The 72,089-nt window shown below is 35.8% G+C and overlaps 2 protein-coding genes, 1 long non-coding RNA gene, 1 other non-coding gene and 1 pseudogene across 4 annotated transcripts in view; 3 read left to right on the top strand and 2 right to left on the bottom strand.

The window, feature by feature from the left end:
- Positions 1-12,143, top strand: part of LOC125650095 (uncharacterized) — a 12,372-nt gene extending 229 nt beyond the window's left edge. The window contains exons 1-3 of the mRNA XM_048878056.2: positions 1-3,927; positions 10,664-11,223; positions 11,803-12,143. The exon at positions 1-3,927 is cut by the window's left edge and continues 229 nt beyond it. Coding sequence (XP_048734013.2) covers positions 3,868-3,927; positions 10,664-11,223; positions 11,803-11,998 — 816 coding nt within the window. The 5' untranslated portion in view covers positions 1-3,867 and the 3' untranslated portion in view covers positions 11,999-12,143. The remainder of the gene's footprint in view (positions 3,928-10,663; positions 11,224-11,802) is intronic.
- Positions 12,144-21,614: 9,471 nt separating this feature from the next.
- On the top strand, positions 21,615-25,265 carry LOC125652715 (uncharacterized). Its single transcript, XR_008803305.1, has 3 exons — positions 21,615-23,077; positions 23,231-23,323; positions 23,412-25,265. It is a non-coding gene; the product is annotated as an uncharacterized LOC125652715 (long non-coding RNA).
- A 3,387-nt stretch (positions 25,266-28,652) lies between these two features.
- On the top strand, positions 28,653-57,009 carry LOC125649731 (bile acid-CoA:amino acid N-acyltransferase-like; annotated as a pseudogene).
- On the bottom strand, positions 32,968-33,039 carry Trnaa-cgc (transfer RNA alanine (anticodon CGC)). Its single transcript has one exon. It is a non-coding gene; the product is annotated as a tRNA-Ala (tRNA).
- An 11,066-nt stretch (positions 57,010-68,075) lies between the features above and the next one.
- Positions 68,076-72,089, bottom strand: part of LOC125652747 (acyl-coenzyme A amino acid N-acyltransferase 2-like) — a 21,117-nt gene continuing 17,103 nt past the window's right edge. Inside the window, exon 9 of the mRNA XM_048882133.2 lies at positions 68,076-68,460. Coding sequence (XP_048738090.2) covers positions 68,336-68,460 — 125 coding nt within the window. The 3' untranslated portion in view covers positions 68,076-68,335. The remainder of the gene's footprint in view (positions 68,461-72,089) is intronic.

The raw sequence follows: 72,089 nt of genomic DNA, 5'->3' as shown, positions 1-72,089 counted from the left end.
AGATTGAAAAATGAAATGAGGAAATTTCGAATTTATGTTTCTTCTCATCTGCGTACAAATATCGGTTATGCTTTTAAACTTGCACAATTTCAGCCGGGTAGGTAGGTAAGTAGAGAGGTAGGTAGGTATAGGTAGAGAGGTATGCAAAGGTAGGTAGGTAAGTAATTCCCTATCCGATAAACTAAAATTTATTTCATAATTTGCGCAGGAGAGGATGAAAGCGGGGGTGTCCCTCTAGAGCGAGACTTCAAGAGGGTTTTATGGCTCTAGAGTGAGTCTTCCCCCTGGGGGGTAAGGTTTATTCTAGAGTAAGTCTGCAGGGGGAAAGGATCACTCTAGAGCGAGACTACCGGGGGAAGGCTCACTCTAGAGCCAGATTTCTGGGGGGAAGGCTCACTCTAGGGCCAGATTTCTGGGGGGAAGGCTCACTCTAGAGCCAGACTCCGGGGGAAGTCTCACTATGGGGGAAATCTGGCTCTATAACACCGGTACTAGTGGATAAACAAATGACTCCCTCTCCATTCTCTTTAAATTGTACATCTTCTTATCCTCGAACTCTTAAACTGAACTAAAAAATAATATCTCATGTTGTTTGTTGTTGTTTTTTTTTAATTTTACTCCCCAAAAATATGGAAACTAAAATGAAAGTTTTGTTCATATATATCGCCAAAAAAAAAAATGTGATAAATAAATCGATTGCATTGGAATAGGATCATTATTGTGACGTTCTTTGTCAGCCATCAAACTCGGTGAGTAACTGAAAGCGATCACGGAGCACAGGCTATTATATCTTGCCTGTGGGAAATCCTAGTGATTCTACATGTAGGATCGGTGGAGAGTTTGGATGTATTATCGTGATGATAAGCGCTGACAAATTAACCTACGATTTTCAGTACACGAAATATCCATGATAAAATCAATCAATATAAGCCTAGACACATTTCATGTGTACAAAGTGTGTCAATTGAACCAGAATTTTAACGCGGACGTCCTTGAGAGCATCGGAATGGAAGTGCATTTCGTGTCGGGAATTTCAATCCACTAAGTGGATACATAGTACTACCAGGGGCGGATCCAGGAATTGCGGTTAGGAGGGGGTGCAACTTAATGAGACAGGGGGTCTGGGGGCCGCCTTGAGGCCCTCGGTAGTTCGCCCTGGACGGGGCTCAGGGAGCGAAGCCCCCGGGAACACCTGGACTTCACAGATTTTATAGAGCGTGAAATATATCTCCTATGTAGTAATTTTTACTATTTTCTGTCATGCTTAATAATAAAGGTGAAATTAATCAAATGACGCAAATTTTAAGGGTTTGGGGGATGTATATTCTCCCAGTAAAAGTAACTCAATAATTCAAAAGATTTTGTTATTTATTTCTCTGAGAGTGGAGGGAATTATTGCTTTTATCGTTTACATTTTTCTAAACGAGACCACGGGCTACCTTAAATTTGAAAATTTAATGGGAGAGGGGGGTCGCCGGATGCGCCCCCTTGAATCTGCCACTGACTACATACATAGTACTACAACAGCACACCGTACTAATCTAAATCATTTTATCAAAAGTTGGATTATTAATTTTCATATTGATATTTCTACCTGTTCCCAAAGTTGTCACGTTTCTATGGAGCGCCAAATTAACATAAACTCAAATAATTGAAGATATCTTCAATTATTTGAAGATATCATCGATTCAATTATTGCTCTCTTTAATCAATTATTGCTCTCATCAATTGAATTCATGCGCGCATCAATTGAATTAATGAGAGCAATAATTTATTTAATGCGCGCATTAATTCAATCATTGCTCTCTTCAATTCAATTGACGCGCGCATTAATTGAATTAATGAGAACAATAATATATTTGACGCGCGCATTAATTCAATTATTGCTCTCTTCAATTCAATTGATGAGAGCATCAATTTAGTAGAAATATTGCTCGCAATAATTAATTTAGAGTTCAGTATAAATAATTTGATGATCTTTTAATTCAATTGAAGGTATCTTTAATTATTTACAATGCTTTTTTATAAGGAATTAATGCACGCATCAATTCTTTTAAAGAGAGCAACAATTCAATTAAAGATATCATTGATTGAATTGTGGATATGTTGAATTGAAGATATCTTTGATTATATAGTTGCTCTCTCTAATTATTGCTCTCTTCAAATGAATTAAAGATATCATTAACCAATTGAAGAGAGCAATAATTGAATTAATGCGCGCATTAAATCAATTATTGCTCTCATCAAATGAATTAGTGCGTGCATCAATTCAATTATTGCTCTCATTAATTGATTTAATGCACGCATTATATCAATGATTGCTCTCTTCAATTGAATTGTAGCGAGCACCAATTCATATCGTTGATATCATTAATTCATTTGAAGAGATCTTTAATTCAATTAAAGCGCTTATCAATTCAGCTGAAGAATTAATGCTAACATCAATTCAATTAATGCGCGCAATAATTCAGAATTGAAGATATCATTAATTATTTGAAGAGATCTTTAATTCAATTGTTGCGCGCATGAAATGAATTGATGATATCTTCAAATAATTGAAGATATCTTCAATTATTTGAGTTTATGTTAATTTGGCGCTCCATATGTTTCTACAATGTAAATGAAATAAAATGTTGTTGGGCGTTGATAATACTGGAAATTGCTGCTCAATTTACCAGCGTCTGAAATACACCTCGAGGGCATTGCAAACCAAGCATATAAATCCTTCTACATGTTATTTAAAAAAAACAAAACCCATTACACTCCGATTCACACTGGGACGCTGTCGATCACTTGCATCACATGATATCCAATTGAAACCAATTTATTCGACAATTATACTGCAAATAAATGGCTTTTGACAACGTAAATCCAAATCCGGTTATTTACTTTCAATGGTGCAGAAAATAAATTAAAATGTTCTGTTCAAAGTTTTGAACTAATTCTGTGAGCCAATGTATATACTCGGGTATATTGATTTTTAAGTTTAATTTGTTAGCAGGATTTTACATACATTAACTATTTTCGTTACAAATTCATGCAATGGCCAATAAAATATGAATGAAAGTTCTACAGAATTAGGGGGGGGGGGGGTTCACAGGAACTTAAAAATATTCACTATGTAACACACACACACACACACACACACACACATATATATATATATATATATATATATATATAGCGACTTTTATTATTGGATATATATATATATATATATATATATATATATATATATATATATATACACACACACATACGCGCGCACGTAGATTATCTCTTTCACCACATGCACTTACAAAGAGTGTATAAAGATTTCACACGGTATTCTTATAGTACAGATACTGATAAGGGACGAAAATTGATGAATAAAATTCGTCATAAAGAACTCCAACAGTTGTTAAAGGGACGGGATATTGACACGTCCATTGTGCTTTTAACAAACGATTATCCCGCGTTCACCTGTTGAACGAAGTGTTCCGATCTTTGATCTATGACCCGCGTCCTGAATTAGCCCTATCCGAACCGGAGACAACCTGGAGAGAAATACAGTCCCAGGACGAAACTCTTGAAACTTCCGAAAGCAGGCATTAGTATAGCTAATTAGTTAAAGTATTACGTGAGAAGTTTGTAGTTACCTGAGTCTCGCTGCGTGCATTTCTGATCAATGCGAGGCTCTGCGTATGCGATTCACCACACCATACTGCACGGGAGTGTGTGTGTAAACCGAAAGAAGTAACTTTTAGAGAAGGCAGCGATATGCTTTCAGGCATCAGAGACTTGTGATAACAACCACCAAGCTTCTGAGGAGAATGCGTCGCTTTATTTACTTCTGAGCGAAAGGCGGCGAGGAAATGTGGGCTGGTAATGGTCTCACATTGGAGTGTCATCATGTCTTTCACATGGATTATTGTCGAACAAATACAGGTAAATGCATGTTAAGTGCACAATATGTTCTAAATATATCTATTATTTATATCCATGGTATTATACGTTCTAATACCTGTCGGGGTCCTACTTTCACTTTAACATGTTTAACTCTTCTAGAATTGCAAATCATTTGGATATATCTTCTGTGTAATCCTAACAGTAAACATATAAATAGTAAAAGGTTTAACAAACCATTGTTAAAATGTCTTCATTTACCATATATAAAAGCGATTACCAGTGTAACTGAACATAAAGAAACGCTAGTATCTGAGCAATGCGTGTATGTACATGGAGTGTAAATGTTGTATTGTTCTGTGTGTGGGCATTGTACAGTCTGGTTTTCTTTGCTATGTTATATGATATCCGGGTGTGTAAAACTAAGTTTAAATGGAATTAATATTAAAAATCTTCCACAGGATGTGAATATTTACATTGCTGTTCGTGGTTGCCCCATTAATAGATTTATCAAATAGTAAATACTGAAAAATGAATTTTTAACGTAATGATAGTCGCCCGCTCAAATATATATATATTTAAATCTGATTAGATAAAATGTTTGTTAGAGAGTATAGATCTGTATGTTAACAACATTGTATAGTTATATTCCACAATCTAGAGGACCGATGGATGACTAGAAGTGGATTGAATTAACATAATGTTATTGTACTGATTAAGACAACATTTTGTATGTGAGTTACACTGCATATGATGGAGATCTAAGATGTGTTACGCGTTAGTAAACAAATTACTACATGCAGTTATCTAGTCTATTTTCTTCCTAGATCTTCTCAGGAATTCTGTGTTCTAAATTTAACTTTGCCAATCTAAGAGGCAAGAGATTAAAGCCTTATCCCCCCTGTATCGATATTATTCTAAGAAACGGAAATGTTTCTTGAGATTTTTTAAATTGAGACTTTATAGACGTAGGCGAGGTGTTTTCTTCCCACTTCGCCAACGCCGTGTGTGAACTCACCGACGTTTGATATAGTACATGTAAATTGGATGAGGACCAAGACCGTTAATTAACTGAATTCGTGCTCCCACAATCATTAAGCTAATTACCCAGCGGATATAGTCAGTGACACCGGGTTTGTTTTTTTTTGAAGTTAGTAGACTGAGTACTTATCTATATATTTCACGACCAAAGTTCCCTGTGACAAATTCACGTGACTTTGAATCGTCTGCTGTACGTGACGTCCCGCTTCTTCTTACTTCGTATCTTGTAGTGTTTGATTTGCTGGGTTGTTTTCAGCTCTAAGGCTAGGCCAGACTTGAAAAAGTTAATTTCGGACTCTGTTGTACTTCTACATTTTCATTGTTGATGAAGTCATCGTGATCTCTCTTTAAACTTGCTTGTAGAAACAATGCCAACAAACGAAATAAACATACACCTGCTCTCATCAAATACACCTTAGTGTAGGCTGCCATCCAAATTTTGAGAATTGGTTGATCTACTGAAAATAAAAAACACACAACTGTGTGTTGGAGGATGCATTCTAAGAAATATTTGATTTGCGTGTTCTCCCTGCGGCCCCTGTTGGTGTTCAATAACAAATCTGTATTATACATCATGACGATCTTATTCAGACAACAATCTGTGAAATGTCTGAAACCAAGAAACTGTCTTACTCTCGTGGTAAAGTCTGTTTTTCTTTCGCACTTTTTGTTGTTTTATTTTTAGAAAGAATTGAGTTTGCTTATCAGAAATGGAAGGTAGATTAACTTATCAAAGTTTCATTAATGGTGTTACATAAAATAATCTTTCACTTTACACAAATTTTTGAAATAAAGTTATCGCTTAAAGTGCATGCAGACAGTTTACAAAACTTTTTTTCCCCATTTTTCCACTTAGCGCGAACATATTCAAACACCATTTACATGGATTTTTCATTCTTTGTAAACATCAACAATTCAAATTCTTTTTTGACACAACATATCAACATACTGTGTATAATACCAAAGTGAGGTGTAATAACAATGATATTAATAGACTATAGTTATGACTATATATATTGTTATTACACCTCACTTTCGTATTATATATATATATATATATATATATATATATATATTCATCCCAGAATTCAGGAGTTCTAGAGAACTCGTACCCAGGAGAACGCGTACCAACAGTTTTATTTGGTAAATTGACAAAAAGTTTTTCTCCAGGAGAACTCGTACCCAAATATTTTTGAGTATGAATTCTTCTGGAGAAGTTGTACCCAAAATTCTGGGTACGAGTTCTGAGCCTGATACCGAATTCAGTGCATGTGCATGACAAGAATCCAATTTTGTCTGTTGCATCTAAGTTCACATTCCAGCATCTGTCTATTGAAACTCTCTACAGTCATCTAAGTTCACATTCCAGCACCTGTCTATTGAAACTCTCTACAGTCATCTAAGTTCACATTCCATCATCTGTCTATTGAAACTCTCTACAGTCATCTAAGTTCACATTCCAGCATCTGTCTATCGAAACTCTCTACAGTCATCTAAGTTCACATTCCAGCATCTGTCTATCGAAACTCTCTACAGTCATTACATGTTCTCTGCACCAATATTTCAATCTTTGGACTACTTTTAGAGAAGACGTAAACTCACTTCGTTTACTTTTCCCTGTCACCCTCCTGTTTTTGTAATTGTTACCAAAAAAATCAACTGGTCGTGTAACCGGTAACTTAGTGGGTAAGGCGCTTGCTTTACAGTGGAACTCCTGGGTTCGATTCTCGGTCGCGGAGCAACAATACTTGTTTTCCACCAGTCGCGGTCCCAGGTATAATCATATCGCTTTGGTTCGAATTTACAGTTAAAGAGTTCATCCGAACCCAAGCGATATAAAAGCCTGTGGTTCGAGCCCTGCTCATGCCATGGCCGCGACAAATCTAAGACGTTAAAATAGGTAGTGGTTGCTCGTTCGCCAAATGGTCTGCATTTAGAAGTGAGAATCACGGGTCTTTTGGATGTGACCTCAATAACAGAGGTCCCGTGTCGCGACAGGCGTTGGGACGATAAAGAACCCTCACTGCTACGGCATAGGTCTAAATTTGTGGTACTTCACTTGCAGCTGGTGACGTCTCATTATGAAAAAATATTGATGAGACGTGAAAACAATCAATCAACCTTTCGCTAAGAGGTGGAAGTCACTGGGTCTTTCGGATGTGACCTTAAATCGGAGTAGGCGAACAGTCACTTGTACGGCCTTGAGAATCATGTGCAATTGGCCAAAAGAAGATGGGTGACTTTATCGAGCCCAGAACCCACAGAGGGACAAATATCAAAGTTAAAATTGAAACTCTCCAGAAAAAGAAAAAATTGTATTCTAGTTAAAACAATCGATCCATAGTTTCCAAAAATGCTTTTCGATGTGCTCATTAAAAAAAAAGTAAGTAAGTAAGTAATTTTTATTTAAAGTCGGAAAACTATATACAGGTAAACAATAAACATGAGCTAAGAGCTCTTTAACCGACTATATAGCATTAAAAAAAAAAACCCCACAAAGCACTAATGATATATAATTGCATGCATAGACATAAAAACAGAAATTTGAAATAAAACAGGACGCATACTTGTATACAGACATCACAAGTCATGCATATATATACACAGGGACTAGATATATTAAGATGAGCATGCATAACTGAAAACAGTTTGCAACACAAACATAAAAATATGGATATATACATAGAATAAATAAATATGCATACCTAAGAGACAGAGCGGAGTAAAAATAAAACAGTTAAAATTGTACATATAAGCTTAGAAGCATAGTTAGAAGTTAGATCAAAACTTTAAGATTTAGGCAGGAGAGGCTGGAATTTGCATGAGCTGCATTTACAATTTAATTCCCCACACCAATTTTGAATATAATTTGAGAATAGATTATATGATGTATTCTCATTTCAAAGGAACATTGAAAAAATCCTACTTATAATCACCTATACGCGAAACGCACAAAATAACAGTAAATTTGACTTTTCTAAGCATATTTTCGTATGGAGTGGGCCAAGTCTCCATTGTTAACTAAGTAAAATATGTTAGTACATGTTCAGGTGTAATATGTTTTGTAAATAAAAGTATGGAGACTTGACCCACTCTATGAAAAAAATTACTTCTTGTGTATAACTTCTGTCGTATTATCAAGAAAATTTCTATGTCCACGACGGGTAACTTTAGATAGCTTGAAATTCGGAAAATATTCATGAGATGGATAGCCGAGGTGGTATAGTGGCAGTTTCACTGAAGTTTTGGACAAATTGCAGATTGCATATCAGTGGTTCGAATACCAATTTTTCCTACCTATTTTTTTCTTGTTATTAATGAATAGACTTGCCATAATTATTTGTCTCTGGCATTTTATGCTAAGTTTATGCAGTCTTAATGACAATCACAAGTAATAGATTCCAACATGCAGCCAGTGAATAAATGTAAACAAGTATGGGACCTCCTGTGAAGTATGGATGTTGTTTATATAAATGTCAACTTAAAGGAAAGTTAAAGAGAACAATTTCAACAATGCTTAAGAAGTTAATTGAAGAGATCATGGCAAAAGCCAAACATGCAGACTGTCTAAAAGGCACAGTGAACTACAGTTCAGTACAAAACAAAAGCAAATCAAGTGTCTGTTCTTGTCCCATTTGTATTTGCTGGGAAATGAAACAGCAAATGTGCTTTCTATAATTGCCTCAGAGTTGTACCAAAAGAGGCGAGAACTGATGCCTTTATCATATATGGTATAATAGTACCAGTAGGTTGTAAATGCTGTTCAAAAACATTTGTAGGGGGAAAACTGAATCCAAATCAAAGCATTAATACTGCACCATACAGAAAATGCTATTCCACGTTTGATTTACACCACAAAACATGTGAGGTTTCTCATTCACATCAGTTAATACATGTATTTCAATGGAAATGCGGAGAACATACTGTCGGATGTTGCGAGCATATAATTATGTAATGTCAGTTGGTACCTTAGGTACTCCAGGCATCAGTGCAATTATATGTGTTAAAAACTGCTTAATGTCTGATATACATGATGCTGCCAGTGAAACAAATTCTGATGATGATTTAGATTAAATATCATTCTTTGAAGTAGGATCTATATATCAAATGAATTCTAAATATTTTGGACAGTGTTTTAGTACGGTACTGTATTTATTGTAGCTACGGGTACCATCAATGCAGATTTTAAACTTCCGATTCTCGACCGGTGCCCAATCATGAATAGGCTTATTGTTCGCCAAGTTCACCCATCTTCTTTGTTACACTCCATCTAAAGCAGACGATATCTCTACATGGGTGAAATATTCTCCAAAACAAACAGTCAAACAAAGAATCAAACGAAACAAAAAAAAAAAAAAAATCATGACTTGAGATTTTTATTTTTTATTTATTTATTTTTTGAAAATGCAACAGTTCTCTTCAATATCACGTGGATCATGATTATCACAAGAGCACTGGCTGTGAGGTGACAAAGCAACTTGTAAACTTTTCAAACTGTGGAATCGTGTATCATATATATTAGACTTTCAATGGTTGTCTTAGTGGATACAAACCGGCACGGGCGGTGCAATTATAAACACGACCGTAAATCTTCAATACCAATATATTACAATAAACTTATAATCATATCATTACTTTTATATATTTTTGTACTTTTCAATGAATTTCATAATATACTCAAATAACATTTTTCTTTAAATTCTTTGTCATCATCTTTCCCCAAAATTGCTCCAGATCGATTGCAAAGTTTTGCCCTCTTTATGTCGTAAACTTACCCCCAAGCCTGGGTCGAGTGCATAAACTTACCCCCAAGCCTGGGTCGAGTGCATAAACTTACCCCCAAGCCTGGGTCGAGTGCATAAACTTACCCCAAGCCTGGGTCGAGTGCATAAACTTACCCCCAAACCTGGGTCGAGTGCATAAACTTACCCCAATCCTGGGTCGAGTGCAGAATTTCTCCCTTCTGGTGTGCTCATTCTGTGGAAATAGACGATGTGTGTAAGTGTTGTGAAATAGACGATGTGTGTAAGTGTTGTGAAATAGACGATGTGTGTAAGTGTTGTGAAATAGACGATGTGTGTAAGTGTTGTGGATGTATTACACAACCAGAGATACGTTAAATGTGAGTGTGCCCCCCTCCCCCGAAATGATGTAAGACACTACCTGATGAGTTTACAAGAATGACTTGGCGCATCTTTAGTCAGTTAATGAAACTATACTGACAAACTGTCACTCGGACAATAAACTATACTGACAGACTGTCACTCGGACAATAAACTATACTGACAGACTGTCACTCGGACAATAAACTTGCCTCAAATAGTCAAACGATTGGTCATAAGACTCTCTCAGAAAACTATTAATTAAGTTGTACAAATGGAAATTTGTTTTTCATACAGAAGTTTCGTTTATGCTCTTTGTCTACCGGTATCTTTTCCCTGATGACTACGATGTATCTCAGCTGTCTGTTTTAACCATTACGTGTTTATCAGATCTATTTAGAACACCACTTGTTTTCGTTATGTTGTATTATTTGTACACCACTGAATCACCCTCTGTATGAAAGTGGAATGTTGTTGTAATAGTTTCCGATTTTTCTGTTCCTCATAGCTTGCAGCTTATCGTCTTCCTCAAGCTTTAGCTTCAATATTCATGGACACAATAATGCAAATTGAACCCAAAAGTATACAACAATTATTTCATCCCAAGTATAGATATTTCATCTCTTTTTTTTTAGGTCTCGGATTTAGTAAGCTTCAGACAGACGGCGGTTGAATATACAGACTCGTGTAGGGCTGGACAATGTAGTGCGAGTTTTTTTCTGGATTTAGCACCTTGCCCCCCTCCCACAATATCTCACTTGTTGTGTGTTACACCAGCAAACCTTACTTGCCCGGAAAGGACGCATATATTACAAAAATGTATTTTATATTTATCAGAAGATGCAAAAACTCAAGTTTTTAAAAAGTGCAATCAATCTTCAAGCGTGCAATGTGACGAATTCTTCAATGTTTGTAAGAAATTTTCTAAGTTCGATTGTGGGAAACCTGTATTCATTAAACCCCCACCTACCACTACCCCTCTCCCTACCCCTCCCCAGGTAACTACCCTGCCACCGACAGTTCTATCAAATTCCTCTGGTATGAATGATTCTGATCTAACTGTAAATGACAACAGACCGGAAATTCGGGTCACGAATGCAGGCGTCGGGGACCGGAACTGGTGGCCTCTGTTGTCTCTACTGGTGATACCATTGGTTGTTGTTTTGGGATTTGTTATCGTCCTTTGCAGAAAAAGGTAATTATTTTTTTTTAGTTCTGCCTCAGACATTATTATTGAAGAATTGTTGAATTAGATGTGTTCACAACGATTAACATTCTTGAGTGTTTCACGATGATTTATATTCGCGATCGCGAATCTCTGCTATTTCTAGCATGTGAATAAGGCTGGGTTTATCTGCAGTATTTCTAGTCATATTGCTAGGAACCGTTTTCAATTAAAAAAAAATATTCGGAACTGATAGTGTGTTTTTGTTAAACAAAAATCACTTTTCCGTAGTGTTTTTTTCTGTAGGAGTTTTACCCCAATAACCAGTTTTAAGAAGATAATTTTCATATGAATTCATATACATGTAGTATATTGACCCCTCCAATTTGTTTCATGTCTTAATACCGGTATAAAGTTCCCCATTAAAGCTAATAAACTCAGAATTGTCCAAACAGCTTATAATCCGTGCAGGTTTTATCCCTGTAACAATAGGGATATTATGAATTATATATAGATATATATGCAAGCCTGCCTCGTAGAATATTATTCGCTGTATCTACCAAACCAATTCACCGATTTTGTCATCTTTCACATATTCTATTCATTCAGACGTAGAAGAAAATATGAAAAGTCAACACCTGACATTCACAATGGAGACACTCACAATGGAGAGGAAAAGTTAATGAACTTAAAGGATGTAGACGAGGGGAGGAAAAAACAGAGAGATTCCTACATCGGCCATGGAGATCAGTTTGAGAAATTTAAGTATATCGACGAGGATATGGATGACAATACATTTACATGAGACTATTTCCACCATGGCAATGGTGTATTTACTGCTAACTATAAATCATTCAAATTAGTTGTAATTAGGTATTAAATTTAGCTTTATGTTTTATCTTTACAATATGTCGGTTTACAATTTAAAATGGCATAGAGGCAGCAGACTTTTTACTGGTTTTTGTTTTCTATTATGTCATACTTGTTTGGAGGAGGTCTGATGCTATGTAGATTATAGTTGCTGGTAACTAAATTGTCGGGTCTATTTTAAAAACTACATGTGATACCTACATGTGATACCTACATGTGATATCTACATGTGATATCTACATGTGATATCTACATGTGATATCTACATGTGATATCTACATGTGATACCTACATGTGATACCTACATGTGATACCTACATGTGATACCTACATGTGATACCTACATGTGATATCTACATGTGATACCTACATGTGATATCTACATGTGATATCTACATGTGATATCTACATGTGATATCTACATGTGATATCTACATGTGATATCTACATGTGATACCTACATGTGATACCTACATGTGATACCTACATGTGATACCTACATGTGATATCTACATGTGATATCTACATGTAATATCTACATGTGATATCTTGTAGGTTGAAATGGACCGATTATGCTCTTGGAAATCTTCAATGAATAGTGATGTATCATCATTTTCATATGAATTCATATAGTACATGAAGTTTGATAGAATATCCAAGCGAGTAGCATCTGATCTCCTCTTCTTTTTTTTTCTTTTTTTTTTTTTTTTGTTTAAAAAAGAAGTCGTTTTAAAAAGAACGATGTATTTTGTATTTACAGATAATTAATGCCTTTCAGTTTTTATCTAATTATAGTTTGAATTAGTTTATTAGTTTGTTTCTGTTTCTCACTGTGTAGTAGTGCAGACTTTGTCGAACATGTACATCTGTACTCAGACTTGTGCACGGAAGTGGAAAGGGGAGATCTTAGTTCATAAGTCTTATCTCATGTCAAGGTCAAAAACTTTGATATCAAGATAAAGGTCTTGTCACAAGGAATACATTTAAAGTATGAAAAATCCATCACTCACCATTCAAAACTTATGAGCAAGGTTCAAGTTTCAGAAAGAGAGGACAAAAACAATATGCCCCCCCCCCCCCCCTTCTCCCGACTTAAGTCACGGACATAAAAAAAATTTGAATCAACACAACTTAGGAACAATTGCATCTTGATATGATTTAGTGTGGTCCATTTAATTTTGAAAAAAAATAAAATTCAAATTTCTTGTATATTCTCATATCAGACTTTGATCTCCTGCTGTATTCCCACCCTACATCTGGGGCTCCTAATTAAACAAACTTGGATTTGTACTACTTGAAGATGATTGCATGTCATATTATGACTAATCATCGCCCTGCTGTTCTTGAGACGAAGATTTTTACAGATGCTTCCCTATATACTTCTATATGAAACTTTGATCCCGGGGTCATGATTTATTTATCTTCAATCTATACATCACATGAGAATGCTTGCATATTGATATGACTAATCATGGTAATGCTGTTATTTAGAAGATGTTTAAAGATTTTCCTCTATATTCTCATGTAAAACTTTGATTCTCGTTTGTGACCTCACCCAACCCCGGGGACCACAATTTGAAGGTATTTGAATCTGCACCACCTGAGGATGCTTGCGTATTAATATGCGTAATCATAGCCATAGCTGTTCTTGAGAAGAAGATTTTTTAAAAGATTTTCCTTATATTCCCATGTAAAACATCGATCCCCTATTATGGCCCCATCCTACCTCCGGGAGCCATGATTTGAACAAACTTCAATTTGCACTACCTACATGTAGGTATGCTTGTATATTAATTTGAGTATCCGTAGCCCTGCTGTAGTATTTTAAAAGATTTTCCCCATATATTTTCCATGTTCAACTTTGATCCCCTATTGTGGTATTGCCCTACCCCTCGGGACCACATTTTGAACAAACTTGAATCTGCACTATCTGGGAATACTTGCATATTAATGAGTAATCAAGGCCCTGTTGTTCTTAAGAAGATTTTTAAAGATTTATCCTATACATGTATATCAGTATGTAAAACTTTCATCCCTTATTGTGGCCCCACCCTACCCCTTGAGGTCATGATTTGTACAAACTTGAACCTACATTATGTTGGGAAGCTTTCATGTAAGTTTCAACTTTTCTGATCCAGTGGTTCTTGAGAATATTTTTAAATGACCCCACTCCATTTTTGCATTTTCAGAGAGCGTCACTGTTGAACAAACTTGAATCAACTTTACCCAAGGATGATTTGGGCCAAGTTTGTTAGAAATTGGCCAAGTGGTTCTTGAGAAGATTCTTAATCGATGCAACAAATTTTTATTATCTCCAATTCAAAAAGGGCGTGACATTTCATTTGAACAAACTTAAATCCTCATTACCCAAGCATGCTTTGTGGCAAGTTTGGCAGAAGCTTGAGAAGTCGAATATGTTAAAAGTTTACAGAAGGACAGACAAACAGACGGACGCCGGACCAAAATAAAAAACGCATCAAAGATGTGTATGACCGAGTTGCAGTTTGGAATGTGTTCATTGGAACGACCCTAATTTGTGAAGGTGAACACTATTTTAGTAAAAATGAATAGTAAGTTACAGAACATTTAAGAAAAGGGAAAATACTTACTTCCAAGTAAAATAATGAGTTATAACAAACCTCTGTGGACAATATATATGATTGTATTAATTGCATAGTTTACAAAGGATTTGTATATTGAATTATGGACGTGTTTATGCATAAAATGAAATACAAGTTAATGTTATAATTTATTTACATTATATCTTCATCCATGTAACTTTATGGTCAGACCAGTAGGTTTCGATGACACCTGTTTCAAAGTTCTGAACATTTGTGTAAATATGGTCAAGGCATGAGTGATCGATAAAATTATGCACGTTTGTATTCACGAAGTAAAAACATGCACGTACTTAATATAGTTTATAAGTATGAAGCTTTGAATGGCCGCAATAGGTATTTACTGTGATAATGACCTTGACGTTTGGATTTCAAAAGCAACATGAATCTTGAATGTCATCAGGATTTGAAGTCTGATAAACATGCACCAGCAAGTACATGTTTAAAAGTTAGAGGCAAGCTGAAATCTACAGTATATAGTGAAAAAGAGACCTTTACTTTTGACCTCAAAATAAATAGGAACCTTCCTCTTTTGGATGTGATCAAAATATGGAAGTCTGACAAAGACGCACCAAGTAGTATGAAAGTTAGAGACCGGACAAGCTCAAATCTATGGCATTTAGTAGAGACTTTGTCCTTTTAAGACTTCAAAATAAATAGGAACCTTTCTCTTTTGGATGTGATCATGTTATGTAAGTCTCACAAAGATGCACCAAAAAGAATGTGGACATCGCCCGCCCGACTGGACACCCATCCTTCGCCAATTTAAAAGCCGAGATTTGCTACGCAACTCGGCTAAAAATGACAAGAAAAGATCACTTGACTTTCAGATCCTGTGCGCTAATAAGAAGAGTGCTTGCGAACGTTTAGCTACAGGAATCTGGATGTATTAGGGGGAAAACATCAAATCATCATTACTTTTGTTTGCTAGTATTCTGATGGATGGTTTATTTTAACATTTACAATGGGATTGGACGAAAGTTTTTAAAACTTGAATCCTCCTCTCCCAACATGATTTCTGATGATCGACAACATGCTTGTAATATAGAAGTTTCAAAAGAGTTTGCAATGTTTTGCTTTATTTATCTGTATGTATGTTGGCTCGTTGAAGCCTTACCAAGGATTTACAGCAAACAGTGCCAGTTGTAGGACAGTGTTATCGCGTTGGTTTTTGTTTTGTTGCTTTTTGATCATCTTTCCCCGAATGTCAAATGTATAAAACGTGTTTTCTTCCAGCGATAACGCTGAAGTTAAAACAATGGAAACGGGAGCTAGAAACGTTTATCAATGGCGTGTTAAAATCAAAATCAGCCGTTCTCCATTAAAAAATCAAGCTCGGTATTTGTAAACAAAATACAAGTATTCAAGATTATATGATTCATAATGTCTGATATTTCTTTTCGGTCATTTAATTCTAATGATGAACTAAGTAACTATACACACACACACACACCTAGATATATATATCCAAATAATTTTTCTTTTTTAAAAATCACAGTTTCCGGTATAAGATATTTTAAAAGAAATAAAATAAACAGTACACAAAGATAAAATTTTAACTTTTTTATTTCTTTTAATGCCATGGAAGTCATAATATGAACGGAAAATTTAGTGATCGAATTTATAAACCTAGACGGTTAGTAATGTCAATCCAAATATCCAGCTGAGCCGAATCTCAGCCCAGATAAAGATATATATCTATGGTATATTTATCTATAGTTATGGTATCACAGAGTTCGGGCCCAATCGGGCTTAGCCCCTGTGCATGTACTAATGCGCTACAAAAAAAAAAAAAAAAAAAAAAAAATGATACCTTGTGCTTGAATATTTTACGAATTCTTTGATTGTATAAATTGAACAGTTATATTTTTGATTATACATGAGACTGTGAATTGAGACGCTTCACCACGACGGCATGCTTCATGAAGTGATAACGCGTGGAGAGTATGCTGGCGTAATGCATCGCAGTTGATACTCTTATGTGTTTTCTAAAGTAATTTGTTTTCTCTTGTCTTTACATTCTACTTTCAATTCTGTCGGAATTCACAACCGTTAAAATAGACGAACTATATCTATTAGAATTCATACGAGCATTGTTCACAAATGCAACATTCATGAGAAATGGCTATTGTTTACAATTTATAAAGATATCAAAGGCAAAAAATGGAAATGTAAATATTCTACAATATTATGTAGACGGACTGTCGTGCACGCAGAGAACAGTATCCCACTCGATGATTCGTCGATGACTATATCAACTCTCTAGATGAAGCTTACCTCTCTTTTTTTTTCTTTCTTTAATTGAACTATCGAAATGGTACATATTTGTTTTACAATACTTTATCGATATAACAAATTGTAAGAATTTACCCTGCAATGAATTGGATTGTTTGGCTTGAAGACGGAAGTTAACGATGAGAATTCTATCGTTATCTTATGGGAAAGTTCACTGTCAGGTATGACTTCGATATTACGGTGTACCTATACATGTACGTCAGGGGAAAAAAAACCCAACGTGTACATGCCAACGGGTGACTTAATTCAATTCTGAGGCAGTCTAAACAGACTACAACTCAGTGTTCAATGAACGAATATTGTCAGATAGCGAAGATGGAAAACATGGACAACGCCATGCTACCCAATGTCAAAAGACATGACAGAAAGAATCAAAAAGTCTTCTTAGGGACTCTTGAAATCAACAGAGCAAAACCACAGAATTTCATCTCTATTATGAATTATATCAGGCGATAGGAAGACCGTGGCAATTTGTCGTAATGGAGAGAGTATAAAGGGGTTAATAAAATCTAGTATTATACACGTTAAAACAAAACCTACATCGTTCTGTGTTTAGTAAAGCAGATAGGTTACACGGGGAGTATGTACTGAGAGTTACACGGGGGGTATTTACTGAGAGTTACACGGGAGTATGTGCTGAGAGTCACACAGGGAGTATGTACTGAGAGTTACACAGGGAGTATGTACTGAGAGTTACACGGGGAGTATCTACTGAGAGTTACACGTGATTATGTACTGAGAGTTACACGGGAAGTATGTACTGAGAGTTACAAGGGGAGTATGTACTGAGAGTCACACAGGGAGTATGTACTGAGAGTTACACGGGGAGTATCTACTGAGAGTTACACGTGATTATGTACTGAGAGTTACACGGGGGGTATGTACTGAGAGTTACACGGGAGTATGTGCTGAGAGTCACACAGGGAGTATGTACTGAGAGTTACACGGGGAGTATCTACTGAGAGTTACACGTGATTATGTACTGAGAGTTACACGGGAGTATGTACTGAGAGTTACACGGGGAGTATCTACTGAGAGTTACACGTGATTATGTACTGAGAGTTACACGGGAGTATATGCTGAGAGTCACACAGGGAGTATGTACTGAGAGTTACACGGGGAGTATGTACTGGGAGTTACACGTGAGTATGTACTGAGAGTTACACGGGGGTATGTACTGAGAATTACACGGGGAGTATATACTGAGACTTACACGGGGAGTATGTACTGAGAATTACACGGGAGTATAACATTAGACGGGACGTATTATGTTATGGAGCTGTCCGTGCGTCCGGCTGGTTGTCCGTCCGGTATGGTTACAGGCCCTGAAATTTTGTTACGTCCTCCCTCTCCGAGAAATACATAATCAGTTGACATTTCAAACATTTTAACTTAATTGAAACTCAGAAATATTCATATCTTGTGATCAGTCACACAAACAAGATGTCCATGGGCCACATCGCTCACCTCAGTCACCTTGGCCCATATCTAAAGATCTTCCCTATATATTCGCATGTAAAATTTTGATCCCTATTGTGGCCCAAACCTACCCCAAGGGCCCATGCTTTTTAACAAACTTGAATCTGCACTAGGTCAGAAAGCTTTCATGTAGCTCTTCTGGCCCGGTGGTTCTTGAGAAGAAGATTTTTAAAGATTTCCCCATTATATTTGTATGTAGAACTTTGATCCCCTATTATGGCCTTACCCTACCCCCGGGGTCATGATTTTTACAAACTCAATTCTCCACTATAACATAAAGCTTTCATGTAAATTTCAGCTCTTCTGGCCCGGTGGTTCTTGAGAAGATTTTTAAATGATTCCATCATAGTTGTGCATTTTTGTGATTATCTCCCCCTTGAAGGGGGCATGGCCCTTCATTTGAACAGACATGAAAGCCATTTACCCAAGGATGCGTTTTGCTAAGTTTTGTTGAAATTGGCCCAGTGGTTCTGGAGAAGAAGTCGAAAATGTGAAAAGTTGACGGACGGACAGATTTTCCCTATACATGTATATTTGTATGTAGAAATTTATTTTGTTTTGCAACATATATTGATTAATTTGTATGATTATGAAATTAAATTATCAGTTATTGACATTATTGTTCTAAAAACAAAACGCAAAGTAAAAGCGAAATGTGTGTCAATTTTCTCATAATCAGTTACTATGTATATCGTAGAATAATGACCGCGGCATTCCTTTGATCTTTGCAATAACCGTGGTAGAATGTGTTATATATAGACGGTCGTGTTGCAAGATTGATCGTGAACTCGAATGAAAATGTACCGAAACATCTAAACTAGCAGTCATTTAAAATCCGGATTAGTAGGTCCTCGGTACCCCTTGCTTGTCGTAAGAGGCGACTGAATGGGGCTGTCCTTCGGATGAGATCGTAAAAACCGAGGGCCCGTGTCACAGAAGATGTGGCACAAGAAAGACCCCTCCCTGCTCAAAGGCCGTAAGCGCCAAGCATAAGACTAAATTTTGCAGCCCTTCACCGTCAATGGTGACGTCTCCATATGGGTGAAAAGTTAAAAGTCTCAAGCGGGATATTAAACAATATTCAGCCAGCCAGCCAACCTAAACTAGCAATTTCAAACTGTAACATATCCCCTTTAGTATGTCAAGCCTCAGTGGACCCTTTTCCAGTTTCAAATGAAAACCAATACAATCTTTTGTTTGTTTGAAATACTAGTATTTGGGTGTTACTAGTCGTTTAGCGCCAAATGAATTTCTTAATGATATACATGAATGTGAGTGAATATTTCTATTTTTAATTGACCGTACCTTACTGAATATGATTAACACACGCCAAAGGCCATTTCATGCTTTGCTCATGTGGTCGTGTCGTTATACACATCAACGTTTCCATGTTTACACATTTGAGTCACGTGTTTGTTTTCTTTTCATCAGAGCTCTGAAAAATGATGAGCATTATCCAAAGTGAAAAATGATGAGCATTATCCAAAGTGAAAAATAATGAGCATTATCCAAAGTGAAAAATTATGAGCATTATCCAAAGTGAAAAATTATGAGCATTATCCAAAATGAAAAATGATGAGCATTATCCAAAGTGCTCTTGAAAAATGTTGTCATCACTGTGCTTCATCGAAAAACCAGTATTTGAAAAGTACCACAAGCATTTTTGATAGCCAGAAAAGTTTTTCTACACGTTCCTTCAGTTTGTTGTTGATTGATTCATTTTGAAGAAAATAAATGAACCAAGATGAGTTTTATTGAGATGTTGAATGAATAAGTAAAAGAATGTCGTGCAGGAGTTGCATTCCGGTGTTTTTTATTTTGAAAACAAACGTTCACGTGAGCAGCGTGAATCAAGGTATTTTGTTTTACTATACTGCAAGAAAGAGACGGCATGATGAGATTAATTGAAACTAATTAGATTAGATAATTATCTACTCGCATGCGGTACATTTAAGAAGCCAAACGAGTTAAAAGTGTAACAGGAAGGGGGCGGGGGATACAACGGATAAACCAGGGATTCGAACCAGACATATGTAAAATCATGCTTCAGGGTCGAACGAATTCGAGTTACCGTACCTATACTAGATTTCTAAACTTCATGTTAAAAACCCTTACAAACAAAGGTACATTGCTGGATCCAGTAATGCTCTACCAAGCCCATATCTTTGTTCCTCACGAAAATATTAACAGCTATGAAGGAGAAACTTCAAACTTACTGTGCGACTTCATATGCCAGAAATGGTGTAAATCAATATGGATTCTAAAAAATCCTAAAGAACTTTAAGTAAACTTGAAATCGCAAAACTTTTCTCAAATCAACAACATCAAAACGTATGACTTTTCAACACTTTACACGACCATTCCTTTCGATAAAGACCAGACTTTTTGACATCATAAACAGTTGCATCTTCAGTAAAAATCGTAAGCGCAAATATTCATATCTAGTGATCAATCATCCCAAAAAAAATTACTTTGTTAAACACCACTATCAATCCACGCACAAGTATTCTGAAGTTGAAATAAAAAAAAATATGCTAGACTTTCTCATTGACAATAACTTCATGGTCTTTCGTGATCAGGTCTTCCTGTTGGAATTCCCATGGGCACGCAATTGTGCTCCTCTGTTACCTGACCTGTTTTTATATTCATATGAAGCAGAATTTATTCAAAAACTTCTACGCGAGAAGAAAAAAAATACTGCAAGCTACTGACAAACAAGTTGATGGTACAGGGGTTTCAACAGTCTCGTTTAAAATTAAAGTAAGCATTTCGCAAATTCTATGGTCGGTACGATCTAGTTTGCCAATACAACCTATCAATGGGTCAGATGCTGTCTGACGTGTTTCATAATGGTTGATAACTGAAAAATTGTTGAGTGTGGTGGAAAACATCAATCAATCAGTCAATCATACCGATTGTTAGGCCGTTCTTGACACATTGCTTTTGACTTCGGATAACTCCATTTATCTGATCAAGATATAGGGCTCACAGCGGGTGTGACCGGTCGACAGGGGATGCTTACTCCTCCAAGGCACCTGATCCCACCCTCAGTGTGTCCAGGGGTCCGTGTTTGCCCAACTATCTATTTTGTATTGCTTATAGGATCGATAGGAGATACATATTATTAAGAGATTGATCACTGTTCGTTATCTTCACTGGGTTCAAATCCCGGTCGGGTCTGTTGCATCTTCTCCCTTTCGGTTACAAAAGTAGCGGTTAAAAAAGCATGGGTTAAAAATGTACCATAACAACAAGGAGGTTTCTTCCGTGCCAATCAAACTTGGACTAATGCAATTTCTTGACTTTTTAAGTACTGACAAGAAAACAGTAATTACTGGCCACAATATAATTTCCTATGACATCCCAGTATTGATGAATGCATTCCAGAACTGTGGTATTATCAACAAATTCCTTGACAAGGTTCATGCCATATGTGATACTCTTCAACTCTTCAAAATTATTAGTCCAGGACTTAAATCTTATTCGCAAGTAAACCTTTATCAGCATTTCTTGGAAGAGGAATATGCAGCCCATGATTCATTACAGGATGTTGTTGCCCTACAAAGGTTATTACATCACGCGGAACCAAGTCGCGGGGTGACGCAAAGCCAGACTTTGTCTTTAGATTCCTTTATCAAAAGAGTCGATTACAATGAAAAAGCCAAAATCAACATGTCAACTCTTTCTCCGTTAACTGACTCTAAGATCATCTCGAAGGGAATGTCTCATTCCATAGCCTACAGTGGTTTATCGTATGTACATCTCCAACTTGCATATCACAGAAATGGTCGTCAGGGAATTATGGATGTGTTGATGGAAGATGTTAATGGAAAAGCACGTGTGACGCGTTCTAAAAAAATTGTGGATTCTATTTCTGACTTCTTTCAGTCCAAAGACCCCGAAGTTTAAATTGATATCAAAAGAGCCCTACATGTTAATCTGTTGATAACTTGATGTACAATTTTTCACCTTGCCATCTAAGAATTTATGAACAAATGAAGATAACAGTGATCAATGCGAGGTGAAGATAACAAACAGTGATCAATCTCATAACTCCTATAAGCAATACAAAATAGATAGTTGGGCAGACATGGACCCCTGGACACACCAGGGGTGGGATCAGGTGCCTAGGAGGAGTAATCTCATAAACCTATAAAGAATACAAAATAAAGAGAATGGCAAACACGGGCCCCTGGACATACTGGGATCAAGTACCTAGGAGGAGTAAACATCCCCTGTTGACATAATACAAGCATTGTGCATTCTGTTTCCTGATTAGGTAGTAGTTAACAGAGGAATAATAACAACCACAGATTTTGCAAAATGCTGACTTTAAACAATACTGTTGAAACTTGTTTGAGAACAATTTATGTGTCACTAACTTGCCTGGATTTAAAAATTGATCATATGCACAGCATGGATTTGACCATTGAATCAGTTTTTGAGAGATATTAACAACATCTGCTGGTGATAGTGGAATATGGCAAGTTGACAATGGAAAAACTGAAGTAATTTCATTTGCCATAAAGTTGTGTTGTTCGGTTGCTGTTAACATCTATAATGTATTGAAAGGAAAAGCAGATTTGGAAGACTCTGTGATGTCTCTTCTTTCAAGTTCAAGGGTATGTTTGATGATCGTTACAATGGAAATGAACTCACAAACCTATCTGAAAAACAACCTTTTCATTTGAAATATATTTAATGCTATCCATTTCACCCAATTTTAGAATTTTTTATTTATTCTGATGTCAGTCATACACTTCCGTTTCTTACAGGTTTTGAATGTGATGTCTCCAACAAGGCTAGGTTTGATGATTGTTACCATGGATACGAACTCAGGACATATGTCAAAAATGTCTTTGTTTTCGGTAAATATATATAATGCTATCCATTTCACTCAATTTTTGGAATGTTTTGATTATTCTGATGTCAACCATACACTTCTGATTTTTACAGGTTTTGAATATGATGTCTCCAGCATGGATATGTTTGACGATTGTAACCATGGAAACGAACTCAAGGACCAACATGTATGTCAAAAGTGTTTTTTATTTGCCTACAAATAAATATAATGCTACCAATTTCACTCAATTTTTGAAATTTTCTAATGATTCTGATGTCAACCATTCACTTCCTATTTTTACAGGTTTTGAATTATGATGTCTCCAGCAACGATATGTTTGATGATGGTTACCATGGAAATGAACACACGGACCTATGTCAGAAATGTCTTTTTCTGATAGAATAGACATAATGCTATGCATTTCGCTCAATTTTAGAATTTTTAAATTATTCTGATGCCAATCATACCCTTCCGTTTTTTACAGGTTTTGAACATGATGTCTCCACAAAGGTTATGTTTGATGATGGTTACCATGGAAACGAACTCATGGACCTATGTCAGAAATGTCTTTTTCTGATATAATAGACATAATGCTATGCATTTCACTCAATTTTAGAATTTTTTAATTATATACCCTTCCGTTTTTTACAGGTTTTGAACATGATCTCTCCAGCAGGGATATGTTTGATGATGGTTACCATGGAAACGAACTCACGGACCTATGTCAAAAATTTTTTTTTCTGATAGAATAGACATAATGCCATGTATTTCACTCAATTTTAGAATTTTTTAATTATTCTGATGCCAATCATACCCTTCCGTTTTTTTTTTTTACAGGTTTTTAATATGATCTCTCCAGCAGGGATATGTTTGATGGTGGTTACCATGGAAACGAACTCACGGACCTATGTCAGAAATATCTTTTTCTGATAGAATAGACATAATGCCATGTATTTCACTCAATTTTAGAATTTTTTGATTATTCTGATGCCAATCATACCCTTCCTTTTTTTTTTTTTTTTTTTTTACAGGTTTTTAATATGATCTCTCCAGCAGGGATATGTTTGATGGTGGTTACCATGGAAACGAACTCACGGACCTATGTCAGAAATATCTTTTTCTGATAGAATAGACATAATGCTATGCATTTCACTCAATTTTAGAATTTTTTAATTATTCTGATGGCGGTCATACCCTTCCGTTTTTTACAGGTTTTGAACATGATCTCTCCAGCAGGGATATGTTTGATGATGGTTACCATGGAAACGAACTCACGGACCTATATCAAAATTTTCTTTTTCTGATAGAATAGACATAATGCTATGCATTTCACTCAATTTTAGAATTTTTTAATTATTCTGATGGCGGTCATACCCTTACGTTTTTTTTTTTTTTTTTACAGGTTTTGAACATGATGTCTCTAGCAAGGATATGTTTGATGATGGTTACCATGGAAACGAACTCACGGACCTATGTCAAAATGTCTTTTTCTGATAAAATAAATATAATGCTATGCATTTCACTCAATTTTAGAATTTTTTAATTATTCTGATGTCAGCCATACACTTCCGGTTTCTGTACAGGTTCTAAATATGATGTCTCCAGCAAGGATATGTTTGATGATGGTTACCATGGAAACGAACTCACAGACCTATTTAAAAATGACTTTTCCTGTTAAATTAAAAATAATGCTATTTACTTTAATAATTTTAGAAATGTTTTCATTGTTCTTATGTCAGTTCCACACTCCCATTTAGACAAATAGTAAATATACAGTAAATTATAATGTCTCCAGCAATGTTCGTTACCATGGAAACGAACTCACGAACCTATCTTAAAAATGTCTTTTTTCAATAAAATGAATACAATGCTATCTATTTAACTCATTTTTAGGATTTTTTAATTACTCTGATGTCAGTCCCATACATCCTTAAAGGAGGCGAGTTGTGGTATTGAAGAAAGGCCATGGGGCGAGTCGTCTTGGGAGCGAGTTGTTTTAATACCTCCAAACTATTTCCGTAAACAACTTCGTAGGGGGGTTCACTTTCAAGTTTTAGTGTTGTGATCAAAGGGGTTATATAGTGCCAAGGCGGAACTACGACAGACATTGAAAGTTGGTGCATAGGTAATAGTAAAACGAGTAGGCCTAATCAGATGAAAATGGGGGACAGTTAATGATTTATTCCATAATAAAATGTTGTAAACAAAGTCATGGAGAGGCACATGTACACACCTGTAGCCGTGGTTCCCTCACGTAGATCAACCACAGGCACCTGAATTTCCGTCAATAAGTCGCTCAATAAAGCCAAAGATCGAAAAACCCTACCCCCTCTATATATGAATTAATACAATATAATATATGTGTATTTATATATAGAGGGGGTAGGATTTTTCGATGTTTGGCTTTATTGAGCGACTTATTGACAGAAATTCAAGTGCCTGTGGATCAACAGATCAATGAGGTGTATTCATTCATATATAAGTACAAATCTAAATATTCTCTCTTCTGATTATATAAGTGTAGAATTTGATGATTATCGATGTGAAGGAAATTGAACAGAAAAGAGGAGCTGAAACCCCGTGTTACACATGAAACCACTGGTATCTGAAATTTAATCAATAGGCTAAATAAATATAGATATAAAACCAGGAAAAAAACACCTAAGTTTACTTATCAAAATTCAGATACCTGTACAGTAATTATGAAAATGACACACACACCCCACTCAGAACTGCTATATATAGATGTACATTATGTATATAAGGTCTACATTCACATAATAGGATATTTTAAGCCTCAGTAAATCTGAAAAGGCAGAAAGAAAGGGTGTTTGTATTGACGATACAAGACATACAAGACAGAGCTCTGATAATTTTGTTACAAGAGCCAAAACAGAATATGTTAGATCTTTTATCACATCAGCAGCAATTTTATGGAACCCGAAATTACCAGATTTTATAAGAAAATGTACAACTAACACATCTTCTAGCCTATCTCAAACATTATTTTGATCCTCAGTAATACTCATGTGTTTATATTGTCTCTTTTCATTTAGTTCTTATCTGTATGTATATAAATTGTGATATTTCCATGTTTTGTGATATTATGTTCTCGATATGTATATATGTTATAGACAGGACCACAATGTAAACTAGTTTATATAACTAATTGTGCAATCCTGTATAAATAAAGGATATCATTATTATTTTATAAAAATATTATTATGATGTCAGAAATATTGATATGTAACAAATTTTGCAAGAAGAATGCCAGAAATGTCTTCAATATACGTACGTTATAGAGATTCAATATACAGACCTTATATAGATGTGTAAATTGCAAATTTCTGTAGCAACTGAGTCAAATTCAAACAAATATTGCCGATGGAGATATCTTATGATTAACTGTCCATGAGTGTTTGAAAGAATTCACACTAATAGAAAATATTCCAGAGTTATCCATATGTCACTATGTGATCCTCACAACCCGTACCCTACATCCCTCTATGATATTGGTAGAAGCTAGTGACTATAAACATACAGTTTGAATTTCTACTTACATTAATTTGTCTGTTGTGGCACCAGACATACAGTTTGAATTTCTACTCACATTAATTTGTCTGTTGTAGCACCAGACATACAGTTTGAATTTCTACTTACATTAATTTGTCTGTTGTAGCACCAGACGGTAATGAAACCTCTTTGATCATCTCTGTGTCTGAAATCTCCTATGATTGTTCTAACAGGGCAGGGATTTTTTTTAGGGTCTGTAGGGGGCTGAAATTCCCAATGCTAAAAAGCAGGTATTTTTCCCAATTTTTGCTTTTAAATTCCCAAACAATGAAAACAAATCCAACCATGGTAGCTGTTTTGTTCCAAAGTCTTCTTCACAGGCCCACATATTACAATTTTTGCTTCAAAATCGTTAAGTATGCCTGATTTTTTTTTTTACCTCTAATTATTTGAATGAGGTCAGCTTTGACCAAGCTGCAAGTCAGAAGGAGTCCAATCATACTTTATTGCTCTTCTTTGGTTTTCTCCCTACTTCTTTGTATGGAATATTTTTTTTACCAATTTCAAACAAATGTCGCTATTTTCCCCAATTGGGAAGACCCAGGCCCTTGAAATCAAGACCTTATGAAAAAAAACCCTGCAGGGTGACTTATATTCGAGTCCTCAGTAGGAACATTAAAATGTTTTAATGGTGGTGCCCATATGTTCAGTTGAAAGGTCTATATAATTTTGTCACAGCATGTATCGATAGGCTTATTTTATTTCGATGATTTGAATCAGATATTGTGATATAAAATTTTGATATTTTGAATTCCCTTGAGTAAACATGCAAACATTAGACCAAACTTGCTGTGCTTACTATTAAAACGGTATATCAATAGTGTGTTTCTCAGCCAATTTCTGTTTGCATTGTAACAGAAAGGGAGAAATTGTCAGAGTACATATAATGTACCAGAATTCAAACCCGAGCCCTTTGAATCTCTAGTCAGGTGCTCAGTTACCATCTGAGCTACCTGCCTCTGGTGATTGAACCTGTCTGACTGCCACATTTCTCCTTCCTTACCTTAATGTCTGTCTCTTTAATTGAAGACATCAACCTAGGATCTTTATCTCTTGGATTAGTATTTTCACTTGTTTGTTCCAGGGTCTGGTCTATGACACCAAATGTAACAGGAAGTGAGAAATGAAATGGACCAGACTGGGTTTCAAAACTTGGCCCCTTAAATCTCTAGTCAGGTGCTTTTTATCACCAGGTGAGCTATCAGGTCACTGGTAATTGAACTCGGACTCCCACATTATTTTTTATTTCTTGATGTTGGAAAACGCATGAAATATCAAAATTTCATGTTATAATAGCTGGGAGACATCCAGTTTTTATTGATACTATCTTCTTTGAACATTGAAATAATTTATGAGTATATTTTTTCAATCTCAACAACTTGTTACATATAGACCGTTCTTTGCACACTGATTTTGACTACGGATAACTCTGCTTACCTGATCAGGATGTAGGGCTCATGGCGGGTGTGACCAGTTGACAGGGGATGCTTACTCCTCCTAGGCACCTGATCCCACCTCTGGTGTGTCCAGGGGGTCTGTGTTTGCTTAACTATCTATTTTGTGTTGCTTATAGGAGTTAAGATATTAATCACTGTTCGTTATCTTCACCTTTCATATAGACTATACAGTAATACTACTCTTTATTTCGAATATTTGAGATTTTGACCATTCGCTGTCTTAACACTGTGTAACAGCTAAGATTGAGATGTCCACATTCATGTAAAAACCTGGGGGGAGGGGATATTTCTCATTATTCAGTCAATAATTTTTTTTAGTACATATTTTTCTAATTGTGCATATATATTATGTATTTCTAATTCTAGAACGACATTTCTCAACATTTTGGGCACATTGCCAGAAGATGAAGTGTTGATGTCTCCCATCATTTTTTGAAAAGAGATGCGACATCACATTAGAGTTTGTAAGTAAAAATAGTACACAGCTAGGCTTTTAAAGTGCTGACTTTTATAGCTCTACAAAGGTTCTGTTTCTCTCTAGTCCATAGAATCTATAGACAAAATATCACTGTATGAAGTAAACTAAAATATAGACATTGAATATATTGGTTAATTTTGGTTAATTATCACAGTAAGTTGGAGATATATGGAGTTTTAGCTCACCTGAGCTGAAAACTCAAGTATAAGCTATTCTGGTCACTTTTTGTCTGGCATCCATCATCTGTTTGTCAACTTTTAACATTTTTGACTTACTGGGCCAATTTCAATTAAACTTAAATCATATTAGGGTAAAGGGGAGTTAACCTTCCTGACATAGTGTAGATTCAAGTTTTTATGGCCCCCAGGGATAGGGTGGGGTCACAAAAAGGGATCAAAGTTTTACATGTGAATATATAGCAAAAATCTTCTTCTTAAGAACAGCATGTCCATGCATTATTGATCATATTGATATGCAAGCATATCCAGATAGTGTAAATTCAAGTTTGTTCAAATCATGACCCCCGGGGGATAAGTAGAGACCACAATACAGGATCAAAGAAGTTTTATATGGGAATATATGGGACACATCCTTAAAAATCACCTTCTATAGAACAGCAGGGCCATGATAAGTCAGTAATATGCAAGCTCATAAAACACCAGTGTTTTTCTTGAAGTTTAGTGATGGTGCAGTTGTTTCTGTGCATTATCAGAATAGGTCCTAGCTTCCTTGTATGGAAATGGTTTATGTATATTGAATGATTGTTAGAAGGTACAGTAACAGAGCAACTAAAGGAGATAAGAAGTTTCCACCACCACCGCCGCCGCCGCCGCCGCCGCCGCCGCCGCCACCACCACCACCACCACCACCACCACCACACTTATTGTTGGAAATTCTAGATTAAGGTGTCTCTCTACACCTTGAAAGAGTTTCTCAAATCAGCACAAAACGATTTAATTATGAAAGATATCATGAGATATACAAATGTAAGAAGTGCATTTGTGAAAAAGGCATAAATATGCAATTTTGGATGAAAAAACCCAGGATTTTCAAAAATTCATTTCTGAGTACATATGAACAAAAGACTCCTGTGGATATGAACTCGAGATCTGCAGTTCACCAGCCTAATTATGCTTTAACCACTGAGCTTGTTAAACAAATCAAGTGATACAAATAATTTTGCAAAAAATCTAATTTGCCATCTTGTGATGTAGTGTCATAAACAGTATAAGCTTTAGTGTAGTGAGCTACCTTAAACAAAGGTTACTTTAAGATACTGCAACACTTCAAACTGATGTACTAATGCACATAATGAAGTAATCCCTCATGTATTTTCAAAATATGAAAGGAAATTAAAGAAATTTAGGGCAAAATTTTGCCCAATGTCAAAACAACATATTTTACTGTTATTCTGATTAATTGCGATTAGTGTCACCAATTTCAGCCATTTTTAGATTGATTTTGATGTTTTTTTAATTTTGGGGCAAATTAATGAAAAAACAACAAAAAGTAGCACATTTCTGTAAATGTTGAATAACTTTTAAATCAAACAAGAAATAACAAAACAAACATTTCCACATGTTAGAATTCATTACACAAGATTATACTGGAAAAAAATGATTAATAAATATGCCTAAATTCCTCATTTTGGAGCAAAACAAGCAATTTTTACACCAAAAAAAAAAAAAACTGGTTTCCAGGAAAATAAGACAAATTTCATCTAGGATATCTTGGTTATTAATGTAAAAATAAGATTAATTAGATCACTATTGAGAAGACAAAAACTTTTATTTCAATGCAATATCAAAGTTCTATAAACATTTAATTTATTTGAAATATGAAAAATATGTTGGGCACATGCATGTGGCTGCTTATTGCCCCTGGCTCTTTATTTCTGAAGAATATCAATATAATGTTTTTTTGTTTTTTTTTTATATAAAACTAGTATCAGTAACCACTTTCAATTTTTAAGGATGTATTTTTGTAAGATAATGACTGTAATTTCAAGTGAGTTATTTATGCCTGGCTGATTGGTACCTTTTTCAAAAGTGGCAAGACATAAGAAAATGATAAAACAAAGTATGGCCTTATAAGGATTATCCCCAATCCTTTTGATATTTTCAGAATTACTTTCAAATGTGGTAGCAGTTCAGAGGGTCAACTGCTTTTCCACATCAGCTCTCCATATGTCTGAAGTCAGAATATCGGCTACTCCACAAGAAGCATTGGTGGATGAGAAAATCCACATCCAAGTGGATGGTCTGCCCAAGAATGGCCCTGTTACAATCAAAGCCTCTCTACAAGAAGGGAAGCTAAGGTTTTCATCCTTTGGATGTTATACTGCTACAGATCAAGGTCATGTGATTGTGGAGAACCAGTCTTCTGTACAAGGAACATATACAGGTGGGTGTAATAAACACAGTAATTTACAGTCGTTAAAATAATATCAAACTGGGTACTGGTATTGTGTTAATGTACAAAATAAAAATAGTTCAAAATATTGGATTAAGGTTGTACAGTGGCACATTTACCACTGAAAAAATGTTTGATACTGTAAATTTCGTATATTATATTCGAGTACTTATTCTGCAATTTGGCTTTTTTGCCATCTTCGCTAGCCAAGGGTTTTCGGTCCACTCTGCTCCCCATAATGGGGAGCGGAGTGGACCGAAAACCCTTGGCTAGCGAAGATGCTTTTTTGCTATAATCACAAAAACATATTTTGCTTGAATCATGAGAACTTATAATCATTTGTTTTTCAGAGATTTATATTTTGTTTTATCCATCTTCTTCAAATGAATCAGTTTTAAGAAATGATCCATAAAAAAATAATCAAGTTCAAACATGCTAGAAATATTAACTCCCCGAAAAATTTCGGGGTAGCATATAATCACCGTCATGTCTGTCTGTCTGTCCATCCGAACTCATATCTCCTAATCCTTTCATCAGAAAATGAAATAATCACAAATGTTCCTTGAGACAAGGACTTTTGGACCAAGGTCTTTTAAAGTCATTTTGGAATGGTCAAGGTCACTCAGAACATAAAATTTCCTTGTTTCAACAGTTTTTATATTAAAGTTCCCATCTCCTAAACCTTTCATAAAAAAATTATCAAAATTGATCACAAACATTCCTTGAGACAGGGACTTTTAGACCGAGGTAATTTTGGAAAGGTCAAGGTCACTCAGAATATTTACCTTATGTAAGTAAAGTTCTTTATTTCAACAATTTTTGAAAAGGAATTGATCATATATCACACAAATAAGTAATAGGGAAATGACTCAGACAAATGTCACTCAAGGTCATTTTGTAAAGGTCAATGTCACTCATAATGTACCTTATATATGAAAAAGAAACCTTCATTTCAACAATATTTCAACAGTTATTGATCATTGTGGGATTCATTTGTCATATGAAGTAGTTCATTGGTTAGATGCATTTTGGGGAGCATCCATCAGTTTTACTGATATTCTTATTTTTCATCTGTTATTACCTAGGTTTGTTTATAAGGTGATAATTCCTTACACAAAGAAGATGGAAGATCATGAGGACTTTTCTCTCAAACAAATGCATTGTGTATTTTCGAGGTTTATGCTGCACTCTGTAACAGGGCAGTTACTTCAAAGGTTAGAGAAAAGTAACTCTCGCATTGTTTTGCACCAGACAGCTGCACAGATCAGTTGCTACAATTGTTAGATCTGGCAATTAACACTGTTCAAGCAACACATGAAGACCAAGTTGAAGACTTATCAAATGAACATCATTTCTGAGCAATTAGAAAAGAGCATGAAAGTCTTTAACATAAGAGTTGATGTGAGACTTCATTGTGAAGCCATTCTATGCTACGTGGGTTACAAATGCAGTTGAATTCAGATCTGATGAAAAAAGCTTGGATTGATTGATTTATTTTATCTTGCTGAACGTCTCTCTCAAGAATTTTTCACTCATATGAAGATGTTACCAATACCGGTGAGGGGCTTCAAATTTAGGCCATTGCTCTGCGCTTAAGACCTTTGAGCAGTGAGGGTTCTTTAGTGTGCCACACCTACTGTGAGACAGGACATCCGTTTTTAAGGTCATCTCTGAGGACCCGTGACATTCACACCTGATGCCGAGCATTTGGCGATGGAACTGTCACTATCTGTTTTAACGACTTAGGTCTGTTGCGGCCGGGATTCGAACCCTGGCCTTCCGCATGCGGGGCGGACGCTCTAACCACTAGGCCACCACGGCGGTAAATGGCTGGTATTGAGTTATTGTAAACCAACTTTTATTCGTGTACAAAAAATTTTTGTGAAATTTGCAAGAACTTTGGTGTTGTGTGAATATTTCTCATTACGAAACAGTCCTTCGATGCCTCCCGTATTTGTTTAACATTATCTGCCATGAAAATTTGGCACCACAAACCAGTTTATCACTGGTAAATCATGAAAAAACTTCCCAAATAATAGCTGGTTTACAGTATATTGTGATTATCATCATTTATGAAACAATTACTGTGCAGTAGTTTGGCTTGAACAAGCTAATTTATATAATTACAAGTGGGACTTGTGATCTAATGAAGCATATTTACATGTACATGCTTTTTGATCTTACCTGTATGTACATTCATTGAGTGATAAAAGTCAATATTATAATCTTTTAAAGCAAAAGAAATATTAATATTTCTCTTGCATTGTTATCAAAATAATTCAAAATGAATAATTACTTAGCACTTAGTTCTCTTCCTGCCAGAAGCTTCCCATGGGGATCCGGGTTAGAATAGGTCCTCAGTAACCCAGGCTTGTCGTACGAGGTGACTAAATGGGGCGGTCCTTCAGATGAGACCAGAAAAACCGAGGTCCCGTATCACAGCAGGTGTGGCATGATAAAGATCCCTCCCTGTTCAATGGCCATAAGCCTAAATTTTGCAGTCCTTCACTGGCAGTGGTGACGTCTCCATGTGAGTGAAATATTCTCGAGAGGGACGTTAAACAATATGTAATCAAGCCAGAAGGTGCATAAGGCTGTGACACACTCTCTTTCCAAACCACTCTTATTTCTTGACCTCATTCCAGCTTCTCCATCCCGCAATCCTTCTTTCTGCTTCTGCTGTTCTTCTCCAGGTTGTTTTCAGTCTCCTTTTCCCTTCTGTCTTGCAGTTGTTGTCACCTGCCCTCCATAGCATGTGACCTATCTAGTTCCGTCACCATCTTCTCAGCTTGTTACTTATCGCATTTGTGTCCATCCCATCTGCATGCTGCCACCTTATCCGCAGGATCCTCCATAAGCATCTGAATTGGAATGCACATAGTTCCCTCCCTCTGTCTTAGTCATCTAAGAGGAAGCCTGACATGACACATCCCTGCTTAACTCCAGTTTTGATCTGGAAACACGAAAATGAATAATTAGCATGTCATAAATGTTTAATTTCAAATTGCTATTTGAGAAGTGTTTGCTAGAAATTTTATTGTTGCAATCTTATTCTACCATTCGGGTATTTATAATTCCATATCTAGTATGATTTGCACTGTGAATAAATGCATGATTTAAGAATCTGTGAGGGTAGCTTCTCGCAATTTTACGTAGGTATATAACATTCCTTGCTTTTAATCAGAAATTGACAGTATGTACATGTATATACAATGTGAGAAGATTCAATTTTTATGACAATATCTACTTTAATTCTACACAACACTTTAGGAGTGGAACCAATGGGCTTAATTTGGAGCATGAAACCTGAACTCTCTAAGAGAGAAAACACTAGACTGCTGAAAAAGGATATGACCACACCAATGGTTGTGACACTGTCAGTGTTGGAAGGCCACCACTCCTGGGGAACTTTGTTTGATCCACCCCAGAACCTCTCACTACATTAGATTTGTACAGATGGTACAAACATAAAAATGTTCGACAAGGGAGAGTGAGGCATGGGAATGTTAGGGGTGTACTGTTCACTCCTCCAGGTGAGTTTCACAGCACGTGTAAGAAATCTACCTGTACATGTAGTTTATAAGCAAAGTCTGCATCAAGTTATCATATAACCCAATATTTCCTCTGTAACAAGAATGAGGCATTCTTATTGGCCAAGAAGCTGGGGGAAAATAATCATATCACCAATTGTAGTTGGATGTAAGAATTATGTGACATCACTATAACTTTAACTTAACTATATATAACTATCTATTTCCCAGCATATACTGCTACATCATATTTGTTCAACATAAGAAATAGACCATATTATGGTATTCTCTGCAGTTGTCCATTTTTCGCAGAATTTTGTGGGTAAAAAAAATCCGCAAAATATATTGCAACTGCAGAATACGATTTGCTACCATTTACAGATAATGTTTCAACCACAGAAAGTAGCCATTACACAGTAGTTATGTATCAATGGTTTTTCTCCACTATGAATTCTGCATCTAGCAGTCTTTGAGACTATAGATGTATTTATTGTAGTTATATTTACACGTGTGTATATGGAACACATGTTTTGTTTATATATTTACCGGAAACCAAATTTCATTGGTTTCTATTTAAGTTTCTGTTACCTGTTATACTGGTATTTAAATTAGAGAAGCACGGCTTCTCGTGATTTTGCAAGTAAGGAATTGGCCCCATTCAAAGGCTCTCTTCCTGTGCGTTTTGACATGCCACTCACTCACCCACAAAGCTTTTATGAATTGTTTTATTACCTGATCTTATTTTCTCATTGTGGAGAACAGAAGATGTATTTTTTCTAAGAAGATGTTATTATCTATAATATTTGATTTTTGACGTCAATAAACTGCACTCTTGAGAGCGCTTCTGTTCCTACACACTGTGTTTTTAGGACCGGGGCCATTTCCTGGAGTGATTGACATGTTTGGAGGTGGAGGGGGACTTTTTGAACATCGAGCAGCATTGTTGGCATCCAGAGGGTTCTCTGTGTTAGCTCTGGCATTTTTTGCATATGAAGATTTACCAGATTCTTCCGCTGCTACTCCGTTGGATTATTTTATTGTAAGTATTGTTCAGAACTGTTCCAAAATTAACTGTGGTTTGGATGGGGTGGGACATGTTCACTTTTTCCTGTCAAAAGTTGTCTGTTGTCCTTTTAGTAATTGTTGTAGCAAACTTTTCACACTTTCAAATTCTTCTCTGTAGAACTATACTAGCCCAATTTCAACCAAACTTATTGCTACAAAGCATCCTTATAGGCACAAAAAAATAATTGTGTGGTTCTGGTTTCCCAACAAAACCTATTTTTCAATCCCCAACCCTAATGATTTTAAGGTCGAGATCAGGATCCAATTCTCATAATTAAATCACCTCCCCTTGTTTACCTCCCCCCTCCCTCATACACAATGTTGATGATGCTAAGAAAAGCAATTTAACCTACCTACACTATTAACAATTTAACCTACCTACACTATTAACAATTTAACCTACCTACACTATTAACAATTTAACCTACCTACACTATTTCTGAAAAGAATGTATTAGGAACCACACAGTTTGGCCTTAGTTAACGAGGAGTTTAGTATATTTATGTGAAGAGGAGATAATAAAAATTACTGACAATAGCATAGATTCATATGTATTCACCCAAGACCCCCAGGGCTAGAACAGAGGCTATAATAAAGGTTCAAAGTTAAAGATAAGGATCTTAAGAAAAATTGTTTAGAAATCTTCAGAGTGGGGTTAAGATGTCCATATTTTTACTAAAAATAATTTGTCAATACATGAACATCTTGGGGAAATCCCTCGCTCAACTATTACGTCGTCATACAAGTGACATAGAGCTATTTTTATCCGCTAAAGTTTCAGTTGTTTATCACCTCGGCACAGGTGAAAGATGCACTAAAATCATTAACAGTTTGGGCTTGATAAGTTGACATTGATATGATTAATTGAAAATGGATCTGGACCAGTATCCTCTCATTTATGGCAATTTCCATAATCTTGACTCAAATGTTGGGCATTTCCTACATTCATTGCCAAAGTCGATTTTGAATATACTTTGGTTTTCTTTATTCTAAATGACTATGCACATTGGGGTGATTTCAAAGTCACAATGTAATATAAAATTTACTTTAGTGCACACTATACAGTTAACTCATGAATTATCGCCACTCAATTCATCGCCATTTTTATACCCCCCGCAACAAGTTGTGTGTGTGTGGGGGGGGGGTATACTGGAATCGGGTTGTCCGTCTGTCTGTCCGTCCGTCCGTCCGTCTGTAGACGCAATGGTTTCCGGGCTCTAAAGCATTATCCTTTCCACCTACCGCCACCATATCATATATATGGACTACCCATGGGATGAAGATGTTCCCTATCGATTTTGGGTCAAAAGGTCAAAGGTCACGTGCACTGGACATCGAAGTAGCAATATGGTTCGGTTTGTCATGCCATTTGATTTTTACACTCAGAAAAGAGGTAGTTTATACCTATTACCAACACCCTTTGGTAGATTGGGGTAAGCGGGGGGTATTCTTAGTGAGCATTGCTCACAGTACCTCTTGTTGTTATAATGCCACATTTTTCTAAGAACATTATTCCTAGTACACTGTACTTAAAATTCTCGTTAAACACCAAATTTGCTTTTACCATTTACCACGGTGTTTTTATTACAAAAGTCTATTTCAAAGTGTTAATTATCTTGATATACCACCTTGGGTGCATGTGGTCAGCGAAGCGGAAATTGGTCATTATCAATACCTGGACAGAAGGACCCCAGTACTTAGTGTGTTAGATAAACAAGAAAATTAATATCCACTATGGTCTTGTTGATTTTACATCATAAAAAAATATTCCAGTTTAGCTGATGGCTTCACCACAAAAGAGGTTTCTGTTGAATTTCACAGAAACCTTCCGAAATGTGCACAACAGGAAATCACCATTATTTTATTGTTTTATGGGAAAAGTCCATAAAAAGGAGGACAATAGGGTGATATTTTGGCTGCAAGGGATGAAATTCTTGTGGACCCTCATCCAGTTAATGACGGCTTACCTGCCAGGAAACAGCCATGCAGTGCGCTAAATACTGACACTTGACAATTGGTTTTTAAATAACTTGGAACGTCATATTGTGTATGTGTCTTGTATGTGTATTGTTTTAAAATGAAGCCTTATTATTGATAAAACTATTTTAATCATGTCAGAAAATTTGTGGGGGGAAATTGCAGGATATTTTTACATTATCTTAATTATATATTTATTAAGTAAAAGAAAGATAACTCTTACATATACAAGATTATTATACCTCAGTATGAGAATTCTATGCAACATGTAATCTGATTGGTTTAGACAGTCACATGTCAGGAATGATAAAACTTCATATCTCCCTCTCAAACATTATATCTCCCCATCATATTTATGCATATTGGTTTGCACCTGTCGGTCGGTAGACCACATGTTGTCCGCTCAATATCTTGAGAACCATTCACTTGATCGTAATGATATTTCATGTGTGGGTTGGTTATGAAAAGAAGAGGACCCCTATTGTTTTTCAGGTCAAAAGGTTAAAGGTCAAGGGTCAATCTACTCTGGACATAGGAATATAATGTCCGCTCAATATCTTGAGAACCCTTTGCTTGACAGACATCAAACTTGGTACACCGGTACATCTTCAGGAAAAAATGACTACTAATGATTTTTAGGTCACATGGTCAAAGGTCAAACTGGACATTGGAATATACTATCTGCTCAATATCTTGAGAACCCGTTGCTCGATAGACATCAAACTTGTTACATTGGTACATCTTCAGGAGAAGACGACCCCTATTGATTTTCAGATCACATGGTCAAAGGTCAAGGGTCAAACTGGACATTGGAATATACTATCTGCTCAATATCTTTAGAACCCTTCGCTTGACAGACATTAAACTTGGTACATCATCAGGAGAAGATGACACCTATTGATCGCATGGTCAAAGGTCAAATTGGACATAGGAATATACTGTCCGCTCAATATCTTGAGAACCCTTTGCTTGACAGACATCAAATTTGGTACACTGGTACATTTTCAGGAGAAGATGACTACTAATGATTTTTAGGTCACGTGGTCAAAGGTCAAACTGGATATAGGAATATACTGTCCGTTCAATATCTTGAGAACCCTTTGCTTGACAGACATCAAACTTAGTACATTGGTACATCTTTAGGAGTTGATGACCCCTATTGATTTTTAGGTCACATGGTCAATCCACTGTTGACATAGGAAGATATTGTCTGCTCTATATTTTGAATTGATGATACTACTCTCAATTAAATGATGTGTGTGTATAACCCTTTTTAATTTTGCACCATGGGGGGCATATGTGTTTTACAAACATCTCTTGTTACCCCTTGGGCAGCCTTGTGCATTTTCCGTAAATTTAACGTCAAGGTAGATGAAGTGTACCATGATGTCACAATAAGTCCGAGTCATTCTACTGTCATAGTTCGTAAAGCACAAATCATGCAGGTCTCTGATACACAGTTGAATCACATGGTTTTGGTTGATACATAAAAACAAGCAAGTAAATCCGCATTCAAGTTGAATGGAAATACAAAAACTGGTTATCATATCACAGTATTTTGTTGTTTGTACCTTCTACCATAATAAGATGACGGCGCGGTGTTACCGTTAGGACGATCTCAGCTACATACAATGTATAGATGAGCGGACTCCCAATTTCAAATGTACTTTTGTAGTCTTAAAAATTGCTTTGTTTCGGAATAATAAACAATTAATTTATTGCATGATAGTGAGGAAGATATGAAGATTTATTTGCCCTCGGGGAATATGATTTTTTTTGGGCGAATAAATCTTCCTATCTCCCTCACTATCATGCAATAAATGTATAATAGCAACTCTTTCTCCCGAAGATAGTGGAAATTCAATTCATAACCAAATTCGTTATAACGCCATAAATTCAAAAGAAGAAAAGGTGGTGGTAATTATCAAGAGTTGACTGTATATAAGAACATGAGACTTATATATCATCAAAGAAAACTGAAAAAAAAATCATCTGACAAACAGATTTACATATATACAGCTTGAACACTGAATAACAGTAATAAATGGCAAGAAAATATTATGAAGTTTTCCCTGCGATACAACTATAGACCTGTATGTTGTGATGTATCTTTGTGACCTCATATAGTGTGAAGTGCATTGAGGTTCATTTTATGATATTTGTTTTGATTTTACCCATGACGCCTTATCCGTACTGTGTTCTTAATAACCAAACAAGTTCACATTATCTGGTTGAATTAATATTAGAGCATCCTGATTTAGTGTATATTCAGATTTGTTACCCATGATGTGTAGGAGGAGAAAGCATACCCTAGCTGTTGATACACCCAGCTTGAGCTTTTTGTTTTGTTTAGGTAAACGGAGTAATCCATAGACAAAAACCAGTGTGAAAAAGAAGGCCTAACAATTTGACGTATAAAACATGTCGGACAACATTCAACCCAATGACAGACAGTATTTACAAACAAGATCTTTGCAATAACCATAGACTTTGCAAAAGACAGACTTTTAACAATACTACTGAAACCTGCAACTTTTTTGTTGATAGCCTTCCTCGAAGTTGATCATATGCAAAACATGCTCTCATGTATCGAACCAGTTAAGAGACATAAACACTATATGCAGGTGATAATGGAATATTGTTATATGAATATAGGAAGTCGACAAATGAAAAAGTAAAGTCATCTTATTTGTCATAAAGTTGAGTCTTTAGTTTGCTGTTAACATATATTTTCAGTAAAACATCCAAATATGAAATGGATGTTGAAGACTCCCTGGTGTCTTATTTAGAGATCACTGGGATATATCAGTGAATGAAACGGCAAGTAGTGCAAGTTATGTAGATTCAAATTTGTTCACCCCAGAGACCCGGGTGGGGTCACAAAAGGGGTTCAAAGCATGTAGGAAAATTCATTAGAAATATACATAACGGGAAGAAGAAAACAGTTTGTCATTCTCGTAAATTGAAGTTTGTTCAAACCTATAGCTAGTTAATGCCATGATTGCTAGGACCAGAATGGGGATTCTGTGTTTTATAGCAATATTTTGTTGTAGAATAATATCCCACAATACTTTCAAAATATTCCTTTAAAAATATTCTCAAGAACGAGGGTAATACAATGTATCAATTTAATATGCAAGCATCTTCATATAATATGTATATATAACATGTATGCAAGTTGGTTGCAATCATGATCATCACCAGGTCCTGGGCTAGCTAGGCCATAATAGGGGTTAATATTTTACATACATGTACAGTAAAACTTTAATATAGTGAACACGGATATAGTGAAATTACGGCTATAGTGAAGTGAAATCAATTTCCCTGGCAAATTCTTTATATATATTCTATATAAAAATCTGCATCTAACAAACACAGATATAGCGAACTTATGGAAATATTGAAGTAAATTCCTCTTCCCTTTGAATTAAAAATGAACATAAAAATCACCTTTTATAATGAAATTTTTTTTCATTTTAAAGTCATGATTTTTATAATCTGATTAAAATAAGATCTTTGATCCGCTCCGTTATTGTTATGTTGCTATACACAGCGACATAACAATAACGGAGCGGATCAAAGATCTTATTTTAATCAGATTGTGATTTTTAATAATCGCTTTCCAGTAATTGCCATAAAGGATCCAATACCTACACACAAGTGACGGTATTGTTTACTATTCTCGTTAATCAAATTTGAAGTTTGATTGCATTTATTTTATCGTACACTTGTTTATTTGTGCAAAGCAACAAGTAAATGACAACTGCGATAGACTGTTTGTGTGTATTGCACATAATTTTGTTGACATTTTTCTTTTGCCATGTTCTTGCGTGACTTAATAATCCGTCAAAATAAATTGATAAAATATTTCTTCTCAAAAATATATAGGCTTATACTCTTGGAGACAATACAAACGCAAGTATATCGATTGTTGATTTCTTATACAACTGATATACATGTAGAACAAATCAGTTTTATAACAAATTCGTTATATTTGAATTATGAATTTGCTTTAAACATATAGTGAATTACGCTTATAGTAAATTTTTATCGAGTGTTCGCAGAAATTTGCTATATATCAGAGTTTTACTGTATATATAGGATTTTTAAAAAATATCTTAATTTGAAGAATGTAAAGGATACAGTCAGTGTTGTTGATTTGGAGGTGCATGGCCTCATGTATAGTAGTTTCTATTTTCTCCACTCCATCTGGATCCAAAGTTTACAGTATTTACACGCCTATATGTTATCTGTATGATGAATACATCATTTACATTCATTACACTGGATTACGTGATACAGTAAATGTTTTCTAGGAGAGCACTGAATGGTTTGCTGGGCTACCACACATAAAGAGTGACGGGGTTTGTGTAATAGGTACATCCAAAGGCGGAATGTACGCATTGGAGCTGTGTAGACGAGTGCCACAGGTAAGGTCATGGGGAAATATACCTGTTATTAAATGTTATACATTCACATTAGTGTTGTGAATGGGATTCCATTTTGTCGTACAGTTTATGAGGATGGGTGGTAATTAGAATCATCATGTCCATCCACAATTTGTCTGAGCCAAAACTCTTAGAAAGAAGCTCATATTTTTTATAAAGGCTATTGGAAAGTATTGTCTGTGGTATCAGGGAGAATCTTAGATCAGTATTGCAGGGGAGATTGTTAAAAAAACAAATGCAGACTTCATTTTAACAATGTTGACCTTGTATTCTTGAACAAAAACTTGGAAAACTATGGTGACTGAATTTAGTAAAATGTCGAGTTTGATACTTACCTAGTCCAACTGTCAGTGTACTTTAAGTTATTTGATATTAGTATGGGGTTAGCTCCTCAGCTTTTGGCCCAACCTCTCACAAGTGAGCACTGTAAGTATCGACAAATCTGTATGAGAGATTGCTTTTGAGCATAAATGCACAGGGTGCTATAACTACACGTATGTACTGGTTCAAACATATACATTTATTACTTAACTGCGGTGGCCTAGAGGTTAGAGCGTTCTCCCCGCATGCGGAAGGCCAGGGTTTGAATCTCGGTCATCACAGATCTAAGTCGTTAAAACAGGTAGTGAGAGTTCCATTGCCAAACGCTCGGCATCAGGTGTGAATGTCACGGGTTCTCGGAGATGACCTTAAATACGGATATCCCATGTCACAGTAGGTGTGGCATGCTAAAGAACCCTCACTGCTCAATGGCTGTAAGTGCCGAGTAAAGGTCTAAATTTGAAGCCCTTCACCAATCTTGGTTATGTCTCATTCTGAGTGAAAAATTCTCTCTCTCTTGAGAGACGTTAAACAAGATACAATCAATCAATATACAGTTGAATTTTTTTTGTATCCATTCAAATTTGATATGGTTTAGCAGGGACTACATTTTTTTGGCATAAGGATTATTTAATCAAAAAGTTATAAATCTGCATGATTTTACAGTTTAATCTGCATGTTTTATCGGATATATTGTCAATCTGTATACTCCTATATTTGTATTTCAGTTTTATAATTTATGATACAAGTAGTTGAGACTTGGAACTAATTCAAATGTTGAATTCATATTGAATTATCAATATAGTGTTGTATTTTTAAAAAGTCTGAATTAATATACCCATATGTCCATCCGTCCGTCCGTTCGGAGTTTTCTCTTTATAATTTCATTTCCCTTTCACATATCATGCTGAAACTTGCTGTGTAGCTTCTTTGTGGGTCACTCTAGATCATACTGCAATTTTGATCCATTTCAACCTTTTTTCCAGGAGTTTTGCCCCTTTATTTGGAAATAATTATTATATAGAGGGTACATAATTTGTCCGACCTACTCCTCCCACAGTTTTCAATTGAGATCCTTTTTATTATGCCCCCCTTCTTTTATGCCCCCTTCAAAGAAGAGGGGCATATTGGTTTGCACCTGTCGGTCGGTCGGTAAACCACATGGTGTCCGCTCAATATCTTGAGAACCATTCTCTTGATGATAATAATATTTCATATGTGAGTTGGTTATGAGTAGAAGAGGACCCCTATTGTTTTTCAGATCAAAAGGTCAAGGGTCAATCTACTCTGGACATAGGAATATAATGTCCGCTCAATATCTTGAGAACCCTTTGCTTGAAAAAAATCAAACTTAGCACACTGGTACATCTTAAGGAGTAGATGATCCCTATCAATTTAGAGGTCATATGGTCAAAGGTCAAGGGTCACACTGGGCATAGGAATATACTGACCATTCAATGTCTAGAGAACCCTTTGCTTGACAGACATCAAACTTGGTACACCAGTATATCTTCAGAAGAAGATGACCCCTATTGATTTTGAGGTCACATGGTCAAAGGTCAAACTGGACATAGGAATATACTGTCCATTCAATATCTTGAGAACCTTTGCTTGACAGACATCAAACTTGGTACACTGGTACATCTTCAGGAGAAGATGATCCCTATTGATTTTGAGGTCAGATGTTTAAAGGTCAAGGGTCAACCTGGACATAGGAATATACTATCCGCTCAATATCTTGAGAACCCTTTGCTTGACAGACATCTAACTTAATACAGTGGTACATCTTCAGGAGAAGATGACCCATATTGATTTTGAGGTCAGAAGTCAATTGTTGAACTGGACATAGTAATATATTGTCTCCTATATTTTAAGAATTATTTGCTTGATTGACACCAAACTTGGTACACTGGTACAGCATAAGGAGTAGATGACCCCTATTGATTTTTAGGTCACATGGTCAATTCACTCTTGACATAGGAAGATATTGTCTGCTCAATATTTTGAATTAATGATACTACAGTCACCTCTCGATAAACCGCCACCTTTTGTTCTTATGAAATTATGGCATTATAACGAATTTGGCGATGAATTGAATTACCGCCATCTTGAAGAAATAGAGTTACCGTTCTTTTATATGTAAGAGTTATCTTTTGTCATTACTTGCATAAACCACATAAACAATGATTTGCAATATCCTGATGGGTACATTTTGGATGATGTTCTTGGTACGTAATGATTTGCTTTTTTTCATCGGAATTTAACAGGACCCTCTTTCGTGGCGAAACCATAGCTAAATTGAAATGTGTTTCTATGATGTATAAACAACTTGACTACAGTTCATCTCCAGTAATTTTCTTGTTTATTCAATACAGCAATTACTGGGATTCTTCTGTCCAGGTGTACGCCGGAGATCAATAATGACCAATTTACTGCTTCACTGACCACGTGCACCTATGGCGGTTTATTGAAATAATTAACACGGTGAAATAGACTTTTGTAATGAAAATACTGTGGCAAATGGCGATAGCGAATTTGGCGTTTTAACGAGAGTTTTAAATAACAGGAAAAATGTTCCTAGAAAAATGTGGCGTTATAACGAAAATGGCGATGAATTGAATGGCGATAATTCGAGAGTTACCTGTACTATCAATTAAATGATGTGTATGTATAACCCTTTTCAATTTTGCACCAAGAGGGGGGGGGGGGGGCATATGTGTTTTACAAACATCTCTTGTTTTGTGGAGTGTTTGTATGGGTATTGAAGACGTGCATGTGGGATGGATTTTGATTTTCTACAATTTTTGAGAAAATTACAGGGTATTGAACTTGGTCTATTTGGAAATTAATATTCTATGGAGGGTACATAATTTGTCCACCCAACTCCTCCCACAGTTTTCAAGTGAGGAACATCTTATTTTGTGGAGTGTTTGTATGGGTATTGAAGATGTGCATATGGGGAAGGATTTTGATTTTCTTCCATTTTTGAAAAAATTACAGGTTATTGAACTTGGTCCATTTTAAGGAAATCTAGATTTTTAAGTTAAGACCCTTTGTTCATATGAAAGTTTGTCACAGCCTCATGATGGCTGATAATACCTGAAGCAAAGTTATACAAATTATAACACAAGAAAAACACCCTATGTAAGCATTTCACGGGCGTATTATGTATCGTTTGTGGTACTCTTGTTGGAATTTTCAAAAAAAGACAACAACAAAAAAAACCCAACAAATTACAATGTCTTACAATTCCACTTGTTGTAATCTGGGAGGCGTCAATGTTTCACAAATACATCCTGTTTTTCTCTTTCTTTTCTTTGAAGGTCAGAGCTGCAGTCCTGGTAAATGGAGTGCCTTTTTACTCTGATGCTCCTCTTAAATACAGTGGTGGAGACATAATGAACTCGAGTAAGTAATCAAACAATGCTCCTCTTAAATACAGTGTTGGAGACAAAATGAACTCGGAGTAAGTAATCAAACAATGCTCCTCTTAAATACAGTGGTGGGGACATAATGAACTCGAGTAAGTAATCAAACAATGCTCCTCTTAAATACAGTGTTGGAGACAAAATGAACTCGGAGTAAGTAATCAAACAATGCTCCTCTTAAATACAGTGGTGGGGACATAATGAACTCGGAGTAAGTAATCAAACAATGCTCCTCTTAAATACAGTGGTGGAGACATAATGAACTCGGAGTAAGTAATCAAACAATCATTGAAGTACTCATCTGTAAGAAGTACAGTTATTTGAATGTGTAGCATTAATCACTTCAGATTAAGTAACATAATTAGACAGTGACTAGCACATGTTTTACGAAGCCTTAGTTGAGTACACTGCACTTGTCATTTTATTTCGTCAGATACCTCCTCAGGGTAAAGAAATACCTAAGAAATTTTTTCACACATTTTATTAATAATAAAATTGGCTTCATTGACCATGACCTGACCTCAGGTATCTTAAAATTAACTAGAGAAGCTACTCTGCTAAAATTAAACTTTGAGTAGTTGACCTTGATTGACCTAGCATGTTGAATAAACCCAGTAGGTATGTCAAAGCTTAGCTGGCTGCCCTGTAATCCCTGATAGGCTGCTTAGGAGCTGGATTAACAAGAGTGATACAAATTTGTGCTCAATCTAAGATTTTCAGCAGAATGAAAAGTTAACTTTAATGCTACAAATAAATGACTCCATAGCGCAAACATCCGTGTATCAAAGGACCCCATTGGAAATAAGCTTTCAAGCTTTCATGGGTTATCTTTGGTATTTATGTATGTATGTATGTATATACCGAATAAACATTTTTTTTATAACTCGTTCCGCATTAGACTGAATTGTCTATACAATGGGATAGTTCTAACGAGGTTTATTTTGTAAACAGTACGAACTGGGTTAGCCAATCTTAATTAATTGTGGACAATTTGACATGTATCAAATAATCTTGGTTTAAGTGAATAAATAATCATGCAGCATGAATTAGCACGCTGTCCGATTTCCACGAGTCGGCATACACTATAATTACATTTTCTTTTACCGTAAACGACTTGTATGGATACATTAGATACCCAACTTTATGTAACAAAATTTCAGAGTATTGCGCTTGAATTTTTAATTTCTCTACAGTATCCAAAGCATTGTTTTTACAGAGAGAGCACTGATTATTTACAGCACCTATTGCCTTTGATCATATTATTAATCATTTTTATACATTAATGAGAGGTTTGGTATATTGCACCTATCGTACATCAATGGTTAAATGTTAGTTTAATATTTTGAATTTATTTTAACAACATCTACTATATAATTGATTTTAAGTAGCAACAAAGAAATTTTGAGTCTTTGATCTGTAACCTTGAAGAACAATAGGCATCTTCGTCTCATCATGGTGATCAAATGTACAAACTTGTAAGATCCTGGAGCTTATGGTCTGGTCTTTATCCTGCCTGCAAGGTTTTCCTACTAAGTGATCCTATGACCTTGACCTTGAAGAATAAGATGTCCTCCACTTGGCATAAGGTGTATGTGTAAGAAGTTTGACGGTCCTAGCTAGCCCCAATAGTTCCGTCTGTATTCTGCCTTCTAGGTTTTTTAAAAATTCCTATTCCATTATATGATACTGTGACCTTGACCTTGAAAAAACAATGTACAAAGTTGTAAGATCCAGGAGCTTACAGTTAATTTGTATTTTGCCTACATTAGGTCCGGACAGATAATGCCATACCGTAATACGTCCCATCTTTGACGAGTGTATAGAAATAATGCATGTTTATAATTTGTAGTTTATGGACTAAATGTAGATATACATACAGTATTATCACTATGAAAAATTAGCAATATGGAGTATTGGAACATTTGATATGATTCATCAGTTTGGTTTCCTGACAGATGTAGGCATGATAAAATGAAGATGACATCAGAAGGAGTTGATTTGATAGAGTATTATCAACCAACTGATAAATACTACATACGGGTAAGTGCTAGTTCACATGACATACACTCTGAAACCTGTCTAATCTGACACCTGTCTAATCTGACACCTGTGTTATAATTCATTTCATTGTTTATTTCAGTCTTTATTTTCATTCTCAATTCCGGGTGTTTTTTTTGTTTGGGTTTTGTGTGTGTGTGTGTTCTTTACACTGCAATTAAATGTACTGTCTAATATGAAACAAAATTGGTCTCTCGGAGGACACCAGATTAGACAGGTTTCACTGTATGTATATGAATACAAAAACTTTGTAGTCTGTTGTGTACTACTTGCATTCAATTAACACCTGTGACCTAGATTGTTCTAGAGAGTTGGATGTTTACTTTTTGTTGTGTACTACTTGCACTCAGTTGACACCTGTGACCTAGATTGTTCTAGAGCTCGTGTTACTTTTAGTAGAAAGATGACGTAATGGTTGCATCATTGTCTTTCAAGATTGTACTAGAAAAGTTATTCTTATTATAAATACACTGAAAAACTCTGATTAAAAAAGCTCTGGTTAGACACTTTAGACATTTATAGATTATTTTCCTAACTGGGAACTAGGCTATTGGAATTTACTATTTTGTGTGTGTGTATATTTAGTTTGACACGGATTTTGATATTCATTGTTCAACTATGGTAGGTTAGTATTTTGCCATAATTGTTACAGTTTTCTTTCAATTATTAATTGTAAATAAATCTTATCAATTTAATTTAATTGTTTGAATGCCTTTGTTAGTAAATTCTGCTACTGTATTATCAAGGGTAATTTTGACCCATAACAAGTCTTACGACGATGCATCATAATTTTCACTAAATGGTTTTGTAAATGTGTTGTTGTTAATTTGCTATTGGAAATACCTGTACATGTATTTACCTACAGCAATTAATTATGAAAACAGTATTGTCATTGTTAAATCCTTCATGCAATATATATCAAACAGTGAAAGTTTGTCCAAACTTGCATATACACATTTAATTATCCATATACCTTGTGTTTTTGTAGGCATGGGAGAGTGAAGCAAATTTGCTGTGCATTGTGGGAGGAGATGATAGGTGTTTGAATTGTGCCATTAATGAGCATTTTATGGAACTGGTGCCTGAGGAACATAAACATCGGTTTCAGTTGATAAAGTACCCTAGGGCTGGTCACCTCATAGAGCCTCCATACTCACCTCACTGCAGATATTCCTTCATTAAAGTTAAGTTTTTAGCTCACCTGAGCTGAAGGCTTAAGTGAGCTTTCCTGATCAAAACTTTCCTTTGTCTGTTGTTGGTGTCGTTGTAAACTTTTCACATTTTCGTCTACTTCTCCAGAACCACTATGCCAATTTCAACCAAACTTGGCACTAAGCATCCTTGGGTGAAAGGGATTCAAGTTTGTTTAAAGGAAGGACCGTGCCCCTTCAAAGGGGAGATAATCTCAAAAAAGACAAAAATAGGGTGGGGTCATTTAAAAATCTTTTCCTCAAGAACCACAGGGCCAGAAAAGCTGAAATTTACATGAAAGCTTCCTGGCATAATGGAGATTCAAGTTTATTAAAATCATATGTTGGGGCCATAATAGGGGATCAAAGTTATACATGCATATATATGAAGAAAATCTTTTAAAATCTTCTCAAGAACCACTGGACCAGAAAAGTGGAGATTTACCTAAAAGCTTCCTGATATAGAGTAGATTCAAATTTGTTCAGATCATGGCCCCCAGGGGTAGGATGGGGACACAATAGAGGATCAAAGATCAAATTTTTACTTGCAGATAAATAGGAAAATCTTCCCCAGAACCACTGGGCCAATTTCAAACTTAATTCAAATCATCCTTAGATGAAAACGATTCAAATTTGTTCAGATGAAGGGCCATGCCCCATTCAAAGGGAAGATAATCACAAAAATGCATAAATACAATGGGGTCATTTAGAAATCTTCTTATGAACCACTGGACCAGGAAAGCTGAAATTAACATGAAAGTTTTCTGACATCGTGGAAATTCAAGTTTGTTAAAATCATGATCCCTGGGGGTATGTTTGGGTCCACGATAGGGGATCAATGTTTTACATGTGAATATATAGGGAATATCTTTAAAAATCTTCTCAAGAACCACCTGGCTAAAAGAGTGGAGATTTAAGTGAAAGCTTCCTGGTATAGAGTAAAGGTTAAAGGTCAAAGCTACAAATCTTTCATATCCATTAGGCCTACATATCATTACAGTTGTAGAAATATTTGCATGCACGATGTTTCAAGATTTAAGGAGGTATTCTACATCATCTTAATGGCTGACTTCCTTCTAAAAGATCATGGATGAAAATATAAATATCAGCAATATTTATCTATTCATTTCTAAATTCATCACCTAGCTGAGTAGCTTAGTGGTTAGCACATTGACTGCTGAACTGTAGGTCGTGGGTTTGAGTCCAGCATGGGTTTTAATTTTTTTTCAGATTGCTTTCTACTATAACTGCATTTTGGACTAATTAACGTAAATTTGAAAGTTTTCAATTTCAAAATGTTGTTGTACATATCCTCCACTTTTCATCCATATCAAATTTCTCTGGTGTAGCATACCTCCTTAAGTGTTTATATGCACTAATATAATTTAGTAAACCTTAGATCATGCATTTTAGTTTCTCAGTTTTACTTTGTACTATTGCTATTTGTATGCATTGGTTGTGCATTGTATTTGGTATACATTATGCATGAACTTGTACACATTTTTCACCACTGAATTAAGGTAACAAAATTTGGTATAATATGATAAAGAGGTATAGGAAAACAAAAACAGTTAATTTCAAGTTTCCTTGGAGTCAAAATCTGAAACTATACATTTTAAAAGAGCAATGAATTTCCTTGAAAGATCTTTCTATTTTCTCCTTGACATCCAGCAGAATCTTTGATGCTAAAAAGGGGAATAACTTTGTTTTCACACAGTTTGTATGTATCTTTGAAGTCACAAAAAGGAATATATGTATGCTGTTCTTCCAAAGCAGTAGTGATATACACCAATAGCCCAGTCTGGTATAGGTGTTATTTAAGGATAAAGGCCTAGGCATAGAAGATATCTAGTTTATTTGTGTAATAGGGGTAAAAAATTACATTGCATTATCAGAGATGTCATAGATACAGAAATTACCCATGATTTCATTGTTTTTATATCTTCTATAACGTAAAAAAAAACCCTGAGCATTTATTCCTTCTCTATATATAATACTAGAAATAAAAATTCCATGTAATCAATATGCTGTAAAAGTGGTTATTTACGCTGGGGGTTAAGTACATGTTTTATTTATGATGGGGGTTAAGTACATGTTTATTTACACTGGGGGTTTAAGTACATGTTTTATTTACGCTGGGGGTTAAGTACATGTTTTATTTACGCTGGGGGTTAAGTACATGTTTTATTTATGCTGGGGGTTAAGTACATGTTTATTTACGCTGGGGGTTAAGTACATGTTTTATTTACGCTGGGGATTAAGTACACGTTTATTTACGCTGGGGGTTAAGTACATGTTTTATTTACGCTGGGGATTAAGTACACGTTTATTTACGCTGGGGGTTAAGCACATGTTTTATTTACGCTGGGGGTTAAGTACATGTTTTATTTACGCTGGGGATTAAGTACACGTTTATTTACGCTGGGGGTTAAGTACATGTTTTATTTAGGCTGGGGATTAAGTACATGTTTTATTTACGCTGGGGATTAAGTACATGTTTTATTTACGCTGGGGGTTAAGTACATGTTTTATTTATGCTGGGGATTAAGTACACATTTATTTACGCTGGGGGTTAAGTACATGTTTTATTTACGCTGGGGATTAAGTACATGTTTTATTTACGCTGGGGATTAAGTACATGTTTTATTTACGCTGGGGATTAAGTGCACGTTTATTTACGCTGGGGGTTAAGTACATGTTTTATTTACGCTGGGGATTAAGTACACGTTTATTTACGCTGGGGGTTAAGTACATGTTTTATTTACGCTGGGGATTAAGTACACGTTTATTTACGCTGGGGGTTAAGTACATGTTTTATTTACGCTGGGGATTAAGTGCACGTTTATTTACGCTGGGGGTTAAGTACATGTTTTATTTACGCTGGGGATTAAGTACACGTTTATTTACGCTGGGGGTTAAGTACATGTTTTATTTACGCTGGGGATTAAGTACACGTTTATTTACGCTGGGGGTTAAGTACATGTTTTATTTATGCTGGGGATTAAGTACATGTTTTATTTACGCTGGGGGTTAAGTACATGTTTTATTTACGCTGGGGATTAAGTACACGTTTATTTACGCTGGGGATTAAGTACACGTTTATTTACGCTGGGGGTTAAGTACATGTTTTATTATACCCCCCGCAACAAGTTGTGGGGGGGGGGGGGGGGTATACTGGAATCGGGTTGTCCGTCTGTCCGTCCGTCCGTCTGTAGACGCAATGGTTTCCGGGCTCTAAAGCATTATCCTTTTCACCTACCGTCACCATATCATACATATGGACTACCCATGGGATGAAGATGTTCCCTATCGATTTTGGGGTCAAAAGGTCAAAGGTCAAGCGCACTGGACATCGAAGTAGCAATATGGTTTCCGGGCTCTAAAGTGTTATCCTTTCCACCTACAGTCACCATATCATACATATGGACTACCCATGGGATGAAGATGTTCCCTATCGAGTTTGGGGTCAAAAGGTCAAAGGTCACGCGCACTGGACATTGAAGTAGCAATATGGTTTCCGGGCTCCAAAGCGTTATCCTTTCCACCTACAGTCACCATATCATACATATGGACTACCCATGGGATGAAGATGTTCCCTATCGATTTTGGGGTCAAAAGGTCATGCGCACTGGACATCGAAGTAGCAACACTCAGAAAAGAGGTAGTTTATACCAATTACCAACACCCTTTGGGAGATTGGGGTAAGCGGGGGTTATTCTTAGTGAGCATTGCTCACAGTACCTCTTGTTAAAAATTGTGAAATTCATGGCCCCTGGATCAGGGGTTCTGGTGCTAGGGTGGGGCTCTATAAGTCATATAGTGAAAATGCATTATTTCTTTGAAAATCTTCTTCTCTGTCCTTGGGTATTAAGTAGACAAACCAATAGCATGGTTATGATGAGCAAGGATGCCTCTTTCAAAATTGTGAAATTCATGGCCCCTGGGTGAGGGGTTCTGGTATTAGGGTGGGGCCCTATTGATCATATAGTGAAAATGCATTTTATTTCTTTGAAAATCTTCTCCTCTGCTGCTGGGTATTAAGTAGACAAACTAATAGTATGATAATGATGATCAAGGATGCTTCTTTCAAAACTGAAATTTATGGCCCCTGGGTCAGGGGTTCTGGTGCAAAGGCGGGGCTGACCACATAGCTATTCAATGTTTCTTCCATCCAAAAGTAAAATTCTTATATTTAAACACAAACCTAATTCAAACATTGGAAGGTTGTTACATGATACTCAGGTGACCTATAAGGCCCCTGGGCCTCTTGTTTACGCTGGGGGTTAAGTACATGTTTTATTTATGCTGGGGATTAAGTACATGTTTTATTTACGCTGGGGATTAAGTACATGTTTTATTTACGCTGGGGGTTAAGTACATGTTTATATACACTGGGGGTTAAGTACATGTTTTTCCACGTACATCCCACATTACATGTGGAGGAAAATATGCAGAAATGGAATATAATATGTATTGTATCAAATATTTATAACTATAAGTGTGGGGGAAATCTACGCGCTTATGATGTGACCGCATGATTAGTGTAAATTTTCTCCAACACGTAAATAACCACTTTTACAATACAACGAATTGGTGAAGTTATAACGTTGATTAATGCAAAGAAAAATTACATGCACATGTTCTCGCTGTAGATTCCATCTTCCATAATATGACAACCTTCCTTCTTTTACTTTGATTAATTGTTATTATCCCCCACGAACTAGTAAATATTTGGCTACCCACGAACATTGTCCTCTTCGAACATTAATGATACCAAAGTATGTATTGGATTCCGTCTTCTGTAAGACAACCTTTCTACCTTTTACTTTGATTTGTACTATACTATAATAATCATAATGCTTTAATGGAGATACTTATCCTTTTACAGGTTCCAAAGTTTTGTGGGGAGGAGAAACAAAGGCCCACAGCTATGCACAGGAAGATTCATGGAGGAGGATCCTAGAATTTCTTTCCAACCAACGAAAGTGTGATAAACTGACCAACCACTCCCTACAAACAGACAGTAAATTGTGAGACAAAGAGTGTTGATATTGTGAAGCCATGGAATCGTAGTGCTACTTTAATATATAAGAATTGTTACAGACCTTGAAACATACTACTACACCAATGAACCGCTTCATTGCCGTTCTGTATTCAATGAGAACCGTTCCTTTCCCTCATGAAACCATCCTATTCCCAAGCCAAAGCATTTCGTTCCCAAATTGAAGCAAATTGTTTATTACCATCTGGATGATTGGACATGAAGTCCACGCTTCAGGAAAAATTAGTTTCCTTGATATTCCTCTCAGGGTCTTCAAGTGTCAAAACAGAACTTATATGTAGCATACCATCGATGAATTCACTACAAATATAGAAATAATGCTGGCACACCCTTACCAAATTTAAACATAAAGTACATGTACAGTATATCATGTTTGTAAACATTCAATTTAATTACTATGTATGGTTTAATTTATTTCACCCCTTTCATTCTACTTTAAAATTGAAACAGATAAATTATTTGTTAAATTAAACTTTATTCCCCCTTCTCTCTTGTTTTTCACAATTTCTCCGAATTTAAAAAGAGTTGAAAGAGTCCGAAATGCAGAATTTGAAATTGAGGTCAACTGTTCGTTCCCATCCTAGCCTAAAGTGTTTGATTCCTGCCCCAAGCTGTTTGTTCTCCATTTTCAAGCACCCCGTTCTCGATAAGATTTGTGCGGATTTTACAAAAACCATTCCTCCATCGTTCATTCCCAAACCATCCACTGGTGTTGTAGTACGCTTCAGGGTCTGTATGTTGATGATACAGTGACTGCTTTCTTTGAAATGCTTTGAATATGGGTGACCAGGAAATTATACATCATGATTTTTGAAATTTACTTCTCTGCATGTGACAGTAATTTATACTGATAATTGTCAATGGAAATTTCATAAAATTCTTACCTCTTTTAGAATATGTGCAAATATACATTTGTTGAAAAATCTCCAACATGTATCAGACATTTTCTTCAGAAATGGTGTAGTTGTCTTAAAATGTTCTATGGTTCCTTTTTCAATTGAAGTGTTAGTAGTACTGTACATGTGTATCTGAATTATTTTTAGAACATTAGGAGACAACATTGTCTTGAAATAATGCAATTATTGATAATGAAGTATCTCCTAAATACAAACTATATTGATGATTTGTTGCCTGATGCAGGTGTTGTCTGTGATGCTATTTTGGGTATATTTCATACCTGTGTTATGAGAATACTCTTATCTGTGAATTTTATATGTTACAATTGCAATTTCAGCTATTTTCAAGATGAACATCTGCAATGAAACTAACATAACAAGAGTCTCTAAATGATATGGAAATAAGCACAATAAATCTCCAATGAAATAAAAGCAGATTTCATTCAGAAAATGTGAAAAAAATCTGGAGTGAATAAAAAGCTGTGTACAATGTTTCCTTTACATGTTACCGCATGGTTTTACATGGAAAATTCTCCACATGTATGTTTTATATATTTATCATTATGGAAGGTAAATCTGTATATTTTATATATTGTATACTTTTAAACATGACATGTTTGTAAAACACAATGCATGCAAGTCTGGCCATGTTAATTAATTAATGAAATGCTTGCTTTGTTGTTTTATTGGGTGATAAAGGTAGCAAGCATTGCAGAAAAAATTCATAACTCCTGTTAGCGGGTTATGCAAATTTTTTCTGCAAATGTTAAATTGCTACCTTCATCTCCTGATAAAACAATAAAGAAAGACATTTTATTGTTTATGTTTATATATAAATATCTTTTTATTGTTTTTACAAAATATGAACTAGAATTACATGTATTAGTAAGTATTAAAATATCATATCGTTGACCCAATCAATACTTTAAACAGAACAGCCAAATCACCCTTTACCTTGACGACACTCTCTATTTGGTAATTAATGAATACCGTATATTCTCGCCTATAGGTCGATTCACCTATAAGTCGGTTGTATATTTTAATTGTAGCCTATTTTGGAGGGATTTACCATTGACCGGCTTATAAGTCGGTATAACTTTTTTCAAGAATCGGTGGACATATCAGTCGGATATAGAGTTTTGGACCAATTTTTAGCTCCCTAAAATCCGACTTATAGGCAAGTATATACGGTATGCGAACAGGTGGTACTAAAACACCAGATCGAACTAGTTTGCAACATACATGTATTCATTGTCACATATGAAAACATTCTCAATTTCAAAAGAAATGTACAAGAAAATATTCTGTGAATGTAAATGTATTGTAGTTAAAGTGACCTTAATGAATGACCAGGACCTCTTATATTCGCACACCACTGACCTTGACCTTTTCAGATATGGAGTGTCTACCTTATATACAGTTTACAAGTTATGACCAATTAGACATGTACACTTAAATGTTCATAAAACTTTGAAGTGCATGACACATTAATACATGTTTTATTGCAGTTTCCTTGTATAATACAAATTCAGGGTTTTGTTGGACTGGTCAGTGATTTTATTTAATGTGAGATCTATACCTGTTCACTGTTTGTATTGTTAGATGTACAAATGCTGTACCAGTCCATAAGGATTAAAGGGCATGTAAAACATGCTCCTGAAAGGTTTGCATTTTGTGCTATATATAGTACATGTATTTTGAATTTTAAAACATGAGTGCATTTCACTATATTTACATTTCCAATGTTTTTGCCTTTGATGCATGTTCTTTACAATTTGTAACATAAGCCATTTCCTCAGGAATAAATTTACATGTAGTTCGTGTATTTTAACGGCTGGGAATTTCAACAGAAATGAACGTAAAATGTAAGAAATGAATTTCATTTTTGAAAATACATGAGGATATGAACTGCAGTGCATCATGCCAGGATACTTTTCACAAAGTGCTGATGCTTTTCATGAAGTAGGTCTGTGTGGCACATTGTGTTTCATACTTTCATGTATTTTCAAAACTGAAAATTATATCTTTTAAAAATGTATACTGGAATCAAGAGTGTAATTGTAATGGTTTATTGAAATACTTCTGTATGTTTAGGAAAAGTAAATAAAAAATATGTTGTTTGTATCAATATGGATGTACAAAGATCATGTTAAATGAAATTTGTATCCAAGAATTGTGCATATTCAATATCATGAGTGGAGATATATGTTTGCGTAACACTATAAAAATTTTAATTGACCAATGGTCAGTATATTAAGTTACTTAGCATACTTAATTCTGATAAAATCCGGCCGAATTGAACTAAGTCAGGTATACCCGGTGACGCGCTTAGAATCAAGTGACCCAGCTACAGTACAGTAAAAAATGTTGACCTATATTGTATAAACATTATTTGGCATAGAAATAACCAACACATCTACAAATCATGTTTATTTCAACAGTGTACCTGGATTAAAAAAACATATCTTATAATAAGCCACTCTCGACACTACTGTTTCCAAGGATGCCAGGCTTCAACCGCCTTTGCCTATAAAAATTTTCCAGCTCAATTGGCTTACCCGGTGGGATGCGTGCACAATACCGGCTCACAATCAAGTGTGTCGCCGGCCATCGCTGATTATTCCGAGTGTGCCAGATCGTTAGAATCAAGTATGCTAACTGTTGTCACTTTTATGGTAACAGTTTTATCAGTTTGAAGAATGACTCTTATTATGAGATATTAAAAATTCCGAATTTACACATTTCAATGGACTTTTTTGTTGTTGAATAAAGTGCACGTCTAGGGTACAGAATATGCTTTTCTGGAAATGCATGTACATTAGGCATGTTCATGTGTGCATATTTCAAGATCCTTCAGCAGACCAGATCTGATAGACCTTACAGTGTGCAAGATATGATCTGGACACATTTTTATACACCTGTCATTAGACGGGACGTATTATGTTATGGCGCTGTCTGTGCGTCTGTCTGGCTGGCTGTCCATCCATCCCGGGTCCTGTTTTCCGGACTATTTTCCGTAACAGATGCATGTACAACTTTGAAATTTGGTCACAATATTTCCCTCAAGAATTGTAAGAGTGAGATTGCATTTCAGCTGGATTGGTCCATCCTTGACCTACTTTAGGGCTATAGGTAGGTCAAACAGTTTTCCGGACTTTTTTTCTTTACAGACAGATATTGCCCTGAAATTTACACATAAACTTCCTTTCAGAGGAATATAAGTTGAATTTGCATTTCAGCTGGATTGGTCCGTCCGTCCGTGACCTACATTAGGACTAAAAGTAGGTCAAACAGTTTTCCGGGCTTGTTTTCATTATGGATACAGATATTGCTCTGAAATTTAGTCACAGGCTTCCTCTTGGAGGAATACAAGTTCAGTTTGCATTTCAGCTGGATTGGTCCATCCTTGGCCTACTTTTGGGCTAAAAATAGGTCAAACAGTTTTCCAGACTTTTTTTCATTACGGATACAAATATTTCCCTGATATTTAATCACAGCTATATAGGCTTCCTCTCGGAGGAATACAAGTTCAGTTTGCATTTCAGCAGGATTGGTCCAGCCTTGGCCTACTTTTGGAAAAAATAGGTCAAACAGTTTTCCAGGCACTGAAATTTAGGCACAGGTTTCCTCTTGGAGAAATACAAGTTCAGTTTGCATTTCAGCTGGATTGGTCCATCCTTGACCTAATTTTGGGCTAAAAATAGGTCAAACAATTTTCTGGACTTTTTTTCATAATGGCAGATACAGATATTGCCCTGAAATTTAGTCAAAGGCTTCCTCTTGAAGGAATACAAGTTCAGTTTGCATTTCAGCTGGATTGGTTCATCCTTAACCTACTTTTGGGCTAAAAATAGGTCAAACAGTTTTCTGGACTTTTTTCATATTGCCCTGATATTTAGTCAAAGGCTTCCTCTCGGAGGAAGATGGGTGCAGTTGGCATTTCAGCTGGATTGGAGCAGTATGACCTACTGTAACAGTACTTTAGGGGTAGAAGTAGGTCAAACAGTTTTCCAGATTTTTTTGGTATGGTCACAGGTATTGCTCTGAAATTTAGTCATAACCTCAGTGAAATATGTAATCAGTTCACATTTCAACTTAACTGGTGCACCATGACCTACCTTAGGGCTAAAAGTAGATCAAACGGTTTCCTGGACTTTTTATCATCATAGATATTGCACTGACATTTTGTCACAACCTCCCTCTCAGAGAAATACATAATCAGTTCACATGTCAGATGGATTGGTGCACCATGACCCACTTTAAGGCTTTTCTATTCAGAATGTGTGGTATCAATTCGGAGTGCACAACATGCTTCCAGGTTGAATTTCACTGTCCGACGGGCATATATTGTACAGTTTGCGGTACTCTTGTTAAGATGTATAGCCATAAAAGTCCAAAATGTGGCCAACGTGACCTACTTTTAGATCATGCCACACCTTTCCTCAGAAGATGTATCAACTAAGCAAGCTTGAGCTCCACAGTGCTAAAGATATGATTCAGACATAAATATGTAGCCAGAAAATTCCAAAGTGAGGCCAGAACAACTGGGCCAATTTTGATCAATTCGAAACAAATCATCCTTGGGTGAAGGGGATTCAAATTTGTACAAATGAAGGCCCATGCCCCCTTCTAATTAGGGAAGATAATCAAGAATATTAAGGCAAAATTAGGATAGGGTCATTTAAAAATCTTCTCAAGACCCAATGGATCAGAAAAGTTGAAATTTACAATAAAGCTTTTTGATATAGTGCAGTTTGTTCAAATCATGGCTCCAGGCCCAGGGATAGAGTGGAGTCACAATAGGGGATCAAAGTTTTACATGCTAATATATGCAAGGGCCAGAAAAGTTTAAATTTACTGAAGAGAACCTCCTGACAAATGGAGTAGATTTAAGTTTCTTCAAACCATGGCCCCCATGGGTAGGATGGGACCACAATAGGGGATCAAAGTTGGTCATGCAGATATATAGAAAAATATTTTAGAATCTCCTTTGCAAGAACAAGTCAGGACCTTGATTAGTCATGTTAATATGGAAGCATTCCTAGGTAGTGCAGATTCAAGTTTGTTCAAATTGTGGTACCCTGAAGTAGGGTGGACCACAAAAGGGGATCAAAGTTTTAAGGAGAATATACAGAGAAACATTAAACAATTTCATTTCAACAACAAATGGGCCATGATTAGTATATTCAAGAGCCCTGGGGTAAGGTGGGACCACAATAGGATATCAATGTTTTATATAGACATATACAGGAAATTCAAAATTCTTTTCAAGAGTAGCAGCTAGGGCCACACTAAACCATATTCAAATGTTTCCAAGTTGTGTGAATTCAGTTTTTTTTTTATACCCCTGTGACTATAGTTGGGAGGCATAATGTTTTGTCCTGTCTTTTTGAAACTTGAACCTTGCTCATATCTTTTGAAGCAAGTTTAACAAGAGATGTTTGTAAAACACATACCCCCCCCACCAGTGCAAAATTGAAAAGGGTTATACACATGCATAATTTGATTGATAGTGGTATCACAAATTTGAAATATTGAGCTGACAATATCTTCCGATGTCAGGAATGGATTGACCATGTGACCTAAAATTCAATAGGGGTCATCTACTTATACCGTAACTGTACCAGGTTTGTCCAGTTTAACCATTGACCTTTGATCATGTGACCTCAAAATCAACAGGGGTCATCTTCTCATGAAGATGTACCAGTGTACCAAGTTTGATGTATGTCAAGCAAAAGGTTCTCAAGATATTGAGCGGACAGTATATTCCCATGTCCAATTTGACCTTTGACCATGTGACCTCAAAATCAATAGGGGTCATCTACCAGTGTACCAAGTTTGATGTCTGTCAAGCAAAGGGTTCTCAAGATATTGAGCGGACAATGTCTTCCTAAAGTAGAGAGTAGATTGACCATTGACCTTTGGACCTGAAAAACAATAGGGGTCCTCTTCTACTCATAACCAACCCAGATATGAAATATCATCATGATCCAGTGAATGGTTCTCAAGATATTGAGCGGACAACATGTGGTCTACTGACTGACCAACAGTGCACAAACCAATATGTCCCTCTTCTTTGAAGGGGGGCATAAAAAGATATGTTTGAGGTTTATTATTTGAATTTTTGAATCAAAGATCTGGAAGGATTGATGAGACACATCTCACCTTTCTCCATACAGTTTTGTACAAAAGCGTGGCTTAATTAGAGAGATAAAGAATCCACAGTGTACGTTACATGCATGAGGACGGTACACTTGAATCAGTTCCTGGATGTATCCTGTGCGAAATATTCCAAGCGGAATTTAGGCGAACTACTAAGACGGAATCCGCTTCATTTTTCAAATATTCTTGAGAAGATTTTCTACAGATTTTAAAGATTTCCATATATTCACCCTTACTCAGGATCCATGGAACTAAAAGCCTAAATTCAGAATGTTTGCCTATATTAATATGTCGATTTAATGTTATCTGCTACTCTTGTAAATATTTTTTTTTCAAATTTCTAATACATTCTCATATAAAACATTGATTCCCGATTTCAGTCAACCCTATAATCAGATATGAATTTGCACTATATTGCAATACATGTATATCTAATTAGTGGTTCTTGATAAGAAAATGTTCAAAGATTTTTATATATTCCCTGATGTAAAACTTCGATCCTCTATCAAGGTCCCATATCCTACCCCCAGACCATGATTAGAAGAAAATTGTAACTGCAGGATGCTTGCATACTACTGTATGTGTACTTAAGCTAAATGGGATTCAAATTTTAGTGGCTTTGCATGGTGTTGAAGCAGGAACACATATTGCACTTAAATATGAAATTCTCTATTTATCCATTATCATACATAAAAGAAATATTTTAAATCATGATAATGCCAAATATAGCGCATCAGCTCCAAGTCTGCGCTATAAATTCTAAATATGCTAAAATAAGTAACACACATTATTTAATGATGTCAAATCATGTGCTTATGATATGTATCTTGAATCAAGGTGTCACAGCTATTTTTAGCACAAGATACGTACTGCACATTTAAAGGAGGCTCATGCATTTTTCATGGTTTTGTGGTTGCCCCATCCCACGAATTTCAAACCACACCAACACACACAATCTATATTTTAAATATTTAAATGTACAGAGGCTATATCTACAAAAAACTGAAAAATCTCAACAATCCATTTGGCCCCTATGAATTTGAATGATTCTACAGTAACTAAATATATTGGGTTTAATCAGGTTGTGAAAATAGTGCAATCTCTGTAAAACAATCTGATTTCAAATATGAGTAAACAAGCACCATACTATCACATATCTTTCCTGCCCATTTTGAATGAAGATGACATGTGACAGCTACAGTGTACCAGTCACCTTGTTTCCAGATGCAGATTAATTAACCTTCAAGTTCAAAATCCATTTGCGCATATTTTTCACTTCAAGTAATACGTCCTTTGTTCTTAGTCTAAATTGAGCAGATACTGTAAATGAGGTTTATATCATTCTGTTGATCTATTGAAGACCTCAGCCTGAGTATTCAGAGTGTTGTTATGCTCTCATAAACAATTTATATCTGCATGTCCCAGTGGATATTTTACTTTTTCAAACAACTACAAAGTCCACAGAGATGTCTCATTGTAGATATTTTCAGAAGAGTACATCCTCAAATTGGACAATGAGTGTTAACTGACAACCATGCATTGTTCAAGTGATGGCAGTAGTACATTAGCTGACCATTGGTCTGGTAAACTGATAACTCTAGTGATGGCAGTAAGTACATTAGCTGACCATTGGTCTGGTAAACTGATAACCATTGCTCTAGTGATGGCAGTAGTACATTAGCTGACCATTGGTCTGGTAAACTGATAACCATTGCTCTAGTGATGGCAGTAGTACATTAGCTGACCATTGGTCTGGTAAACTGATAACCATTGCTCTAGTGATGGCAGTAGTACATTAGCTGACCATTGGTCTAGTAAACTGACAACCATTGCTCTAGTGATGGCAGTAGTACATTAGCTGACCACTGATCTGGTAAACTGACAACCATTGCTCTAGTGATGGCAGTAGCTAGTACATTAGCTGACCATTGGTCTGATTCTGGTTTGGATCAGCTAGAGTCTTCAGCTCGACTCACACTGTAACTTTACTAACTAAATTAGAATAATTTTTGTATACACATTTGATTTACATGAGGTTTGTGCATGCTTATCAAAACACTGAAAACATTAATACATCTTTTGTTTACTTTCCAGGGTATATACACATGTAGTATTTCAACAGGTTAATACAATTACACTCTTAGTGTATAACAAGAAAAGCATATATACTGTATAACATGTTAAAACAATATCATTTCTAATGTATGTGTAACAAGAAATGCACTAATGATTTAAAAATAAAGAAAAAATACAAGTGAAATATGGCACAAAATGAAATTTCAAATTAAAGGAGCATGTTTTAGTGAACTGGCACAGTATGTGCCCATTTAACAGTTCATATTAAAATCAAGGGGTTAACTTGAATAATTGAAAAAAAAAAGAAGATTTTTGTTAAAATTCATATATTGAGTCAAATGTGGGGAATTTCTCCAATTTAAGAGTTTTCTACACTTGAAAGGAAATTTTACAAGTGAAAGGGAAAACATTATTTTTTGTTGTCAGTAGTAAACAGAACCATGATAAATCCTTAATAAAGCAATAAATCATCAATATGTGTACTTCATTTTCATATTTTTACCGTGGGGATCTGGGTTAGAATAGGTCCTCAGTACCCCCTTTCTTGTTGTAGACGGCGACTAAATGGGGCGGTCCTTCGGATGAGACCGCAAAAACAGAGGTCCCGTGTCACAGTAGGGGTGGCACGATAAAAATCCCTCCCTGCTCAAAGGCCATAAGCGCCGAGCATAGGCCGAAATTTTGCAGCCCTTCACCAGCAGTGGTGACGTCTCCATATGAGTGAAATATTCTTGAGAGGGACGTTAAACAATATTCAATCAATCAATCAATCATTTTCATATTTCACTCATTTGGGAGATACTTCTTTAATTCCAAAATGTTGTTTCATTTTACTACAAAAATAATTTGGTACATATGTAGTGTCAACCCTTTTCTTCTTCCGTTCTTTTTGTTTTTATAAACGTTTTCACCAGATCTGTGTGATGGAAATTTGAAGATTTTTTTTACAGACTTTAAATATAATGTCTCCAACTAATACACTCATTCTGAATGAAATTATACTGATAAAATCCTTCATTAATACATGTACGAGTGTGGGATAGGGAAATTCCACTGAGGGTAGAAGATCCGCAGCGAATCTTGTTCCAGAGGTGGAATTTCCCAATCCCACAGGAGTAAATAATGAAGGATTATTTTTCTCACATTTCACCCACAGTTTAGTGCATAAATTCAGGAGCTTTGAGAAAATTCAAAATTATCAAAATACTCTTTTGAACTTTAATGCAAAAACCAATTAGACAGGCAGAAAGAGTGTAACCAAAAAATGGTGTACATGCACTTTAAGTGTAAACTAAGAAATCCAAGGTTGTCCACCGAAAAGCTATATCAAATTAAAATTTAAAGAAAACAATACAAAATGTTTTTTTTCACTGTGTAACGTAAATCATAGAAAATATGATGTTAAAATCAATGACATCACAGCAGTGTAAGACAGAACTATCTCACATGACTCTCTCACATGGGTATAAATTCCACCCTGGGAACAAGGCTGTGCCGAGTCCTAGACAGCGAAGTTTGCTTCAGAGGTGGAATTTCCCTATCCAACATGAGTAAATAATGAAGGATTATTTTTTTTTAACATTTTACTCACAGTTTAGTGCATATAGCTCCAAAACTGTGGAATTGCCCTTTCAGAACATGTTCGAGACTGTAGAACACTGTGCATTCAAGAAGTCACTGAAAACACATTTTTTCCATCAAGTTTTTCAGGACTAGTTTCTATCATTTCAGTCATTCATGTTTGCTGTTTCAGTGCACTAAGATTACCTTGTCTGTTTTGACTGTGTATTTTAGCTTTCAAGTACCATTTTGTGATGTTTTATAAAAAAAAATAAAAATCAATATATGAACCCAATGGTGCATGAGCCGAGTTGCATGATTTATATATGTCCATCATTATATACATGTACATAACACTTCTTTCTAAATTGGGTAGATTCCTTCACAGAAGTAATAGACTGGAGTTAATCCATTATGTCATCTAAATTCCGAAGTAACATACTAGTACACGATTTCTTTTTCTTTTATTTTTGGTTGACATTTCGGCTGATTTCCCGAAAATCAATAGTCTTCCCTACCTAGTACATGTATCAACAATCTAGTATGACCTTTTATCTATTTTCTCCAAAATCTATAGTGGTCTTCCTTACCTGATACCTTACCCACCCAACAATACCTCCAAATTTCAATTGATTCGGAATTAAACTTTTAGAGTTATCATGCAGATCCAGATATTTTAAAATTTTCAATCTTTTTTCAGGACTGTGACCTTGACCTTTTTTCTCCAAAATCAATAGGGAGTCTTCCTAAACTGCTATATCCAACAATATAACCAAGTTTCATTTGATTCAGTTTTAAACTTTTTGAGTTACTGTCCAGAAACCATATTTGTCTGAAGTTTTCAATCTATTTTCGGTCACTGTGACCTCGACCTTTAACCTTTTTCTCCAAAATCAATAAGGGCCTTGCTTTGCTGGTATCCAACAATATATCCAAGTTTCATTTGATTCAAATTAATAAATTTTGAGTTCTCCTCCTGAAACCAAATTTTTAAAAAAAATTTTAAATCTATTTTCGGTCACTGTGACCTTGACCTTTGACCTATTTTCTCCAAAATCAATAGGGGTCTTCCTTACCTGGTACATAACAATATCTTGAAGTATCATTTGATTTGGATTTAAACTTTCTGAGTTAATTATCATCCCGAAACCAAATTTTTCTGAAATTTTCATTCTATTTTCGGTCACTGTGACCTTGACCTTTGACCACTTTTCTCCAAAATTGAAAGGGGTCTTTCTAACCTGGTACCCAACAATATATTAAAGTTTCATTTAATTAGATTGTAAACTTTTCGAGTTATCATCCGGAAACCAATTGTTGACGCCCGCCCACATCACCAAACCAATAGCCGAGTTCAACTTCATTGCAACTCGGCTAAAAATTCTATGTTTAAATGTATTATAACTGAGACATTATATGCGGTTTGTGCGTGTGTGTATTTCATTATTATTATTATTATTATTTCAATACGCCCTGAAACTGACATTTATTCTTATCTAGCATATTTATGGTATCTTGTGTTTTCATGTTATATGTACAAAACAACTACGGACTGTTTACATGTGATAACGCCTTTTATATCATTGCTTTTTAATGTTTTATTTATTTTCCATGTATTATGTGTATAACATTCTGTAGTAAGGTATATATGCATTGTAAAGCATCTTTGAGCATACATAGTGTATGGAAAGGGTGCTATATAAATATGGTATTATTAATATTGATTAATTAAATTCAGGAGCTTTGAGAAAATTCAAAATTATCGAAGTTCTCCTTTGAACTTCAATACAAAAACTAATTGAACAGGCAGAAAAAGCATACCCAAAAATGGTTTACACTGCATTTATGTATGTGTGAACTAAAACAAGAGGCCCATGGGCCACATTGCTCACCTGAGTCACATTGCTCACCTGAGTCACATTGCTCACCTGAGTCACATTGGCTCATATTTAAAGATTTTCCCCACATACATGTATTTGTATGTAAAACTTTTATCCCAATTGTGGCCCCAACCTACCCCTTGGGCCATGATTTTCACAAACTTGAATCTGTACTATGTCAGAAAGCTTTCATGTAAAGGTAAACTTTTCTGGCCCAGTGGTTCTTGAGAAAAAGATTTTCACTACATAATTGTGTGTAAAATTTTGATCCCCTATTGTGGCCCCACCCTAACCCCCGGGGACCGTGATGTTAACAAACTTGAATCTGCACTATGTCAGGAAGCTTTTATGTAAACGTAACTTCTCTGGCCCTATGGTTCTTGAGAAGATTTTAAAAGATTTTCCATATATATTTTTGGAAATATAAACTTTTCTGGCTCAGTTGTTTTTAAGATTTTTAAATATTTCCCCTATATATTTGTATGTAAAACTTTGATCCCCTATAGTGGCCCCACCCTACCCCCAAGGGCCATGGCTTTAACAAACTTGAATCAGCATATCAGGAAGCTTTCATGTAAATTTGTACTTTCCTGGCCCAGTGGTTCTTGAGAAGATTTTTAAAGAAAACAATACGAGATTTTTAAAGATTTTCCCTATATATTTGCATGTAAATCTTTGATCCCCTATTGTGGCCCCATCCTTACCCCGGGGGCCATGGTTTTAATAAACTTGAATCTGCACTATGTCAGGAAGCTTTCATATGAATTTCAGCTCTTTTGGCCCAATTGTTCTTTAAATGACCCCACCCTATTTTTGCATTTTTGTGATTATCTCCCTTTTGAAGTGGGCATGGCCCTTCATTTGGACAAACTTGCATGAATCCCCATCACCCAAGGATGATTTGCACCAAGTTTGTTCTGGAGAAGATTTTTAAAATATTTCAGTATTTTTGCTTTTTCATTATTATCACCTGGGAGAAACGTGTTGCCTTTCATTTGAACAAACTTGAATTCCCTTGCCCCAAGGATGCTTTGTGCCAAGTTGGATTGAAATTGGCCCAGTGGTTCTGGAGAAGAAGTCGAAAATGTGAAAGTTTACAGACAGATGGACAACGGGTGATAAGAAAAGCTCAGGTGAGCTAAAAATCCAAGGGTCCACCAGAAAGCTTTATCAAATTGAAATTTAAAGAAAACAATACGAAATATTTTTCTTCACTGTGTAACATGAATCAGTAAATATATCGCATCACAATCAATGATGTCGCAGCAATGTAAGACAGAAAAACCTCACATGGTTGTCTCACATGGGTAACTGGTGATAATGTGAAAAAGCACAGTCTCTGTATATTCAACTTAACTCCTGTAAAATAGTAGCACCATGATTTCATAGCTTCACAATATTAACACTCTTTGTCTCACAATTTACTGTCTGTTTGTAGGGGGTGGTTGGTCAGTTTATCACACTTTAGTTGGTTGGAAAGAGTTTATCACACTTTAGTTGGTTGGAAAGAAATTCTAGGATCCTCCTCCATGAATCTTCCTGTGCATAGCTGTGGGCCTTTGTTTCTCCTCCCCACAGAAAATCTAAACCTGAAACAAGACATCACAAATAACACATCACTCACCTGAGTCACCTTGGCCTTGCAGTTGTTCATTTAAAAAAAAAATCTTTATTCCCATGAACTTTTTTTTACCCAAACCTAGCCCCAAAAGTCACAACATAACCGTGATATAAGATCAAATGATCAACAAACATGGTATGAAATGTAAGGTCTTGCCATAAGGAATCTGTATGCAAACATGAGATTTTTGTAAAACATATATGCCCCCCCCCCCCCCCACCATGGTGCAAAATTGAAAAGGGTTATACACATGCATGCATAATTTGATTGACAGTAGTATCACCAATTCGAAATATCGAGCAGACAATATCTTCCGATGTCAGGAGTGGATTGACCAAGTGACCTAAAAATCAATAGGGGTCATCTACTCCTTATGCTGTACCAGTGTACCAGGTTTGGTGTCAATCAAGCAAATAATTCTTAAAATATAGGAGACAATATATAAGGTATGTCCAGTTTAACCCTTGACCTTTGACCATGTGACCTCAAAATCAATAGGGGTCATCTTCTCCTGAAGATGTACCAGTGTACCAAATTTGATGAATGTCAAGCAAAGGGTTCTCAAGATATTGAGCAGACAGTATATTCCTATGTCCAGTTTGACCCTTGACCATTTGCCCTCAAAATCAATAGGGGTCATCTTCTCCTGAAGATGTACCAGTGTACCAACTTTGATGTCTGTCAAGCAAAGGGTTCTCTAGACATTAAGTGGTCAGTATATTCCTATGTCCAGTTTGACCAAGTACATGTACCTCAAAATCAATAGGGATCATCTACCCCTTGGAACATACCAATGTACCAAGTCTGATGTCTGTCAAGCATAGGGTTCTCAAGATATTGAGTGGACAATATATTACTATGTCCAGAGTAGATTGACCCTTGACTTTTGACCTGAAAAACAATAGGGGTCCTCTTCTACTCATAACCAACCCACATATGAAATATCATTACGATCAAGTGAATGGTTCTCAAGATATTGAGTGGACAACATGTGGTCTACCGACCAACAGGTGCCTAACAATATGCCCCTCTTCTTTGAAAGGGGGGGGGGGGAGCATAAATATAAAAGCTTGATGACGATAGGAGAAGTGGGCTGGTTTTAATCAGACTGAAGAGTGAAGACAGTAATACCCATATGCATATTACTCTCCGTCGTGCTTATGTAACTAAAATAGAAGCCACAATATTTACTTGAATATATATGATCAAATTCAACATAAAATGCTCAGGTGGGAATATGACCTCTGGGCCTCTAGGAGGAATACATTACCGCTACATTGCCAGAAATTACATTTTTCATCTCGATTTCAGATGTTGTACTTTATGCATGTACATGCATAAGGTATTGGCTAATGGTAGCAATAATGTATGCTATTTAGACATGGTAATAAAAAGCAGTACCTTAAATAGTTCAGGAGATAATGGCCATGTTAGAATTTCTTAAAAACAGGTCAAACTCCAAGGTTGTTACAAGGTGAAAACTTTGATACCAATTAAACAAAGGTTTTGTTACAAGAAATGCACATATGAAATATGAGAACCCTAGCTGTCTCAAACCATTCAAAACTTATGAGTAACATTATAGTTTCAGATCGACGCAGATAGACAAACAGGACAAAACCAGTAACCCCCACCCCCTAACTTTAGTACTGGAAGCATAAAAATTTTGAATCCACAGAACTTAGGAACATTTGCATTTCAATATGATTTAGTGTGGCTCTGCTACTCTTGAAAAGAATTTGAATTATATTAATTTTATGTTCCCATATAAAACTTCAATCTCCTTCTTGTGGCCCCACCCTACCCCAGTGGCCCTTGAATTGAACAAACTTGAATTTGCACAACCTGAATATATGACAAATCATGGCCCTGCTTTCTTGAGAAGATTTTTAAGGATCTTTCCCATTACATTCCTATGTTAAACTTTGATCCCCTATTGTGGCCCCACCCTACCTTCAGGGGTCATGATTTGCACAATTTTGAATCTGCACTACTTGGGGATGTTTGTATATTAATATAATTAATCATGGCCTTGTTGTTCCATCGTCGGATACCCATGGCTGATTTCGTCTTCTACTCATCAGTAGAAGACGAGATCAGCTGTGGATATCCGACAATGTTGTTCTTGAAAAGAAGATTTTTATAAAGATGTTTCCCTATATATTCCCATGTTAAACTTTGATTTTGTATTATTGCCCCACCCTACCCTAGGGATTACAATTCGAGTAAACTTGAATCTGCACTACCAGGGAATGTTTGCATATCAATACTACACTCAAGGGTCAAAAGTTTTTCCGCAAAATGAAACAAGAGTATAGCCAACGGTACATAATACGCCCGTTAAAAGCTAATATAGGGCGTTTTTCTTACACCATGAATTGTAGAACTTGGCTTCAAGTATTATCAGCAGGGTGTGACATACTTTCTTTGCATCATAAACACAAGACAAATCATGTACTCTCACTTGCAATGTAATATTTTCATTTGGCATAAGATGTATGTGTACCAAGTTTGATGGTCCTTGCCCCATTGAATCAGTCTGCATCCTGCTACTACGACCTTGACCTTTGAACTTAAGAAACAATAGACATCCTCCAGTCCACTTGGCATAAAGTGTATGTGTACAAAGTTTGATGGTCCTAGCCCCAACAGTTTGGTTGTATGCTGTCTACAAGGTTTTCCTACTAAGTGATACTGTGACCTTTGACTTTGAAAAATAATAGGCATTTTCTTCTCATCATGGTGATCAAATGTACCAAGTTTCAATATCCTGGAACTTACGGTTAGGTTTGTATCCTGCCTACAAGGTTTTCCAACTAAGTGATACTGCGACCTTAACCTTTGACCTATAACCTTGAAAAACAATAGGCATCTTTCTCTCATGGTGATTGAATGTACCAAGTTGCAATATCCTGGAGCTTATGGTTCAGTTTGTATCCTGCCTTCAAGGTTTTTCTAAGTAATACTATGACCTTGACCTTTGACTTCTGACCTTGAAAAACAATAGACTTCTTCCTATCATCATGGTGATTAAATGTACCAAGTTGCAATATTCTGGAGCTTATGGTTCGCTTTGTATCCTGCTTAGAAGATTTTCCTACTAAGTAATACAACAACCTTGACCTTTGACGTCTGACCTTGAAAAACAATAGGCATCTTTCTCTCATCATGGTGACTAAATACACCAAGTTGTAATATCCTGAAGCTTACGGTTCGGTTTGTATCCTGAACACATGGGTTTCCTACTAGGTTTTCCTACTTAGTGATACCTTTACCTTTGACCTTGAAAAACAATAGGCATCTTCCTCTCATCATGGTGATCAAATGTACCAAGTTGTAAAATCCTGGAGCTTACGGTTCGGTCTGTATCCTGCCCACAGATGGACGACGCCATACCATAATATGTCCCGTCTTTGACGGGCGTATAAAAATCCTTCAAAGCTCAGTGATGTTTTTAAAATGGTTATTCACTTCTTCATTGCATTTGAAGTGACCAGAAAACTTTAGAATTAAAACTATTAAATGACAAAAATCTGACATGTCAGAAAGGACCCCACAATGAATATTATGAACTACGTGTATCTCATCAGGTAGTTG

The sequence above is a fragment of the Ostrea edulis genome, chromosome 5, assembly GCF_947568905.1.
Source record: "Ostrea edulis chromosome 5, xbOstEdul1.1, whole genome shotgun sequence".
Taxonomy (NCBI): Eukaryota; Metazoa; Mollusca; class Bivalvia; order Ostreida; family Ostreidae; genus Ostrea; species Ostrea edulis.
Note: the sequence above shows the minus strand (reverse complement) of the source record. Positions and strands in the feature narration are given on the sequence as shown.